At 40.5% G+C, this 72,089-nt stretch overlaps 1 protein-coding gene across 1 annotated transcript; it reads right to left on the reverse strand.

The window, feature by feature from the left end:
* Positions 1 to 42,729: 42,729 nt before the first annotated feature.
* On the reverse strand, positions 42,730 to 43,824 carry LOC110716216 (L-type lectin-domain containing receptor kinase IV.1-like). The gene has a single exon (XM_021894835.1). The coding sequence runs from the start codon at positions 43,822 to 43,824 to the stop codon at positions 42,730 to 42,732; it is 1,095 nt and encodes a 364-aa protein (XP_021750527.1).
* Positions 43,825 to 72,089: the final 28,265 nt, after the last annotated feature.

A 72,089-nucleotide genomic window follows, 5' to 3' on the forward strand; every position in this document is an offset into this window, starting at 1 on the left:
AGTCCATCACGTACGCTCATTAGTTCGGTAAGTGTTGTTCTTGGAACGACAAATTTTAGCTCAATTTTATTAAGAGACCTAGGGTTTCTATGTTGGTTGATTTAAGTGAACTTAACTAATCGTCGCAACATATAGAAATCCTAGACATGCATCTAGCAATCATATATAACAACAATATATATAAAGCATAAAAAATAGATGCATTTGGCAACTAGCATGACCCCTTAAAATCTTCAATTTCCATGGGTCTTCATTTTGGCTCGTCTTCATCGAAACGCCGTCTTGAGACATCTTGGCCAAAATAAAATAAACTAGCTAGAACGACTAAGATTAATCTAATAGTACAAAAATACTTAACGGTTCGCAGACCGTATTTTAGATTTACAAAAATACATAACGGAACGTAGTCCGTATTTTCTATCCTAGTCAGGCCCCACTAGTTGCCATTTCAATAACCTGTTTTGAAAACAATCTTCCATTCATCCATTCACTATTTGTGAATGGCCCATGCAATTTTACGAAATACATAATTAAACACGCAAAACTAGTAACTAACTTAGGTGGTTAATCCGATTAACGCGCCTAATTAAAACTAGTTAAAGTTGTTTAATCCATTATTTCTAAACGCAAAATGCTCACGCAATTCATTAAGCTCCCACTAAATTCCGCATTTATACTTAATTAATCCGATTAATTAAGTCGGCATAACCCATACTTTGTCAAATTTTTGCAAGACCGAAAATCGAGGTTTTTAACCTCGCTAAAAAATTACTAAAAATTATTAAAATTGGAAAAATTGCAAAAACATAGCTCAAACATTAAGAAATAACTTCCCACAAAACCCCTAGTGGGTGCGCACCATGGCTGCTAGGCAGCCCATGGCCCTGCGCCATGGTGCATGGTGCTGGCAGCTAGCAAGCATGCCTAGCACAGCCTGCCTTGCTAGCTAGCACCAGCAGCATGCTACGCATGCTACACATGCTAGCTGCTTGCTGGCGCAGGCAGTAGTGGGCTGGCTGGCTGGGGCTTGCTGCCTCGCTGCCCAGCAGCAGCACAAGCGCACCAACAGCCTAAGGCCCATGCACCAGCACACGCACTACGCTGCTGCCTCCTCGCCACACATCAATGCTCAGCAGCACGCTACGAGGCTTCCCCTTGTGCGCACCATAGGAAGCAACATGTGGGCTGCTGGGCAGCCCGGCTAGCCTTGGTGACACTAAGGGTTTTTGCCTCGATTGCGTGCCATTTCTCGGATTTTATTTCCGAATTGTGTGTGACAAATTTTAATTCTAAATTACATTTTAGAATTAATATCATGAAAAATAAAATAAAATAAAATAAGACTTAAATAATCTTATTTTTATTGGTCCAGAAGCCTAAATTATCCAAAATTTTATTTTGAACAAAATTAGGTCTTTATGCTTACAATAAAATGAGCTATGTCCATAATTAATCTTGCCAATATGCAAATTAATAATGGATTTGACAAATGGGAGTTGGAAAAACAAACTAATCATCTAATGAAAATTTTTCCAAATTTCATTCTTATGTAAAATACCAAGATTACATATTCCAATATGATGATTAATCAAATTTTACTCACAAGTATTTGAACTTGATGGATTTTAATCAGCCAAACATGAAAAATCCAAACTTTGTTCAATATGGAATTTATGGTTAGGGTTCCAATCATTTAAACCATTAAAGATTAGAACTTTAACATTATAGGAACTTAAAATTACAAGATCACAACAAGCTTTCATATTTTATTGCAATTTATTTGCAAAATTTGTGAAAAACAAGTTTATGTGAAAAATGGTATATCAACTTAAGCACTAATAAAAACTCCATTATTATGCTTAAGGATATTTTTAAAACCAGTAGATTAGTGATGCAAATGTGCATTTAATCTAACCTTGTAATGCTTGCATTAATCAAGGCTTAAAAAGAATTAAAAATTTCGTTGAAAAACGAAAAACCCCAGAAAAAATGGGTTTCTGGTTTGAATTTGGCTTCTGGACAGATCTCGAAGAGGGTTGAATCTATTCCAGAATGTCGATTCCACCCAAAAATCACTATTTTTAAGCCAAAATCTGGGTCCGACAGCCAAATCGAGAATAAAATCGAGTTTTAAAATTAATTAAAACGAGCATCTAATCTAATTAGAAGAACATGAACCAGAAAAATAAATTCTTTTAAAACACCTTAATTAAAAAATAATTGCAAAAATTAAAAGGAGCGTGGCTCCGATACCGCTGTAGGGTTTCGTAGTGACCCAACACTACGCGGAAGGAAACCCCCCAAGACTCGCCCATTAATTAAAGCAATTAACAAGCATAATAAACTTAATCAAACAACACTAAGAACAAGAATTATACCTTTGTTGCGTGCTTCGCTCCCGAAGAGCTCTTACTTCAAAATCCCAAAACTACTAGATCTCCAACGGATCGTACCCTCGACCCGACCCGAGCGTCCTAAGTCTTGAAGGTTAGTCAAGACCCGGACAAAACAAAACTATGAGTTTTAAGAATCAAAGGTTTACTCTAATTATAAGAGTTGCCTTTTTAATTCCACTCAAGGTTGTGCATTTCCCAATACCATGCCTTTGGTATTTATAGGGAAATGCACCCTTGATTTCCAATCTCCCATCAATGTGGGAGAGTTGGTAAAAATCAACAATTTATTTAATTCCAAAATAAATAAATATTCAACTTAATCACATTGCGATAAGTGGCACAATCATATGCAAATGATTAATGGCCAAGGCTAGGAGGGGGGACCATTTTCCTTGCTCCCCAAGGCCCTTGATTGGTCCCCACATGCATGCACAAAACCGGGTCAAGGAGGGCTAGCTGGCTGCCAGCTAGTGCTGCCAGCTAGCACTGCCTTGCTGCCCAGCATCCCAGCTAGCCAGTGCCTGCTGGTGCTGGGCTGTGCTGGTGTTGGTGCTTTTTGTTACCGCCTGGCGCTGGCCCCAACATCCCACGCACCACACGCATCCCCGCTGTACCTCTCGCACATGCTCGCATAGCCAGCATGCGTGCTGCTAGCGAGCCATGCATGCTGGCCCCTTGCCTCGCACCATACTCATCAGCCTCGCAGCACCTCTCGCACATGCACTAGCATCTACGCACCAGCCTCGCGCAACACGTTCCAGCCTCGCACCATATGCACTAGCCACACACCATGCGCACTAGTCACGCACAACACGCATCAGCCTCGCCTCACGCACCTAGCATTGCTAGCCCAGCTAGTGCGCCTATACACGCAAGGGCCTAACATGCGTGTTGGGCTATGCTACGAGGCATCCACGCACTAGCACATGCGCCAGTGCCTAGCATTGGCTGTGCTTGGTGTTGTGGATCTGCCATGCGCGCCCAGCATTGTGCTAGGGCTGTGATGGTGCCTAACCATCCTAGGGCACGCATGGTGCGCCTAGGGATGCTGGATGGGCTGCGATGGTGCCCAGCCATCCTAGGGCACGCATGGTGCGCCTAGAGATGATGTATGGGCTGCGATGGTGCGCCTAGCACACCTAGTGTGCTTAGGCTTGCGCTTAGCCATGCTAGGTGCATGATAGCTCGAACTAGCCTAGCATCAACATGGATAGGCCAGTGTGGTGCTAGGGCTATGTTCATACTTGTCGCTTTGTGATTTTGCGACGCTCGGTCTCGAAGCCCTAGGCTCGATATCCGACGTCTGTATTCGTAAAACTCTGTCGACTCATTGAATCCTTTCGGATTAATTCGTCGTCTCGGATCAGTGATTCGATTGGGTTCGACCCGAAGGGTTCAGTTAAGATAAAGTTGTAATATCAATTGTACCTTGATATTACTGATCGGAAGCGGCCTCCACCTAGGCATTTTGATCACTTGATTTTACTGAAGAATTAACTCTGTAATAATTCTGAACCCTCTATCAGAAGAATACACTTGTTGGAAGGACACCATTCCTTTCACTAGCGAACCACGCATGCTGGGCATCGCCTCTCGCATAGCTACGCACAGCCAGCCCAGCATGCACTAGCACTCGCACACGCACACGCATAGGTGTGATGTGCTTGGTGCGTGTCCTGCGATGGTGCCTACACACACGCACACACGCAAGGATGCCTGGCATGGAGCTGCTATGTGAGGCTGCTGTTGCGATGGTGCGAGGCACACACGCACACGCACATACGCAAGTGCCCAGCACTGCGATGGCTGTGCTTGGTGCGTGTGGCCTGCGAGGGCTTGCGATGGCCCTAGGCACATGCACACGCACACACGCATAGGCCTAGCCATGCGATAGTGCTTTACATGGTGCGTGTGGCCTGCGATGGTGCTGCCATGCCATGCGAAGGCTGCGATGGGCTGCCTTGAGCGCCTAGCACTCATGCCTCTCCTAGCACACCATGGTGTGCCTAGCACACACATGGTGCGCCTAGGTTCGCGATGAGCTAGCCTAGCCCAGCAATTCACATGGCTAGCCCAATGTGATGCTACGGCTACGCTCATATTCGTCGATTGTGATTTTGCGACGCTCGGTCTCGACGCTCTAGGCTCGATATCTGACGACGATATTTGTAAAACTCCGACGACTCATTAAATCCTTCGGATTAACTCGTCGTCTCGGATCGGTTGTTCGATTGGGTTCGATCCGAAGGGTTCAGTTAAGATTAAGTTGTAATATTAATTGTACCTAAATATTACTGATTGGAAGCGGCCTCCACCTAGGCATTCCGATCACTTGATCTTACTGATAAATTAGCTCTGTAATAATCTGAACCCTCTATCAGAATAATACACTTGTTGGATGGACACCATTCCTTTCAATCTCCCACTTGTCCTTCCGGACAAGTGTGCATATAGTGTATAGCCCATTTCCTATGTCGCTTAATGTCTCTTCGTGAACTATAAGGTAAGATTCATCGTCATCCTTATTACGTTCAGAAGTATTTCTCGATCTCCGAGTTCGACTGTCAATAAGCAGATGATTTCTAAAATCCATCTTAGCATGGCCATGCATTTTCACAGTCTCACTCTTTGAGCGGCCTTGTAAACAACAAAGACATGTTCCCTGTTGTTAATAGGGGGACATTCCCAGTCTTGCATTGTAAGTTTCTCTTACTAAGAGGACCTAATCTCCTGAGTGTTCCCGTTATGATCCCCAGTTACGGCAGACGTTAGGCAACATTAAATCGACTAGTTCTCAAACATGAAAACTTCACAACACTCATGGTCGAGGAAATGAGTTCCGATAGCTATAATGAGAAATGTACTTATGACAATTTTGAATCTCTTAAAGTACTCTCATAGGTTGATCCAGTGCAGTTCCAAACTAGCACCTGTGCAAATGATTTATGACCATCATATCCTAGCAGCACAAGAAACGGTGATGTAAATCATAATACACACTAATCTCTGGTGGTCAACAATCATCCATCAGTTAGATGACCTCGATTAGGGATAATTTTTGATTTAAATATTCAATATTCACTTAACTGCTGTTTCTTTATCCAAGACATTGTCTTAATACCCTGTATTGAATATTTCCATAAATTGAATGGACTCATTATTTAATTCTAAACCACAATTAAATAGTAATGAAGTGAATGATAATTTTGCACGAAAATTAATTACTCCATTAATGAATGGTTTCAATACTGTGTCTTACATTAGAACATCTAGTTTAATTAAAACACATGTGTAGGGAATTTCAAAGCTAGTCTCCGATGTGCTTGATTCCCATTGCCTCAACGTGCTTGTTATGTTTCACTTGAGGCAAAGGTTTAGTCAAAGGATCAGCCACATTATCATCCGTGCCGATCTTGCAAATTCTGATTTCACCTTCGGATTTCCATTCCCTTATCATGTGAAATCGCCTTTGGACATGTTTGACCTTCTAGTGCTCTCTTGGCTCTCTAGCCTGAGTGATAGCTCCGTTGTTGTTACAGTAAAGATCTATCAGACCCTTGGTGGAGGGTACAACACCAAGTTCACCGATGAACTTGCGAATCCAAACAGCCTCCTTAGCAGCTTCTGAAGCAGCCAAGTATTCGGCTTCAGTTGTAGATTTTGTAGTGGTGCTCTTCTTGGCACTCTTCCAGCTAAACGCTCCTCCATTTAGACAGAATATGTATCCTAACTGTGACTTGAATTCGTCTCTGTCAGTCTGGAAGCTAGCGTCGGTGTAACCATCAACAACCAGGTCTTTATGGCCACCATAAACGAGGAATTTATCCTTGTTCCTTTTCAGGTACTTTAGGATGTTCTTGGCCGCAGTCCAATGCGCCTCTCTTGGGTTTGATTTGTATCGGCCTTAATATTACTGATCGGAAGCGGCCTCCACCTAGGCATTCCGATCACTTGATCTTACTGAAGAATTAGCTATGTAATAATTTTGAACCCTCTTTCAGAATAATACACTTTTTGGAAGGACACCATTCCTTTCACACATTAGTTCAGTAAGTGTCGTTCTTGGAATGCCAAATTTTGGCTCAATATTATAGGTACCTAGGGTTTCTATGTTGGTTGATTTAAGTGAACTTAATTAATCATCGAAACATTTGAAATCCCAAACGTGCATCTATCATTCCATTCATTCATATATAAACACAATTATATATAAGACATGAGTAAAAGATGCATTTGGCAACTAGCATGACTCCTTGAGTCTTCAAATCTTCAAGGGTCTCTGATGCAACTTCTTTGGCTTGCCTTCTTAGAAACGCCGTCTTCGAGAAATCTCCGCCAACTAAGCATCTACTAGCTACTACAACTAGGAACAATCTAAATATTAAGGTACAAAAATACGCAACGGAACGCATACCGTATTTAGATTTACAAAAATACATAACATATCGCAGTCCGTATTTACTATCCTAGTCGGGCCCCACTAATTGCCATTTTCACAAAACCAGTGAAACAATATTCATTCCATTCATCCATTCACTATATGTGAATGACCCATGCATTTTACAATGATAAACAAGTAACAACGCATAACATGCGCAAACTAGTAACTAACTTAGGTGGTTAATCCAATTAACGCGCCCTAATTAAAACTAGTCAAAGTTGTTAAATATTTTATGTGATTAAAACGCAATTAGTTCATGCAATTAACGAAGCTCCCACTAAATTCCGTATCCAACTTAATTTATCCAATTAATTAAGTCGGTTAAACCAAATTTTGTCAAAAAATATTATTTCCAAAGTCGGAAGAACATAGGCCTAGCCTCGTTAAAATAAATAAATAAAATAATTAAAATGGCCCCAATTACGCAAAACAAAAGCCCACAACATACCTCAAGTGCCTAGCATCAAAGCCACTACGATAGGCTTGCTAGGCACTAAGGCCGTGGCTAGCTAGCCTAGGGTGCTAGGCTGCGCATCATGGCTGCCTAGCAGCCCCTAGGTGTTGTGGCTGAGCTTGCTGGCCTGCCTGCCTAGCAGATCACGCCATTCTTGCTGGCACCACACGCATCGCAGCAAGCTTCGCATGCTGGTGCTGGCAGCGTGTGTTGGGCTGGCTGGGCTCGCTGCCTTGTTGCCGAGCAGCAGACAGGCACCCTCACACACCATACGCATCTTCTCGCACAGCCATAGCACCAAGCGCAGCCTTGCATTTACATCGTAGCACCATGCACCATACAATTGCACACACACTAGCGCACCAACGAGGCAAGGCAGCCCACCACGCACCTTGGCAGCCACATGTGGGCTGCTTGAGCAGTCCGGCTAGCCTAAGGGCGTGGCTTGGGCGATTTTGTCTCGATTTACGTGCACTTGCCTCGGGATTTTAATTCCCGATTTATGTGTGATAAAAATTAATTCTAAATTTATTTTAGAACCAATTTAGAGCAAAATGAAAATAAAACAAGTCAAACTTAATTAAATTCAATTTTAGTAGTGCACAAGCCTAAATTATTCAAGAACCATTCTTTAAATCATTTTAGGTCTATCATGATGCTACAAAATTGAAGGGCTACACTCATAATTAATTTAACCAAATAAAAATTAATAATGAGATTTGACAAAATTAAGGAGGTTGGAAAAATAAACCCTTTCATCTAATGAAAATTTTCCAACAATAACTTGTGTATAATTGAAAAATTACATCTTTCAACATGAAGATTAATTTAATTTCAATAACAAGCTTTTAACTTTTAGGACTTAAATCAACTCAAAAATGATTAAATCCAAAAATTAGTTCAACATGGAATTTAGCAATCAAAGTTCCAACCAAATAAACAATTAAAGATTGGATCTTTAAGATATTAGGGACTTCAAAATTACAATTTCACCATAAACATTCACCACTTGAAGCAATTTGCAAAAATGTGAAAATTTCAAGTTTATGTGTAAAATAAACTTACCAGATTAAGCACCAATTATGACTTCATAAAATAAACATGCTTAATAAGGTTTATAATTGCAGTAGATTAGTGATGCAACCATACATTTAATCTACATTTAACATGCCATAATTAATCAAGGTTTAAAGATTTAAAATTTTTTGTCAAAAACGAAAAACCCCTCAAAAAACATGTTTCTCGGTGGATTTTGGCTTCTGGACAGCCCTCAAAGAAAGTCAAAAACGATTTAGATCATCGATTCCACCCAAAAATCACTATTTTTGAGTCGAAATCTGGGTTCGTTGGCCAAAATTAGTAAAATACAAGATTAAAACTAATTAAAACAAGCTTCTAATCTAATTAGAAAGCAAAACCAAAATTTAAATCCATTTTAAATCACCTCAATTAATTATTAGTTACAATAATTAAAATGAGCGCGGGTTCGATACCGCTATTGGGTTTCGTAGCGTCCAACGCTACACGGAAGAGAAACCCGCCCAAGACCCGCTCACTAATTAAAGCAACTAAATATTTAATCACATAATTAACAACTTAAAAGAGAGAAAAGAAAAGATGTTCTTACCCTCGACGCGTGCTTCGCTCTTATAGAGCTCGGACTTCAAAGCCTTAGCTCCGCAAGCGCGAGAGCCTCCGACGGAGTCCAATCTCGAGACCTGACCCGAACGTGGATATTTATAGGGAAAGGAGACTTGATTCTCCCTTCTCCCATCAATGTGGGAGAATTTCATTTCTCTTCAATCATAATGCAAAGCAATCAACAAGCTCCAAGTTTCACATAGAGGAGAGAGTAGGTGAGGACCATTCAAGGGGGGGGGGGGACCAACACCCCTTGCTCACCAAGCAATCCCCTCAATATTGGTCCCCACACAAAACCGCACCACCACGCCACTTGGCTGGCTGGTAGCCTGCCTTAGCTGCCAGCTGGCGCCTAGCACCAAGGCTGCGCAGCCCAGCCAGTTAGCACGCAACATGCGCACAGCCAGCCAGCGCATGCTGCTACTTAGTGCGTGCTGATGCTATGCGAGTGGCGTGGTGCTTGGTGTTGCTCACTAGCACACACGCACAGCCCAGCATGCCAAGCACGCTGTTGTTGGGTGCGTGATGCTGCTATGCAAGAGCGCTGCTCAGCACACATCATGCCCACCCTCAGCACGCAAGCATGCTGTGATGCGTGGCTGCTATGCGAGAGGCTGCGATGTGCTGGGTTATGCCCAGCATGTTGCGATGCTAGCGATGATGCAGCTGGTGCTGCTATGCTAGCAAGCACGCTTAGCCACGCATGGAAGGCCACAACACACACACACATGGCACGCATCTTGCGATGCTTGTGCTGTGCGATGGGTGTGTGCTAGACAATGCCAGGCACGCTAGCACGCATGCGGTTTGGCACCTCACCTAGCCTAGCACTCGCATGGCTAGACCAATGTGATGCTATAGCTTGGCCCGTACTTGTCGCTTGCTTGATTCCACGTCTCGTCGAATTCTAAATTCGACTTAACTTACAATGCTCGGTCTCGACGCTCTAAGCTCAATATCCGACGTCTTTTTTCGTAAAACTCTAATGACTCATCTAATCCTTCGGATTGATTCGTCGTCTTGGATCGGTTACTCAATTGGGTGTGACCCGAAGGGTTCAGTCAGGATTAAGCTGTAATATTAATTACACATTAATTTTACTTATTGGAAGCGGCCTCCACTTAGGCATTCCAATCACTTGACCTCACTGAAGAATTAGTTGGAAGGACACCATTCCTTTCAACTCTTACTCAGGCTTTTATCAGATACCCTTGTGGAAGAAAGATCAAGAGAAAACGGCATTTATCACTGATCAGGGGTTATTCTATTACACCGTGACGCCGTTTGGCTTGAAAAATGCACCTGCTACTTTCCAGCGAATGATTGATACAGTCTTCATTAATCAAATTGGGAGGAATGTAGAGGCGTATATTGATGATATGATAGTCAAATCTAAGCTACAGACGGATCATCTTGCTGATCTCCGAGAAACATTCGCCACACTCAGGCGGCACCAGGTCATGCTCAATCTCAAGAAGTGTCTCTTTAGTGTTGAGTCCGAGAAGTTTCTCGAATTTCTAATTGATCAAAGGGGGATAGAGGCCAACCCAAAAAAAATACAGGCGGTCATAGACATGCAATCGCCCCGCACTGTCAAAGTAGTTCAAAAGTTACAGGTTGTGTGGCGGCATTGGGGAGATTCCTCAGCCAGTCAGGCGACAAGTGCCTCGATTTTTTCCAAGCAATTAAAAAGAAGACTATTTTTGAATAGGGGCGGATGTTGAGGCGGCCTTTCAGAAATTGAAACAACACTTGCACTCTTTGCCAAGGCTTGTCAGCCCTTTCCCAAAGGAAGTGCTATACATGTATTTAGCCGTCAGCCAGCTCCTAGTCTATTTCATCGGCCATGTTCTTCGAAATGCTGAACTACGATACCCTATGGTTAAAAAGTTTGGCCTTGCTCTTTTCATGGCAGTCAAGAAGTTAAAACCTTACTTCTTAGCACATCCGGTAGTGGTTTACACAGACCAACCAATCAAGCGGCCAATGACAACCATGTAATCATCCGGCCGAATGATCAAATAGGCAATTGAACTTCAAAGTCTTGAAATCACTTTCGAGCCAAGGAAAGCAGTGCAAGGACAAGCGTTTGCCAACTTCATTGTCGAAATGATAAGGCCGGCTGATCCTAAGAACCTTGAACAAATCTGGAAAGTATATGTGGACGGGAGCTCTACAATGAATGGATGTGGTGCAGGCGTCATATGTCAGTCCCCTGAAGGAGACAAATATGAATATGCACTACGATTCAATTTCCAGACCTCAAATAATGAAGCAGAATATGAAGCCCTGCTAGCCGGCATCCGCATGTGTAAGGCGGCTGGGGCAAGGAAAATTGACACCTACTCTGATTCGCAATTAATCGTTAGCCAATACCATGGTGACTATGAGGCCACCCATCCGGCTATGATCAAATACCTACAGGCGGTCAAGGAAGAGGCTGGGACACTTGATGAATTTCATCTAAGTCAAGTGCCCAAATCAGAGAACAATCAAGCGGATGTTCTCTCTAAGCTAGCATCCTCCGCCTCTTGTGATACACCAAGGTCAGTCTTTCGGGAAGTTATGGAAAAAAGAAGTATTGACAAGATCCCATTGGAATTTTGGACCGAGGCTCAACCTGGATGGATAGCATCCGAGCGTACTTAACAGACGGCACTTTGCCGGATGCATACCCAGAAGCGGTTGCAATGAGAAAGCGTGCCGCCAATTTTGAAATCCATAATGGAGAACTTTTCAAGAAGGTTTATTTACAACCTTTATTAAAATGCATCACCTCAAAAAGGGGGCGAGAGGTTCTAGAGGACCTGCATTCGGGCATTTGCGCCACCAACATAGGCGGCAGGTCCCTAGCAAAGAGGGCTAGATGGCAAGGTTACTTTTGGCCCACCCTAGAAGTAGACGCCATGGAAATGGTGAAGAAATGTGATAAGTGTCAAAGATATGGCAAGCTCATACACCCACTGATCTGACGACCATTCACAGCCCAGTACCATTCTCCACATGGGGTATGGACATTCTGGTACCATATACGCCTGCTACAGGCGAACGAAGGTATATCTTAGTTGCGGTCAAAGGCATTAAGACATAAGATATTATCTCTTTCATCTAGAGAAATGTTATCCCCCGATTTGGGGTACCTATGTCTATGGTCTTTAACAATGACCCTCAATTTCAAACGCCTGCTCTCAAGAATTGGTTGGAAGACCAAGGGATCTCTTATTGCTTTGCATCAGTCGGCGGTCCCCAAACAAACGGCCAGGTTGAGGCCTTCAACAAGTCAATCTTAGATGGCATTAAAAAGAAAGTTGAAAGAGTTGGCGGTCTATGGGCGGATGAGTTGCCGCATGTCCTATGGGCTATCAGAACAACTAAAAAAGGGGCGACTGGTGAAACTCCATTTCTCATGGTTTATGGTGCTGAAGCTGTCTTACCAATTGAGCACTATGAGCCAACTCTTCGAGTCATGCTTTATGATAAAGAGGTTAACTGAGAGGCCATGCGGCTAGCATTGGGCTCACTCCCGAAACGCAGGGGCAATGCTGCCTTGCGTCATGAAATTTACCGTTTGAGAATGACGAGAGCCTACAACAAAAGAGTACACAAGCGGCCCTTGAAAGTAGGGGACTTTGTGTTATGGAAATGGAGGCAACCGGTAGGGCCAATGAGCAGGGAAAACTGACTCCCAATTGGGAAGGCTCCTACCGGATCTATGAAGAAGTAAGAGGCGACACCTACCGCCTGGAAACACCAGACAGCAGGCAGCTAGCCAGAACTTTGAATGTAGACAACTTGAAAAAGTACTACTTTTGAGCCTTGTAAATTTTTTGTAAATAAATGCACATTAATAAAAAGTTTCTATTTTTTTCAATACTTTTTATTTTATGCATCCTCCTAACGGGAATGCCGTCTGCGCAATGTGCAGTCGACCTTATTTAACCCTATCATCTACTCCACACGAGTAGATATAAGCTAGGTTCAATACTTAGCAGCTAATAATGAGGCCAATGGTCGGATGATCTTTATGAGGCCAATGGCCGGATGATGTTTATGAGGCCAACGGTTGGATGATTCTATGAGGCCAATGGTCGGATGATCTTTAAAAAATACGTTTTCTCAAATATGAGAAGGCGTCCGGCGACGCCCATCAGGGTGAATTCGTCGTAGAGAGCATCTCCCATTTAGGTGGCACATTGCCCTATAAACTTAAAACAAACGGCCCTACCGACTTTCTAGAATAGGATAAGTTCGCAGCCGTTTGAATTGATTAAATGAGACTAAGTTAATGAAACTACCGACTATTTTAATACTAGCAGTACCCAATTGATTAGGGGATTTTTATCCCACCAATCGGAATGCGCCACGTGGGCCAATCAGGTCCTGCCAAGTGTCCCCCAGTTGGACCTCTCAGGGCTTGCCACGTGGCACACGCTTATTCGTCCACCCTGGACCTATTATGTCATGACACGTGGCATACTCCATGCCTAATGGAGAAGTCGGCCACCTAGGCCCAACTTCCGAGGGAAGCCCAATCAGCCCTAGGTTAACCTAAACCTAGGATTGGCACGTTTCCCGAGGTTATAAATACCTCCCTTAATCCTCATTAAGGGGGAGGACGCAGATTACACACATTAAACACTCTCACCTAGAGAGACCCAATCACTTTAATTTCCGCATTAATTACTCCTTAATCAAGTACTAACTTGACCGTCGGAGGCGGATCTCCAATCATCCGGAACATCCGTTTGTTTTGCAGGTACAGGCGTCCGGTTCCAGTCTCGGAATTGTAACTCTCCCGCAGGACATCAGAAAACCCCGAAACATCAGTTACTATCTTGGTCAGATACCGCCTGCTATTGCTCAGGGACAATACAGACGGATAAATTTGAGGATATAAGCTAAGTCCAATACTTAGCAGCTAAACTTTAAAAGCAACTAGTTGCAGCCACATGTCGTCTGCTTCTTGAATAAAACCCAAATCCGTCTGCTCTAACAAAACCGCTTGTCTCATTGACAACAGCCGGTATTCGGCCACTATTCCCACTTAGGTTAACGAAACAAAGATAACTATAAGCAACCGCTTGTAATATAACAAGCGGCCACTACCTTGGTTGGATATTCCGTTTGACGCCTGCTATTGCTCAGGTACATAACAAACGACCAATTTACAAATAAAAAAATAACCTAAGTACAAAATACTTAGCAGCTAAGCATAGTTCGTCTTAGAACTATAATGAGGCCAATGGCCGGATAATATATATATCGCTTACCCGCCTGTGCAATGGTTGATTGTCCGCCTATTTTGGCGCAATCACCATAGTGATTGATTGACTTGGAAATCAGTCATATTCTCTAAAGTATTAAAAATTTCCAAGTCAGTCAATTTACCTTTAAAAACCAAGCGATCAACTGCCCTAGGGCAAAAACAGCCGGTGTATAGTAAAAAAAATTCATACGAAAAAGAAAGTAAAATACTTAACCACAATCTATGAAATACAAAAATTCAAAGACGTCTTGCAAAATGGCCAGCCAAATGGCCGGATGACTCATAAATAAACTTAGTCAACCTCATGGATGACTAAAAAGAGTTAACCGGTACAACCGGCAAAAGTTGTCAAATAACCCGACTCCTTAGTCGGTAAAGATACAAGGAAACACACGGCACGCAGGCCGGAGAATGTAGTACATGGCCATCAGGCCGCAAGAAAAACACAAGGCTTATGCATCAGGAGGGGGCTTCTCAGTATCGATAGTCGCATCCTTATCCTCCCCAGTTGGCTCCCGGTCTTTTTCGCCATCCTGCTTCTCCTCTTGATCGGACCCCTCAGACGATCCCTCGGTCGAATCAGATGACGCCTCCTCCTCTTCTTTCTCTTAAGCTTGATTCAAGAGTTTGTCATTATATTCTTTCGAGGAGGCAGCAAACTGATTCTTCCAGTCGTCATAGCTAGCATCCGGGAAAAGGGCCCCCTGAAAGGAATGGTATCCTTCCAACAAGTGTATTATTCTGATAGAGGGTTCAGAATTATCAGGAAGCTAATTTTTCAGTGAGATCAAGTGATCGAAATGCCTTGGTGGAGGTCGCTTCTGATCTGTAATATTAGTGAACAATTAATATTACAGCTTTGTCTTGACTAAACCCTTCGGGTCGAACCCAAACGAACTACCGATTCGAACCGACGAATCAATCCCAAGGATTTAATGAGTAACTAGTGTATTACGAACACAGACGTCGGATATCGAGCCTAGGGCATCGAGACCGAGCGTCGCAAAATCAACAAGCAACAAGTTTGAGAAAAGTCGTAGCATCACATTGACCTAGCCATGTGGTTGCTAAGCTAGCTCGAGCTAGCACAGCACCATCGCAGCACCATGGGTGTGCGTGCGTGCGTGCATCGCTAGCACATCACCATCGCAGCACCATGGGTGTGTGTGCGTGCGTGCATCGCTAGCATAGCACCATCGCAGCACCATGGGTGCGCGTGTGTGCGTGCATCGCTGGCACAGCACCATAGCAGCACGTTGTGCATGCTTGCGTGTGTGTGTGCCTTCGCATAGCAGCACGCTGTGCTTGCTTGCTTGCGTGTGTGCGTGCCTTCGCATAGCAGCACGTTGTGCTTGCTTGCGTGTGTGCGTGCCTTTGCATGGCAGCACCAAGCCCAGCGCCCAGCACTACTATGCGCCCAGCAACATGCGTGGCTCGCTAGCAGCACGCGTGTGCTGGGGCGTGCTGGCATGGGTGCCTGGCGCCAGCTGGTAGCCTTGACAGCCAAGGCAGGCTGCCAGCCATGCCTTTGTACTTGTTGCCGGTTTGGAGGAGTGGGGACCAAAGCTTGGTGGCTTCCCTTGGGGAGCAAGGCAATGGTCCCCCCCTTTGGTCATGGTCTTCACCTAACCTCTCCTCTCCTCATACCACTTGTTGATTGTTGATTGCATTGTTTTATAATTTATTTTTTATTTAAATAAATTAGTAAAAAATGCACAAGATCCCACATTGATCATGAATGGGAGTGCAAGTTTCATTTCCCTATAAATACCCCATGATTGGGCATTTGGAAATCAACTTGAGTGGAACTCATAAAGGCATCTCTTATTATTGAGAAAACCTTTAAGTTCGTAAAGCTCTAGTTTTATATTTGGTCAAGTCTTGACTAACCCTCGAAATGAAGATCATTCGGGTCGGATCGTGGGTACGAGCCGTTGGAGGCCGTCACGCTTGTGAGGCTTTAAGCTTCGACGTAAGAGCTCGGTTTATGAGTGAAGCACGCTTCAAGGGTATTACTTCTTTATCCCTTCTCTTAATTATTGTTTAATTATGTTTATGCATGCTTTATTGCTTTAATTATTGGGGCGGGTCTTGGGCGGGTTTCTCTTCCGCGTAGCGTCCAACGCTACGAAACCCAACAGCGGTATCGGAGCCGCGCTCTTTTTAATTGTTGCAATTAATAATTAATTAAGGTGATTTAAAATGGATTTAAATTTCTGGTTGTGCTTTTTGATTGGATTAGAAGCTCGTTTTAATTAATTTTAAACTCGTATTTTTTAATTTTGGCTGACAAACCCAGATTTCGACTGAAAAATAGTGTTTTTTGGGTGGAATCGATGTTGTAAATCATTTCTAATCCTTAAGGGTTGTCCGGAAGCCAAAATCCTCCCAGAAATATGTTTTTCGAAGGGTTTTTCGTTTTTGACGAAAAAAATTTAAATCTTTATGCCTTGATGAATTTATGCATGTCAAGGGTAGATTAAATGCATTGTTGCATCCCTAATCTACAGCAATTTTAAACCCTTTTAAGCATGGTTATGAAGTCATAATGTGTGCTTAAGATGGTATGTTCAATTTCTCACATAAACTTTTTATTTCACAATCATGCAAATTAATTGCATTAAAGTGTGAATGTTTATTGTGAATGTGAAATTTTAAAATTCCTAATATATTAAAAGATCCAACCTTTAAGTGTTTAAATGGTTGGAACTTTGATTCTAAATTCCATGATTGAACTAATGTAGGATTTAATCATTTTGTGTTGATTAAGTCCTTAAAGTTCAAGTACTTGTGATTAAATCTTGATTAATCTTCATATTGGAAGATGTAATTTTGTTATTTTACATAAGTTAAAAGTTGGAAAATTTTTCATTGGATGATTGGTTTTATTTTCCAACTCCCTACTTTGTCAAAACTCATTATTAATTTACATTTTGATTAAATTAATTAAGGGTAAGGCCCTTTTCAATTTTAAGCATTAAGAAAGACCTAAATTGTTCAAAGGAAATTTTGGATGATTTAGGCTTGTGCACCATTAAAAAATTGAATTTAATTAAGTTGGACTTATTTTATTTCATTTTGCCTTAAAACTAAAATAAATTTAGGATTAATTTTATGTCACACGCAAATCGGGATTAAAATCCCGAAAAATAGCACGCAATTCGAGGCAAAAACACCCAAGCATCACCAAGGCTAACCGGGCTGCCCACGCAGCCCACATGTGGCTGCCCTAGGTGCGCACAAGGGTGCTTACGCCTTGAAGTGCTGTTGTGCTGTGTGGCAAGGCCGTTGCGTGCTGCCTAGTGCTAGGTGCGTGACTGGGCTACTGGAGTTGCTTAGGCAAGCTGCTGGGCAGCATGGTAGGAAGCCCCAGCCAGCCTGCCATACGCAGCCAGGCGCCAGCAAGCATGCTAGCATGCGCAGCATGCGTTGCTTGCTGCTGGTGCTGGCTAGCGTAGCGTGCTGCGCTGGGCGTGGATGCTAGCACCCAGCACAGCAGGCGCAACACAAGGGACTGCATAGCAGCCTTGGTGCGCAGCCCACAAGGGTTTTGGGTGGGTTGGTTTTTGCTTAATTTTGGGCTATGATTTTTTCAAAATTTTGGCGTTTTTAATTTATTTAATTATTTTAACGAGGTTAGACCTCGATTTTTCCAGCTCTTGCAAAATTTTAATTTTGACAAAATTTGGGCTTACTGGCTTAATTAATTAGATTGATTAAGTTGGATGCAGAATTTAGTGGGAGCTTGAGTAATTTTGTGAACAAATTGCTATTTAATAAACATAATATGTAAAACAACTTTGACTAGTTTTAATTAGGCGTGTTAATCGGATTAACCACCTAAGTTAGTTACTAGTTTTCGCGTGTTGGGCATTATTACTTGTTTTTCGTCGTAAAATGCATGGGCCATTCACATATAGTGAATGGATGAATGGAAAATATATTGTTTCACAAGTTTCGTGAAAATAGCAACTAGTGGGGCCCGATTAGGATAGAAAATACGGACTGCGTTCCGTTGTGTATTTTTGTAAATCTAAATACGGTCTGCGTACCGTTGTGTATTTTTTGTACCTTAATATTTAGATTAATCCTAGTCGTAGTAGCTAGTAATTTTATTTTGGCGAAGATGTCTCAAGACGGCGTTTCCATGAAGAAGAGCCAAGATGAAGACCCTTGAAGATTTGAAGATTTCAAGGGGTCATGCTAGTTGCCAAATGCATCTATTTTATGCTTTATATATATTATGTGCATATATATATATATATATATATATATATATAAAAAAAAAAAAAAAATATATATATATATATATATATATGTTTCAATGCTAGATGCATGTCTAGGATTTCAAAATGTTGCGATGATTAGTTAAGTTCACTTAAATCAACCAACATAGAAACCCTAGGTCCCTATAATATTGAGTTTAAAATTTGTCGTCCAAAGAACAACATTTACCGAACTAATGCGTACGTGATGGGCTACGCCAAAGCGAGGCATCACTACTTCCCTAGGAACGTAAGGTATACTAGGTATACGAGTTGATCTTGGTTAAGCTCAACGATATCAGTAAGGAGTCCTTAGATGTCGTGGCAAAAGAGATAAAATGTCAAGAATGCATTAGATGCGACATTTTATCAAACTGAGAGTAGCTTAAAGCTATTAGCAATTGGATTGCTTACCTTAAGATATTAAATGTTAAGACAAGTCAAAGCATGCTTAATCATTTCTTTATCTTTAGGATCTCGGAATCATTTTATTCTCGCCAAAAGGGACAAATTGTAAATGCGTGGATAAAATGCTCAATAAGATTGAATGTTTGCATATACGTTTTTAAAATTCAAACTTATTGGTTTATGAATGGTTTTTCATTTCAAATTCTTTCAATTGTAGAACCATGTCTGCAAGTAACTCAAATAACCAGTTTTCATTACGCTCAATTCTCGACAAGGAGAAATTGAGTGGGCCAAATTTTCTTGATTGGCAAAGGAATTTGCGTATTGTTATCATGCAAGAGCAAAAGGAATACGTCCTTGATGAGGAAATGCCCGACACTCCAAATGAGGAGGTCACCCAGGCTGCCCTTAACCTATGGCAAAGTGCCAATCGGGATGTCAAATGCATCATGCTGGCCACTATGTCTCCGGACCTTCAAAAGACTTTCTTTGAAAAGGAGACGGCTTTTGAGATTATTTCTGAGCTTCAGAATATGTTTCAAGAGCAGGCCCGAACTGAAAGGTTCAAAACCCACAAGCAGATCCTTGAGAGCAAGCTCAAGAAAGGAGAGCCGGTAAGCCCGCATGATCTTAAAATGATTGGATTATTTGAGAACATGGAAAGGCTCGATGCTGGGTATTCAACCGAGATGGCAATTGACATCATTCTCAACTCACTGCACAAAGGCTATGATCAGTTCAAAATGAACTACAATATGCACAGCATGGAGAAAACTCTCACCGAGCTTCATGGTATGTTGAAGCAGGCCGAGCAAACCCTCAAAGATGAGGGAAAGCATGATATGCTCATGGTGAGAAAGGGAAAGCAATTTAAGCACTCGGGAAAGAAGAAGAGCTTTAAAGGGAAAAAGAAGAATTTTCCGCCTAAGTCAAACACTTCCAAGAGCAGCAAGAACAAAAAGGTAGCCTCTTCTAAATCTGACTCCGAATGTTTCTACTGCAAGAAGAAGGGACATTGGAAACGCGACTTCCTCAAATTCAAGGAAGATAAGAAGAACGGCACCGTTGCTTCTTCATTAGGTATTTTTGTTATAGACTTAAAATTCGCTGGCAAAACATCATGGGTATTAGATACCGGATGTGGCTCACACCTTTGTTCCAATGCTCAGGGACAAAGGATAAAAAGGAGGCTTGAGAAGGGAGAGGTCGAGCTTTGGGTCGGCAATGGAGCAAAAATGTCAGTCGTTTCCGTTGGAAAACTCAGTTTGTCTTTTCCCTCTGGGCTTATTTTAGAACTTGACAATTGCTATCTCGTTCCTAGAGTTACTAAAAACATTATTTCAATTTCAGCGTTGGACGCCAAGGGTTTTGAATTTCGAATTAAGAACAATACCAAGGTATCTGTCTGGTTGAGATCTTGGTCGTTGCGACCTACGCAAGGTAATAGGTTGAGCATTTGCATTGTCGGTTCGACTTTGCACATTGTCGGTTTGACTCTGACCAATGTCAACAACTGCTTCTAAAGCTCTTTGATTGTCAGTTTTGTCATGTAAACTTTGTTGCTCTTCCTCTCGAACTTCATCGAGTTCGATTTTCCTCCCACTTGTTGACAAGCGCACATTAGGGCGCGCTTTAAGGCATATAAATGGGTGATTTTGGATGTATTTAGGCCCGTTTTTGTCGTTTATTGCCTTGTTACACTCGTTTCCTTCCTATTACGTGCTTCACGGGTTTCGGTCTGTTTTTGGTGTGTTAACAGGTATAGTTGCCCAAGTTATGTCGAGTCCCGAACCATTGGTGCGTAATCAGGCTATTATCAATCCTAGTCCACCAAGCTAAGACTTTGCTGCGGTTCTCAAGGCCTTGAAAGGCAAGTTAAGTAGCAGGCAAGGCAGAACAGTTCACAAATATGACACCTGTTCACTATTTTGCTCATAACTTTCGGTATACAAATGATATTGGAGTGATTCAAATTGCATTGGAAAGTAGACTTGAAGAGCTTTCTAACGATATATTGCACGCCTCAAACGGAGCTCTGGATAAGAAGTTGTGACTATTTTAAGAAGACCAAAGTGCCTGCAACCTTCCTGCCTATGCTTGCACGGCCGTGCCAGGCATTAGCACGGCCGTGCCAAATTCAGCACGGCCGTGCAAAAATTGAATATATTGCGGATCAGCTACTGCCATGCTTGCACGGCCGTGCCACTTCTAGCACGGCCGTGCTGATTTACGAAGGGCAGCCTGCGCAATTGCTTTCTAAATTAAAACATATATATATAACCCTATTGTGAGGGTTAAGAGGAGGGAGTTTGGAGATAGTTTTTGAGAGCCTTTGTAGAGAGTTATTGAAGAACGTTCTTAGTATTAGAGATTCATTAGTTTTCTTAGAGATTATTCTAGCGATTTTAGTTTTCTTGGATTGATTTGAAGCAAGATTTGCGAAGATTCTTTGTATTATTCATTGACGACGGATATCAAAGTTCTGAAATTTTCCATTGATTCGCATCAATACAATTGGTATTATTCATTCTTGTTTATTAATCTAGCTTTATTATTCCTTAATAAGAATTCATGTTTATATCTATTATGCTTTTGGAATTCATTATTGTTTTGATTATGAATATGTGTGAGTAGTCTCCTAGCTAGGGTTTCGGGATGAAACCCGGCCTAGGTAACCTATGTAATTGAGGATTGATTTTGATAAACGGATTGTGATTAAATTGATTATATGCGATTGCATGTTAATTCATTATAATAGGAGTAGCTAACCTAGAATCTTGAATTTTATTGCATGATATCCTTGATTTGAACAAGAGATTGTGAATTGAGTATTTCATTGTTGAATGTGGTTTGATTATGTATCGAGTAATGTTAAGTGCATGAGAAATCCAAGCTTAATATTGCCCGTTGTCTTCCTACCTCATGATATTGATCAGACATATAGTCTTTGCATATCCCGTTTGTCTCTGTGATTCCTTGTTGCGTAGTTAACAATGGTTTGGTGAATTCCCGTCTTCCCTAGTGTTTTAGTTTATCTGGTTTATCCCATCTTATTAGTAGTATTTTAGAACACCATTTTCATTGATTTCGAACTAGCTTAGGTTTAAGATTGATTTGCATTTACTCTCGTTCCTCGTGGACCGAACCTTTATTTGCCATTGTACTTGGTATTAGGGTGTTCGTATAAGAATTGTTTGATTGAGAGTTAGATTGTAGCGACCGATTTAACCCTCGTCAAAATGGCGCCATTGCCGGGGAGCGGTGTTTGTTAATTGCTTTTTGATTTCTTGAGTCTAGTTCATCATAAAAAAAAAAAGCACAAAAAGATTTTTCCCTTTTGGCTACACTTGTAGCCCTGCTATTTAATTGGTTTGGTTAGTGTGTATGCGCAGGTCTAAACAGAGAGAATTAATACCCTTCGATCCAGAAATCGAAAGAACTTTGAAGAGCAATCGTAAATCTCGATTGACGTCATCAAACTCTCAAGGAAAGGAACACAACACACAACAGGTTCCAATGACAGACATACCGCGCCAACCTAATCGGCCAGCACCACGACCCCTTAAGGAGTTGGGAACTCCTGGGGCGTATAGAGCTTCAAGTGGGATTGCTCCACCCACTACTGAGGCCAATGATTTCGAGATCCGGCCGGCTATGATCACCCTCATCGAGAGAAGGCAGTTTAGTGGTGCCAAGCATGAGAGCCCTTTGGCTCATTTGAACGAATTTGAGAAGTACTGCAATACCATCAAGGTTAATGGGGTGAATCAAGAGTTCGTGAGATTGAAGCTTTTCCCCTTTTCACTTATTGGGAGAGCTCTCGAATGGTTAGAAAAGGAAGTGAAGCCGAACTCTCTACACACTTGGGATGATGTCACGACAACATTCTTGGGAAGATTTTATTCCCAAAAGAAGATGGTCGATGCTAGAGCTTTGATCCAGGGATTTCGGCAAAGGAGTGGGGAGTCAATCTACGAAGCATGGGAAAGGTACAAGGAGTACCAAAGAGAATGCCCACACCACGGAATCCCAACATATCAAGTTTTACAGATATTCTATGGAGGATTAAGTCCTCAAGGGAAAACCAGTTTGGATGCGGGAGCAGGTGGCCCAATAATGAACAAAACTGAAGAGCAAGTCATAGATATTATCGAAGATGTGGTACGACACCACATGGATTGGCAAGACGGCGAGCGAGATGTTGTGAACAAGAGTGGAGGAGTGGTCTATTCAGTGGACCACCTCAATGCCATTAGCAACCTAACATCACAAATTACGAACCTCGGGAAGGAGATGTCAGTGATTAAAGCCAAGCTCGATTCCGTGCCATTGCAAGATCTTCCCTCCCAATCTAAGGGGAGAGGTATGAATCCTCATCCTTCCGTTTCTAATATGCCTGTAGGATGTATTTTCTGTGAAAATTGTGGGTCTTATGATCATTATACTAATGCTTGTCATTTTGATCCCTCATATGATCCTAATAATAATGATAGTAATAGATATAATAATGAACAGGTCAATGCTATGTCTTATGATAACGGACCTAGGAATGACAATAATAGATATCTGCCACCTAATCAAAGAGGGAACAATTATAATCAGGGAGGTAATGATTTTGATTATCAAAACCAGTGGGGAAATAGGGGCCAAAGGGACCGAAATTCCCAAGGACCCTATAATCAACATGGTGGTTTTGGAAATCAAAACCAATACCAACAGGGTAATCAAATGAATCATAATTCCCAAGGGCAATTCAATCAAGGGGGAAACGGCATTAATAACAGGGGAAACTGGAATATAATAAGGGGTACTCTAATCAAAATCCCCAACAATCTAATGTGCGTGGTTCCCGAGCTACAAATGATAATTATTATGCTCAAGGACCACCACAGAGATCTAGCGTGGAGGAAATGATGGAGTCCCAGGCCAAAATGTTCAACACTTTTATGTCCACCACTGATAAAAAGTTTAGTGAAGTGATAACACATAATAAGATGCTTGAAACCCAGATTTCTCAGTTGGCTAGTGCTATAAAAGATGGGGTTGGAGTTCCAAAACTACCGCCTCGAGGTATTGACCCTAAAAACTCTGTAAATGCTATCACCACTAGGAGTGGAAAGACATTGAGGGGGAGCGATAAAGTAGTACCCCCTAGGAGTCAACCTGTGACTCCACCTATCACTGATAATGTTGTAGGAAGTGAGGATGAGAAGACCAGAGAAAAAGATAAAATTAATGAGGTCCCAAAGGAACAGGTGGGAGCGCAAACCAATGAACCCGACTTATTACATAAAATCCCCTACCCCCAAAAATATGTGAGACATAAGCTAGATGCCCAATTCGGAAGTTTTTAGAGACCTTGAAAGAAGTCCACCTTTCTATACCATTCACTGATGCTATCAAGCAAATGCCTAACTATGCTAGGTTTTTAAAAGATATATTGAGTGGTAGAAGAAACTGTGAAGGGGTAGAAACTGTTAACCTCACTGAACACTGTAGTGCTATAATAATGAACAAAATGCCTCCTAAGTTAGGAGATCCGGGTAGCTTTTCAATCCCTTGTGCTATAAACAAAATGAATATTGATAATGCTTTGTGTGATCTTGGAGCTAGTGTTAGTCTCATGCCATATTCTGTTTATCAACGATTAAATATAGGAGAACTTCTTCCCACTAACATATCCCTTCAATTAGCCGATCGATCGATCAAATTTCCAAAGGGTAAAGTGGAAGATGTTCCCCTAAGGGTGGGGAAGTTTGTCATACCTGTTAACTTTGTGGTCCTAGATATGGATGAGGATGTTCATATACCTATAATTCTAGGACGTCCTTTCCTAGCTACTTCGGGCGCCCTTATTGATGTAAAGGGTGCCAAGATTTCATTGAAAGTAGGAAAGGAGGTTTTAGATTTTGATTTAAATAAAACTATGAAATATCCTTGTTCTAATTCTGATAATTGCATGATGGTTGAAACTGTTGATTCTATTGTCTCTGATATGCGTAACGAATTATTCTATACTAATCATGATTTTGAGTTGAATGAGAACAAGGAAAACAGGGACATGGAGAAGCAATTTCTAGATGCATTAGATGTGGCCACTGCAAAGGAGGCTAATGAAGCACCAAAGGTAAAGCTTAAACCCCTTCCAACACATCAAGGAAGGGTTTCCCCTGTGTTTGTAATACCTAAGAAAGGGGCGGTGACTATTGTCAATAATAAGAATGGTGAGCTTATCTCCACTGCAATGGCAAGTATTGATTATGGGTAACCTGTAATCCATGTGTTGCGTCAAGCTAATGACGTTAAAGAAGCGCTTCCGGGAGGCAACCCGAGACCCAGTCAATGAGGTACTTTTCTCTTTCCCTATTTGCCTTCTAGGTAGTCTCTCGATGCCTGACATTGAGGACAATGTCTATACTAGCTTGGGGGGGTGAATGGTTTCCTTGTTGATTTTTCCTTGTTGATTTTCCCTTGTTTTTCTTCATATTCCTATAAAATAAATAAAAAAAACGAGTTTCTTTTGGTTTCGTTTTGGTTTGTTTCTATCTAACCTGTGCAGATATGAAGACTCATGGAGGTACCATTAGGAGCTTCGCCGCATCTCATGTTGTCTTAGTGTGTTTTCAAGAAGCATTTGGTGAAATCTTTCCCTTTTTCCTTTAGTTTTTTTTTGTTTTTGTGTGCTTAGGATAGTTTAGTTTAGGAAGAAGTTGAATGGTTCGAGGATGTTTGATCGGTTCTAAAGAACCTAGGATCATTGATGTTGATATCAATTGATCACTTGTTTGTCAATTGGGATTATTATGTGATTTTCATGCCTCTTTATGAGCCATTTAGCTTGTTTAGATTACTTAGTTGTTTATATATGTGTGCAATATAGGAAAAGCTTCTGTTATGAGAATGTGTAGTCTAGTTTATATGATTTGCCTCATAGTCTTTTCCTATATTTTTGGATCGTGATAAACTTGTCTAATTGCATAAACTTTTGGAATAATGCTCATATTTGGATTCGAAACGTGAATGAATGCGTGTGGAATATCTATTTCTACTTAAGCCAGTGATGAATACACAGTTTGAGTCTATTGTTGATCAATGTAGACGAGTCTAGGCGAAGGTAGTTGGTTAGAACACTTTTGTCATGTGAAACTCTATGCCTTTGGGTTGTGGTAAGATGGAGTCGCTTCCCATTTGTGGATTTGATCCCCTTAATTGGTAGTTGCTTTGTTTTTGAATCCCGTGAGGTTTTATTGTTCTATCCTTCATCATTCTTCTTGAGTGGCATATTTGGATCCTTGATTACACATGTTTCGATCTTTGTGTTGACTTGTAGCTCCCAAGACCGACTTGACACTTTTAAGGGAGGAAGAGGGCACCTTTTTCATTTTTCTTATTCTTGTTCCTTTTGTTTTGTTACAAATTAATTTTCTTTTTACATCATCTTACTTGCTAACCATGTTGAGCCTTTAATTCCATTCTTGGTTACCCATGTTACAAACCCGATGGCCAATGTTTTACCAACCCTTAGTTGTGAAGCGTTTACCTCGCAAGGTTTGTTTGAGCTTATTGTGTATAAATCAAGAATAATGATCGATAGTTGGTTTGAGAAATTTTGAAAGTGAGCTTAATTGTAAAGATGTAATATGAAAATTTGTTTTTGAAAAAAAAAAAAAAAAAAAGAAAAGAAAATCAAAATAAAAAAAAAAGGAGAAAAGCCGTCCGAATTGTGAAAAAGGCGAGGACATATGAATAAAAGCTTTGAAGTTTGAAAAAGGTGATTTGAGTGTGTATAACATAGAGAGTTTGGGATGTGTAAAAGTGTGATCAATGTTTATTGTGGAATGTGAATTGCATCTCTTGAGCTTTGTTTTTGAGAATCGTGATTCTTGCGCTTCATTTAGGATTTAACTCCACATTTTAAATTGTTTTCACCACCTTACCCATTGCCAATACATTACAACCTTTTAAGACCCTTAGACTTTAGAGGTGTTCGGTTTTCAACGGTGGAGGGAGATACCTTTCAACCCTATGGAAAGATTATGCGTAATCAAGATGTCGGGATACCTTTGTTATTTTCTCAAAATATCACTTTTTCCGGTTCCTTCGAGGAATCACGAGGGGCCAATTAGGGTGGTGATTTGAAGCAAAAGGGGAGGACGTGGCCGGTTTGGTTGGGTTAAGAGGGAAGCATGACTTCTTTGTTCTCTATGCTTGGTTTAGGTTTTGTTTGCATTTTGATCAACGATACCTTGGATTGTGTGTCTCGTCGCTTGTTTGAGTGAGTTTTCATTTCGTGCATGGTTGTTCTAAGTAGGATCCATTGACTTCATTCCATGCTAAATTGGATTTATATGTAATGGCAATAGTTTATTTGATCCTGTGTGTGTGTGTATCCCTTAGTTTTGCTCGAGGACTAGCAAAAGTGTAGCTTGGGGGATTTTGACAAGCGCACATTAGGGCGCGCTTTAAGGCATATAAATGGGTGATTTTGGATGTATTTAGGCCCGTTTTGGTCGGTTATTGCCTTGTTACACTCGTTTCCTTCATATTACGTGCTTCACGGGTTTCGGTCTGTTTTTGGTGTGTTAACAGGTATAGTTAACCAAGATATGTCGAGTCCCGAACCATTGGTGCGTAATCAGGCTATTATCGATCCTAGTCCACCAAGCTAAGACTTTGCTGCGGTTCTCAAGGCCTTGAAAGGCAAGTTAAGTAGCAGGCAAGGCAGAACAGTTCACAAATATGACACCTGTTCACTATTTTGCTCATAACTTTCGGTATACAAATGATATTGGAGTGATTCCAATTGCATTAGAGAGTAAACTTGAAGAGCTTTTTAACGATATATTGCACGCCTCAAACGGAGCTCTAGAAAAGAAGTTGTGACTATTTTAAGAAGACCAAAGTGCCTGCAACCTTCCTACCTATGCTTGCACGGCCGTGCCAGGCATTAGCACGGCCGTGCCAGGCATTAGCACGGCCGTGCCAGGCATTAGCACAGCCGTGCCAAATTCAGCACGGCCGTGCCATTTTCCAGATTCAGCACGGTCGTGCCAGGCATTAGCACGGCCGTGCCAAATTCAGTACGGCCGTGCCAAAATTGAATATATTGCGGATCAGCTAATGCCATGCTTGCACGGCCGTGCCACTTGTAGCACGATCGTGCTGATTTACGAAGGGCAGCCTGCGCAATTGCTTTCTAAATTAAAACATATATATATATATATATATATATATATATATATTATATATATATATATATATATATATATATATATATATATATATATATATATATATATATATAATATATATATATATATATATATATATATATATATATATATATATAACCCTATTGTGAGGGTTAAGAGGAGGGAGTTTGAGAGATAGTTTTTGAGAGCCTTTGTAGAGAGTTATTGGAGAACGTTCTTAGTATTAGAGATTCATTAGTTTTCTTAGAGATTATTCTAGCGATTTTAGTTCTGAACTTTTCCATTGATTCGCATCAATACAATTGGTATAATTCATTCTTGTTTATTAATCTAGCTTTATTATTCCTTAATCAGAATTCATGTTTATATCTATTATGCTTTTGGAATTCATTATTGCTTTGATTATGAATATGTGTGAGTAGTCTCCTAGCTAGGGTTTCGGGATGAAACCCGGCCTAGGTAACCTATGTAATTGAGGATTGATTTTGATAAACGGATTGTGATTAAATTGATTATATGCGATTGCATGTTAATTCATTATAATAGGAGTAGCTAACCTAGAATCTTGAATTTTATTGCATGATATCCTTGATTGTGAACAAGAGATTATGTATCGAGTAATGTTAAGTGCATGAGAAATCCAAGCTTAATATTGCCTGTTGTCTTCCTACCTCATGATATTGATCAGACATATAGTCTTTGCATATCCCGTTTGTCTCTGTGATTCCTTGTTGCGTAGTTACCAATGGTTTGGTGAATTCCCGTCTTCCCTAGTGTCTTAGTTTATCTGGTTTATCCCATCTTATTAGTAGTATTTTAGAACACCATTTTCATTGATTTCGAACTAGCTTAGGTTTAAGATTGATTTGCATTTACTCTCCTTCCTCGTGGACCGAACCTTTATTTGCCATTGTAATTGGTATTAGGGTGTTCGTATAAGAATTGTTTGATTAAGAGTTAGATTGTAGCGACCGATTTAACCCTCGTCACTTGTCATTTTGGAAAGGTGTTCCTTCTCCAAAAAGACACCATCACGAGCAACAAACACTTAGTTCTCGGATTTGTTGTATAAGTAATACCCCTTGGTTTCTTTTGGGTAGCCCACAAAGAAACACTTGTCTGATTTTGGGTGAAATTTTTCAGAAATTAATCTCTTGACATATGCTTCGCAACCCCAAATCTTAAGAAAAGACAACCGTGGAGGTGTCTTCGTCCATAATTCATATGGTCTCTTTTCGACAGCTTTTGACGGGGCGCGGTTTAGAGTTAGTGCCGCAGTTAGAAATGCGTGTCCCCAGAAAGAGATAGGAAGTTCACTAAGACCCATCATTGATCAAACCATGTCTAACAAGGTTCGATTCCTCCGTTCGAATACTCCATTCCATTGTGGAGTTCCGGGAGGTGTCAACTCTATAAGATACCATTTTCTTTCAAGTGATCGTCGAATTCATGGATCAAATACTCGCCACCTCGATCCGATTGAAGTGATTTTATTTTCTTGCCAAGTTGATTTTCAACTTCACTCTGAAACTCTTTGAATTTCTCAAAAGATTCAAATTTGTTCGACATAAGGTAGACATAACCATATCTACTATAGTCGTCGGTGAAGGTAATGAAATATCGATAACCATGCCTTGTGAGTGTACTCATTGGTCCACATACATCCGTATGTATTAGACCCAATAAGTCACTTGCCCCATCTCGCAACTTGCAGAATGGTTGCTTTATCATCTTGCCTAATAGACATCCTTCGCAATTTTAAACGACTCCAAGTCGAATGACTCAAAAACACCTTCTTGAAGAAGTTTCTTGATGTGTTTGATGTTAATGTGGCCAAGACGACAATGCCACAAGTAGGTTTGATTCGACTCGATGGTCTTAGCCCTTTTTGCGGTATCATCAATGTTATAAACTTGTTTGTCTAGAGAAAGCACATAAAGACCATTTTCTGAATATGCTTTATCATATAAAATATTATCGAAATAAAATGAATAACTATTGTTCTTAATTCAAAATTAAAAACCTTTGGCGTCCAACGCCGAAATTGAAATAATGTTTTTGGTAACTCTAGGAACATGATAGCAATTTTCAAGTTCTAAAATAAGCCAAGAGGGCAAAGACAAACTGAGAGTTCCAACGGATACGGCAGACATCCATGCTCCATTTCCGACCCAAAGCTCGACCACTCTCTTATCTAGCCTCCTATTTATCCTTAGTCCCTGAGAATTGGAACAAAGGTGTGAGCCACATCCGGTATCTAATACCCATGATGTTTTGCTAGAAAAGTTTAAGTCTATTACAAAAATACCTGATGAAAAAGAAACGGTGTAGTTCTTCTTATCTTCCTTGAATTTGAGGAATGTCCCTTCTTCTTGCAATAGAAACATTCGGAATTGGATTTAGAAGAGGCTGCCTTCTTGTCCTTACCACTCTTAGCAGCACTTGACTTAGACGGAAAATTCTTCTTCTTTTTCCCTTTAAAGCTTCTCTTCTTACCCGAGCGCTTAAATGGCTTGCCCTTTCTCACCATGAGCAGGTCATCCTTTCCCTCATCCTTGAGGGCTTTCTCGGCCTGCTTTAACATACCATGAAGCTCGGTGAGAGTTCTCTCCATGTTGTGCATATTATAGTTCATCTTGAACTGATCATAGCCTTTGTGCAGCGAGTGGAGAATGATGTCAATTGCCGTCTCGGTCGAATACCTAGCATCAAGCCTTTCCATGGTCTCAAATAATCCAATCATTTTAAGAGCATGCGGGCTGACTGGTTCTCCTTTCTTGAGCTTGCTCTCAAGGATCTGCCTATGGGTTTCGAACCTTTCAGTTCGGGCCTGCTCTTGAAACATATTCTAAAGTTCAGAAATGATCTCAAAAGTCGTCTCCTTCTCAAAGAAAGTCTTTTGAAGGTCCGGAGACATAGTGGCCAACATGATGCACTTGACATCTCGATTGGCACTTTGCCATCGGTTAAGGGCAGCCTAGGTGACCTCCTCATTGGGAGTGTTGGGTATTTCCTCATCAAGGACGTATTCCTTTTGTTCTTGCATGAGAAAAATACGCAAGTTCCTTTGCCAATCAATAAAATTTGGCCCACTCAACTTCTCCTTGTCGAGAATTGAGCGTAATGAAAACTGGTTGTTTGAGTTATTTGCAGACATGTTTCTACAATTGAAAGAATTTGAAATGAAAAACCATTCATAAACCAATAAGTTTTAAATTTAAAGCGTTCATGCAAATTTTCAATCTTATTGAGCATTTTATCCACGCATTAACATTAGTCCCTTTTAGTTAAGAATAAAATGATTCCAAGATCCCAAAAATCAAAAAGTGATTAAGCATGCTTTGGCTTGTCTTAACACCTAATATTTTAGGGTAAGAAATCCAATTGCTAATAGCTCCAAGCTACTCTTGGTTCGATAAAACGTCATATCTAATGCTTCCTTGACATTTTATCTCCATTGCCACGACATCTAAGGTTTCTTACCGATATCGTTGAGCTTAACCAAGACGACTTATATACCTAGTATACCTTACGTTCCTAGGGAAGCGGTGATGCCTCGCTTTGGCGTAGCCCATCACCACGCACATTAGTTCGATAAGTGTCGTTCTTGGAATGGAAAATTTGGCTTAATATTATAGAGACCTAGGGTTTCTATGTTGGTTTATTTAAGTGAACTTAATTAATCATCGCAACATTTAAAATCCTAAACATGCATCTAACATATCATTCACATATATATAAGTATAATTATATATAGAAAACATAAAATAAGCTGCATTTGGCAACTAGCATGACCCCTTGAAATTTTCAAATCTTAAAGGGTCTTCGATGCACCATCTTGGCTCGTCTTCATAGAAACGCCATCTTGAGACATCCCCGCCGAAATGAAATTACTAGCTACTACGACTAAGATTAATCTAAATTTTAAGGTACAAAAATACGCAACGGTACGCAGACCATATTTAGATTTACAAAAATACATAACGGGTCGCAGTCCGTATTTACTATCCTAATCAGGCCCCACTAGTTGCCATTTTCACGAAACCTGTGAAACAATATATATTTCATTCATCCATTCACTATATGTGAATGGCCCATGCATTTTACAACGAAAACAAGTAACAATGCATAACGCGCGCGAACTAGTAACTAACTTAGGTGGTTAATCCAATTAATGCGCCTGATTAAAACTAGTTAAAGTTGTTTAACATTTTATGTGATTAAGACGCAATTAGTTTATGCAATTCACGAAGCTCCCACTAAATTCCGCATCCTACTTAATTCATCCAATTAATTAAGCCGGTTAACCCAAATTTTGTCAATCTTAATAATTTTGCAAGATCCGGAAAAATCGAGGCCTAGCCTCATTAAAATAATTAGATAAAATTAAAACGGCAAAAATTCGCAAAACTCATAGCCCACGTAGCATATAATCAGCCCATCAAAACGAGTGTCAGCATCCTAACCATGGGGCTAGGCTTGCTAGGCATCAAGGCTGCTCTTGTGCATGCTTGGGCGCAAGCATGCCTACCCAACAAGCAAGGCTATGCCTACTAGCACTAGCAGCATCGCAACATCCATGCTGGTGCTAGCAGTGTGTGGCTGGGCCTGCTGTGGCTCGCTGCCTTGCTGCACAGCAGCACTTGCGAGCAACGCCCAGCAAGCCACGCACCACATAGCAGCACGCACTCAATGCACATACCCAGCCCACCACACAGCAACACCAAGGTGAGGTGGGAGCACCACCATGCGCACCTAGGCAGCCTCATGTGGGCTGCTTGAGCAGCCCGGCTAGCCTTGGTGGCGCTTGGGTGATTTTACCTCGATTTGCGTGCTATTGTTTCGGGATTCTAATCTCGATATATGTGTGACATAAAATTAATTCTAAATTTATTTTAGAATCAATTTAGAACAAAATGAAAATTAAAATAAGTCCAACTTAATCAAATTCAAAATTAATAGTGCACAAGCCTAAATTATTCAAGAACTATTCTTTAAATAAATTTAGGTCTATCTTGATGCTAAAATATTGAAGAGCTAAGCTCATATTTAATTTAATTAAATGTAAATTAATAATGAGATTTGATAAAATTAAAGGGGTTGGAAAATAAAACCCTTTCATCTAATGAAAAATTTCCAACAATAACTTGTGTAAAATTGAAAAATTACATCTTTCAACATGAAGATTAATTTAATTTCAATAACAAGCTTTGAACTTTTAGAACTTTAATCAACTCAAAATGATTAAATCAAAAAATTAGTTCAACATGGAATTTAGCATTCAAAGTTCCAACCAAAATAACAATTAAAGATTGGATCTTTGAAATAATAGGGACTTCAAAATTACAAGTTCACCATAAACATTCACACTTGAAGCAATTTATTTACAACAATGTGAAAAATTCAAGTTTATGTGATATATGAACACACCAAATTAAGCACCAATTAGGACTTCATAAACATGCTTAATGAGGTTTATGATTGCAGCAGATTAGGGATGCAACCATACATTTAATCTACCTTCAACATGCAATGATTAATCAAGGTTAAAAGATTTAAAGAAATACGTCAAAAACGAAAAACTCCTCGAAAAACATGTTTCTGGGTGGATTTTGGCTTTTGGACAACCCTAAAGGATCAAAAACTATTTAGAACATCGATTCCACCCAAAAATCACTATTTTTGAGTCGAAATCTGGGTTCGTCAGCCAAAATTAGAAAAAATACGAGATTAAAACTAATTAAAACGAGCTTCTAATCCAATTAGAAAGCACAACTAGAAATTTAAATCCATTTTAAATCACCTTAATTAATTATTAGTTACAAAAATTAAAATGAGCACAGCTCCGATACCGCTGTTGGGTTTCGTAGAGTCCGACTCTACGCGGAAGAGAAACCCGCCCAAGAACCGCCCATTAATTAAGGCAACTAAGCATGCAATCACATATTAAATAACAATTAAGAGAGAAAAGGAATAAACATTCATACCCTTGGCGCGTGCTTCGCTCGATCCCGAGCTCTTACTTCAAAACCCGAACCCCGCAAATGCGAAGGTCTCCAACGGCTCGTACCCACAAACCGGACCCGAACGGTCTTAATCCCGAAGGTTAATCGGGACTTGACCAATAAAAAACTACAGTATTACGAACTTAAGGTTTTCTCAGTTTTCTAAGGAGTTGTCTTTTTAGTTCCACTTAAGTGTTCTTCCCAAATCCCAAAACTTGGGTATTTATAGGGAAATGAACCTTGATTTCCCATTCTCAATCAATGTGGGAGACTTGCAATTTCCCTATTTTATTTTAATAAAAAAAATATTGCAATTCAATTAAAAAGCTACAAGTGGTATAAGGAGGAAGAGAGAAGGTGAGGACCACCCAAAGAGGGGACCAAGTCACCTTGCTCCCCAAGCTAACCACCAACCCTTTGTCCCCTCCCCTTGACCGGCTAACCAAGCCACGTGGCAGGCTGGCAGCATGCCTTTGCTGCCAAGGCATCCAGCTAGCGCCTAGCACCAAGGCTGGGCTGCTAGCCAGCCTGCCCTCGCACATGCGCAGCCACTCCTCCAGCCAACGCATGCATCGCTGGGATGCTGTGCGTGATGCTGCTCGGCGTTGCTGCTATGCAAGGCCTAGCATGCATAGCGTGCTGCTGCTTGGTGCGTGCCACTGCCCAGCACCACGCATAGCCAAGCAAGCCTAGCACGCTGCTATGCGATGCTGGTGCTTAGTGCGTGGCAGCGATGGGCTAGGCGTCTAGCATGCTAGCAAGGCCTAGCCTTGCGATGGGTGCTTGGCTAGCGATGCGCAAGGTGCTTGGCCTAGCATGCTAGCAAGCACGCAAGGCATTATGCCTGCGATGCTTGCGGGCATTGCTAGCACGCACAGCCACACACACGCACGCATGGCTTGCGATGCTGCGTATTGTGTTGTGCGAGGCCCAAGAATGTTGCGATGCTTGGTAGGCTTGCGGCTGGGTGCATGGCCCAGCACACTAGCACGCTAGCATGCACTAGCTGCTAGTATGCTTGCGGCCAGCAATGCCAGCCATGCTAGTACGCTTGGCCAAGCACGCAATGCATGCTAAACTTGCGGCTAGCATTGCGATGTGCATGCTAGCTCGAGCCAGCCTAGCACTCGCATGGCTATGCCAATGCGAGGCTACGGTCTAGCTGAAATTTGTCCCTTGTTGAATTTGCGATGCTCAGTCTCAATGCTCTAAGCCCGATATCTGACGTTTTTGTTCGTTATACTCTGAGGACTCATCAAATCCTTCGGATTTATTCGTCGTCTCGGATCGGTTGTTCGATTGGGTTCGACCCAAAGGGTTCACTCAAGATTAAGCTGTAATATTAATTGTACATTAATATTACTGATCGGAAGCGGCCTCCACCTAGGCATTCCGATCACTTGACCTCACTGAAGAATTAGCTTTCTAATAATTCTGAACCCTCTATCAGAATAATACACTTGTTGGAAGGACACCATTCCTTTCACTGCACAATCAACACTTTGTAAATACTTGGTGTAAATTCAACCTATAGACCGGCTACTTTCATATGTATTGGTCGACTGCTAATTGAATTTGACCTTACAAGGGTAAGGCAAAGGATTAAAGCTTGTAATACCTTTGGCCGCCTCCTCTCCTTTTGGGGACGACTACTTGCAGGGCCGGCTGGAGACTTCAAAATGACACATTCACCATAAACATTCACACTTGAAGCGATTGATTTGCAAAATTTTGAAATTTCAAGTTTATGTGAAAATTGAGCTCACCAAATCAAGCACCAATTATGACTTCATAAACATGCCTAATAGGGTTTATTATTGCATTAGATTATTGATGCAACCATACATTTAATCTACATTTAACATGCCATAATTAATCAAGGTTTAAGGATTTAAATTTTTTTCGTCAAAAACGAAAACCACTCGAAAAACATGTTTCTGGGTGGAGAGGTCACTCCGCTAGCATTGGACTCACTCCCGAAACACAGGGGCAATGCTGCCTTGCGTCATGAAATTTACCGTCTGAGAATGATGAGAGCCTATAACAAAAGAGTACACAAGCGGCCCTTGAAAGTAGGGGACTTTATGCTACGGAAAATGGAGGCATCTGGTAGGGCCAATGAGCAGGGAAAACTGACTCCTAATTGGGAAGGCCCTTACCGGATCTATGAAGAAGTAAGAAGCGGCACCTACCACCTGGAAACCCCAGCCGGCAGGCAGCTAGCCAAAACTTAGAACGTAGACAACTTGAAAAATACTTCTTCTGAGCCCTGTAAAATTTTTGTAAATAAAGGCACGTTAATAAAAGGTTGCTATTTGTTTTCAATACTTTTTATTTTATGCATTCTCCCAACGGCAATGCCGTCTGCGCAATGTGCAGACGGTCTTATTTAACCCTATCTTCTGCTCCACACGAGTAGATATAAGCTAGGTTCAATACTTAGCACCTATTAATGAGGACAATGGCCGGGTGATCTTTACGAGGCCAATGGCCGGATGATCTTTAAAAAGTACGTCTGCTCCTATATGAGAAGGCATCCGGCGATGCCCATCTGAGTGAATTCGTTGCAGAGAGCATCTCCCATTTGGGTGGCACATTGCTCTATAAACTTAAAACAAACTGCCTTACCGACTGTCTAGAAAAAGATAAGTTCGTAGCCGTTTGAATTGATCAAATGAGACTAAGTTAATGAAACTGCCGACTATTTTAATACAAGTAGTACCCAGTTACTATCTTGGTCAGATACCGCCTGCTATAGCTCAGGGACAATACAGACGGCTAAATTTGATGATATAAGGTAAGTCCAATACTTAGCAGCTAATTGAAAAATAAGTTAAGTCCAAAACTTAGCAGCTAAACTTTAAAAGCAACTAGATGCAGCCACAGGCCGTCTACTTCTTGAATAAACCCAAATTCGTCTGCTCTAACATGAGTAGGCATCCGGCGGCAAAGATCGATTAACCTAACAAGGGCTAACTCACAGTCGTTTGACCTGAACAACCTAAAATGGAACCTAAACGGTGCGAACAAAACTGCATGTCTCATTAACACCAGCCGGTATTCGGCCACTATTCCCACTTAGGTTAACGAAACAAAGATGACTATAAGCAATCGCCTGTAATATAACAAGCGGCCACTACCTTGGTTGTATATTCCGTTTGACGCCTGCTATTGCTCGGGTACATAACAAACGACCAATTTACAAATAACAAAATAAGCTAAGTACAAAATACTTAGCAGCTAAGCATAGTTCGTCTTAGAACTATAATGAGGCCAATGGCCGGATAATATATAACGCTTACCCGCCTATGCAATGGCCGACTATCCGCCTGGTTTGGGGAAATCACCATAGTGATTGATTAACTTGGAAATCAGTCATACTCTCTAAAGTATTAAAAATTTCCAAGTCAATCAATTTACCTTTAAAAACAAGGCGCACAGCCGCTCAGGGGCAAAAACAGCCGGTATATAGTAAAAAAAATTCATATGAAAAAGCAAGTTAAATACTTAGCCAAAATCTATGAAATACAAAAATTCAAAGACGTCTTGCAAAATGGCCGGATGATTCATAAATAAACTTAGTCGACCTCATGGCCGACTAAAAAGAGTTAATCGGTACAACCGGCAAAAATTGTCAAATAACCCGACTCCTTAGTCGGTAAAGATACAAGGAAACACACGGCACGCAGGCTGGAGAAAGTAGTACATGGCCATCAGGCCGCAAGAAAAACACAAGGCTTAAACTTCAGGGGGGGCTTCTCGGTATCGACAGCCCCATCCTTATCCTCCCCGATCAGCTCCCGGTCTTTTTTTCCATCCTGCTCCTCCTTCTGATCGGACCCCGCGGAGGATCCCTCGGTCGAATCAGACGAATCCTCCTCCTCTTCTTCCTCTTGAGCTTGACTCAAGAGTTTTTCATTGTATTCTTTCAAGGAGGCGGCAAACTGATTCTTCCAGCCGTCATAGCTGGCATCCGAGAAAAGAGCCCCCTAAGTCATCTCCATGATGACATCACAATCCTCCACCATCTGTTTTACTTGGGCCTCCTTCTCCTCCTCAGCTCTTGAAGTATACTTCTTAGCGAGTTGGACTTCCTGGTTTTGCAGCCTGGCCTTGAGTTTCTCCACCCGAGTGCGGAGGCCGGCTACTTCTGTGTCCACCCCTTTGAGGGGCTCAAGCTTAGCCTTGAGGTCATTGACCTCCTTCTCCAGCTCTAAGACCCGCCTCTTCGCTGCGTCCAAATCGGCCTTGACCTGCAGATTGGCGGTCGCCTGAGAATATAGTTTGTCAGTGGTCAATAATTCATTTTGAGCAATCTAAAACATAGTTGTGTCTAGGGAAGAGGCGGAGCGACCATTTGCATCTTTTACCTCTTTGGTCTTCTCGCTGATTGGTTTTCTAGGTCCATGCACTCGCAACATAGACTGCATTCGGCAAAAAGGAGAAAACATTAATACAGGCAGATCAAAGAGTTGTGTGAAAAAAGTAAAAAATTACAAGTTAAAATACCTTAGCGAGAAGAGCGAGAATGGCATCAAGGTTGAGTGTTCCGACTCCTCTAACCGACTTCCTGTCCTCAATGGAGATGGCTCTCAACATAGTCTTGGCTAGCTGTTGAAGATCCGGCTTTTGAGGGGCATCTGCACAATCAACACTTTGTAAATACTTGGTGTAAATTCAACCTATAGAACGGCTGATTTCAGAGGTACTAGTCGACTGCTGATTAAATTTGACCCTACAAAGGTAAGGCAAAGGATTAAAGCTTGTAATACCTTCGACCGCCTCCTTCTCCTTTTATGGCCGGCTACTCTTAGGGCCGGATGGGGACTTAGGAGGATAGGTCCTTCCTGGCCTATGGGCCACATGTTTCCTGGGTCTACCAGGAGTCGACACATCGCCGGTTGTTTGCTTCTGAAGCTTCGGGTCCAGCTGTGAAGATAGAGAAGGTTTGGATGAACCGCCCTACATATAAACCAAAATGAGTAAGAAGCAGGCGGGAAAAATAAATCAAAACTTAGCCAAATTGAAGAAAGGCTCACCTTGGGCGCCTAAGCTGCTGGTGGCTCCTCGCCCTTCCGCTTGCCCAAAAAGGAGTAGTAGTAGGCGGCTGGTTTCTTAGTGGACGAGAGTTTCTCCATTTCTTTGTTTGCATAAGAATATTCAAATGGTTAAGTAAGTGGGCAAAAACAGTTAAGTCTTACTAAAAAATTTAAACACAGTCGGCCGACTACCTCTCGGCCTCTCTACACTCAGACCACAGGCGGCTAGATAATCCTCATCAGACAGCCAGTCATATCGGGGAATGTAACTTTGGGGAATGACCTCCTTCGCCCCAGTCTCCTCATTGGGCCGGATGGTCACTTTATAGAGGCCCTTGTCCAAGATCTCCTCCCTGGCTTTTCTAGGTACAGGCAGCAATTCAAATCCGCCTGATAGCAGAGGAGGGTTCCGAGTCCACCAGTTTTATTTTTTGTTCTTCACTTTGTCAGGAGAAGAGACAATGTAGAACTTGCTTCTCAAGTCCTTCCACTTGTTCTCCTTTCCTATCGTCATCATATAGCCTTTGTGGCTAGACAAAGTGTACCATCCGGACACGCTTGCTTTAGGGGTCCGGCTAAGATAATGCATATGGGAGAACGCCTCAAAGTTGGGATCCACCTCCAGCATTTCACAGGCGGTAGCAAAGCCAAGAATATTTACCCAAGAGTTTGGGGCCAATTGTCAGATACCCAGCTGGTATCCGTCCAAAATTCTCTCCACGGCCGAATGGAGGGGGAATCTAAGGCCGGCTTGAATGGCTGCCTCATAACAACCAAAGCATTCGTCCCCGTAGCTGGACCCTTCTGGCCAGACTACGGTGTCTTCGGCATCCAGTACACATAAAATAAAGCCATGTCCCATGACATGGTCAGCTCTGAAACTCTCCACCTTGTCAGCCATAGCTTTCCGCCAGCCCGCGGGAACGTGATGATAGTAAGCAGCAAATTGCTCTTGGCGGGAAGCAGACGGCTCGGCCCAGCCCTCGCCCTTTTCTACAGAAAGGGACTCTCTCGCTGCCTCCAGCCGAGAGCGCATTTCCTCAGAGTCATTAGAGGATCTGCCAGAAGTACTTGGCTCGGACTCATTGTTTGAGCCGTCGAACCTAGCGTCTGCCGGGGGGCCTGTCGAATAGAGCCAGAGGCATCACTCTCAAACTCCTCCCCCGATTCATGCAAAAAAGAATCATTGGGGGTACTTGGGGTGCTAGGCGACACATCAGAGATTTCACTAACATGCGCCCTAAAGGAGCAGTCCAGGTTCAGCTGCCTGGCTGTTTGTTTAACTCTGGCCATGGTGTCCTGCACAAACACAGAGTCAGTCAGACTCAGAGAAGTTCGCAAAGGGTGATCCAACAAGGAGCAGTCGGCACTCCTAATTCTAAATTCAGCCGTCCCCGGTGACCGGCTGATCACTAACCTTTTCAACCAATCTAGCTATGTATGCATATACATTTCCATATTTGTTAGTTTTCTCCCCGAAAACTTATTTGCAATTGAGGAGTCTTTGCCCTTCATGCAAATTAATCAAGTTTCAAACATGATTTTCAAACATGGAGTCTGTTTCAGATTTTTATGGCCTCTAACCATTATTCGGAATTTGGATTTGTCGTAGCTAATTTACAAGACACTATTCCCTTACCATCTAATAGTAAATAGGCTTGTAAGTCCAAGGCGTTGGTGAATCCAAGGGTTTAGTGAATTTTATACCTATACAGGGTAATTGCATCACAGGCCCTAAAATAATTTTAGATTATATATTATGGGTAATAATATATGTAGCCTTAGGGCTATATATAAGCATTAGATATACTTCCTAAAATAGAATTAAGTTGGGAATTTATGCCAAAATCACGCGTAAATAGGTGTAATTAATACTAATTTATCCACAATAGTTCCTTTTAAGTTCTTATACATAACCTTTAAGGCTATATTTATCATTTTTCATATATTAATTAATTATTTAAAGTCTTAGGATGCCCGTTAGCAAGATCTAACAATTACATAGAAATGAAATAACTTAAAAAATATTCGAAATACATTTGATTGAATGAATTTGTAGTTTGAGCTCATGATAAAATTGATACGCCAAGGAAGTTCTAAAAAAAGCAACTCAAAATTCTCAAAGACTAAACTTACAAAATCTCACTAGCTAGCTAGCTCCCTTTGTTGATATCAAAACCAGAGAGAATCTATTCCTTCGAGAGAAGAAAAAAAAAAGGATAGCTATTGTACGCCTGATTAATTATGGTTGCTGATAATGATGCAACTTATACAGCAAAACATTTCCCGCAGCATTCTTCGCAGCCATGAAACCACCAGTTCACCAGCAGGATTAAAATCGAAACATTTTGGATAGCGTATATGAAGGAGACAGTAAATGAAGGGATGTGAACCAACTTATATTGATGCCCCTACTTTTACAGTAAAGGACATTTCGAATTAGAAAAGACAGTAAATGATGCCCCTACTTCATCCTTTCCTGATAGACTTTTGTGGGATGCAAATAGCCTTAACAAGACGAATTGAGCCTATTTTGTACTGTGTGTTGGGCTTCCTGGTTCTGCAGAAATGAGAGGATGCATAATGAGCCTGTGGCTGATCCGATTGTTGTGGCTGCTAATTTCACTAAAATGCTACATGATTATAAGGAGTATGCGGCAAAAGTTTTTAGGCCTGCTGGGCATATTGGCGTTGCTGCCCCTGGGAATTGGCGTCTTCCTCCTGCTGGCGCAATCAAGGTAAATTCTGATGCCCAGGAAATATAATTGGGTTGGGTGTGGTGCTGAGAGATGAGGCAGGGGGATTACTGCAGCAGCTGTAAAACGAGTGAAAGCATGGTGGTATGTATAGAAGTTCAAGTTGGGGATGCTGCTCGCAAGACAGTTGGGGCACATGAGAATTGAGCTAGAGTGTGATGCGGCCAATCTGGTGAATACCATTAACAGGAAGGATCCGGGATACTCTACCTTGATGCTTTTCTATGAGGATATTTGGAAGTTAAAAGATGGTTTTATTTCATTCAATTGTAGTCATGTTCGTAGATCGGGTAATACTTTGGCGCCTTTAGTAGCTAGATTCTGCACTAGTGGAACTTCTTATGTATGGCTGAACTATTTTTCCCAAAGCTTTATATCTTTGACAGAAATTGATCTTCTTTATAATATTGCCCGTCTAACGGTTTCTTCAAAAAAAAAACCAACATACATTAATACACAATCACAAATATTAATAATCAAATTTGAGGATTGTTTTGTGAAACAATATTAGCTTAATAGCTTAATATCAAGTCAATGTAATCAATGCTGAAAACATTCAACAGCAGACCAACATTAAATTAACAGCAGCAGCACCTTAAGCAATCAGAGCACAATCTTAAGCCTAAACAAAAGAGTAGAAAGAAAGGCTTACGCCTAAACATCAGTCTTACACATTTAACTACCAAGATCAAAACACTACATTGTTCAAACTAAACCTACATTACATCAGAGAATAATGAAAAACAGGCTAAAATACAACCCAAACCACACTAAGCACCCAAAAGAAGAGATAAGATTACATTTACATCAACCCCAAAAATACCAAAAAAAATCGAAAATCTATGCCTACTTAGAGTTCATACCATCATCAGATTTATCAACTGCAAGTACATGAACTTTGTCATAGTCATACATCACAGGTTTAATCATATACTCTTCAGGAGCAACCGGCTTCTTCGAAACAAAAACACTCCATACAAACATCACAATGTAAGCTCCTAAAGCTCCACACACAGTGCCAAGAATCAGAGCTGTAAGAACCTTCAGCTTACAGTCACTCTTTTGTCGAATCATCACGACCGCCTCTGCATCTTTCGCAATGGGTTTAGGATCTAATGGATACGAATGCATCCAATAAGGAACAGGTCTTAACTTGAAGCTCCATGAATATAACCTGCATACTTGACTGGAATTTGCATTTGATGAGCTTAACCCAAAGAAAACCTCCTCACCCTTGAACATTTCTGACAAATCAACAGGACAAGATAACAATGGAGAAACAGATCTTTCTTCACCCTCTTTACTCATTCGAACCTCGATTCGTTTTGAACTCGCTTCGTAATCGATCCAACATTGCAGCTTCTTCCCACTACTCAATTTCAATTTCAAATCCGACCCATTTGTTACTTTTACTGATACCAAACTACCAACATCAATTCCAACATGATTATTGCTCAAATCTCCGAATTCAGCATCAAATTTCGTATCAAATTCAACAGCGAAAAATGCTCTATTCTTCTTCTCAATCAATTCATTCGACAACCCAAAAAGTTTCCCATTATACCCACCAGAAGAATACCCTTTTGGAAGCATTACAAACAAAATCCCATCTCCATCTTCAGAGGAGAGAGAAAATGTAAAATAAGTCCCAAATGAAGCCTTCCTACTCCCATTTCTACCCATCAACTTAATGGGTTTTCGGTACATGACCCGACCCGAACTGAATGAATGAGATTCAGTCAATTCAACAAAAGACCCATTTTCATCAACCTTTGCTTCACCATAAAACCCGATTTCAGAGTCCAAAAACTTTGAATTATTTCCAAAATTTTTGAACCCAAATGAAGTAGAACTCGACTGAACTAACACATCATCCATAAAACAGAAAAACATAGCAAAATACAAGATCAAAGAGTACCTTAAACTGAAAATCATCGCCATTATTGATTTGTAGAAGTGGGTAACTTGTGATTTATGATTTGGGTATTTTGAGAGGTGAGGAAAAAAAAGGAGGAATCTAGGGTTTGGTGAGTTGTTCAAGTAGAGTGCACGGGAAGAGTGGTATACTACTGTGTAAAATGTGTAGAGAAAATGGCATTTTTTTTTTTTTTTTTTTTTTGAAGGAAGTGAAAGAAAATTAAATGCACTTACTCGATTTCTGCAGAAAAAATAAACAGAGGACCTATGTAGTGAACTTTATTTCTCTTGGTCGTTGATAAAATCTGACTCAATTTATGATTTATCTTCTGTTTTAATTCTGTTTTGAATATTATACTTGTGAAAAGAAAAGGAAGATGGGAAAAAGAAGAGGGAAAGAATTAAAATAAAATATGCTTTATGGACAACTTTACTTTTGTCGTTGGGACCAATTTGTTGCCAGCTGCTGTGTAGATGACATGTCGTTTGAGATATTAAATGTTTTATTCCACTTGTTCTTAGTTTGTTACTCACTTGATACGGAATAGTTGATAGTATGCTCCAGTAGAGGTGTCCACGCAGGTTGTGCTAGCTGAGTTAGAGTTAGGTGGGTCTCGGGCTGGGGTTTCATGACACACGACACGATCCATGTAGGGTAGGGTGGGCCGGGTCGTGTGTTGGGTCGGAGAAGTCGGACACACCAGGGTTGGGTTTGTGGGTTAGACGGGTCGTGGGTGGGTCGAGTTGGGTTCGTGGGTTAGACGGGTCATGGGTGGGTAGAGCTGGGTTCGTGGGTTAGGTGGGTTGGAGGGTGGGTCGAGATGGATCGGAGGGTGGGTCGAGCTGGGTTTGTGGGTTAAATGGGTTAGGGTTGGGTGGGTTCGTGGGTTTGGGTTGATCTGGGTTCGTGGGTTAGGGTCGGGGGGGCCAAATGGCTTAGTGAGTTGTGTGGGTCAAATATCCAAGTTTGTTCTTTTTTAATAGTTTTGAACTTTTATTTTGAAATAATGTTTTGCAAATATTTATTTTTACGGTTTTTTCACCGTATACCACTGAGTTATTGAAAAATTCTTTCAAATTTAAGCATTTAGCATTTGATAGTTATTTTACAATAGAGTTTGTAAACTTCTTATTGGACTTTACAAAATTGACTTTTGCTCAATTTCCATGTTTCTCAACAAGCCAAACCTAATATTAACTTTATGAGAAAACTCAATCCAATTCCTACATGCAATGCTTCTCTCAATCCACCAATGGATTTCTTGAGATTGCTTTTATATCTAGCATTATTTAGGATTACAAAACCCTTAGACTATATCCTTAGTCGCTTCCAAAATCCCAATTTTAGGAAGGCGGTTTCGATATCTATTTTGCTATATTTCATATGCGCGATTTTGCTAGAATAATCACGAAAAGACTTAAGCATTCCGATTAGTGAATAGGTTTTATTAAATCAACGCCGTGAATTTAATTGTAACCTTTTCAACCAATCTAGCTATGTATGCATATACATTTCCATATTTGTTACTTTTCTCCCCGAAAACTTATTTGCAATTGAGGAGTCTTTACCCTTCATGCAAATTAATCAAGTTTCAAACATGATTTTCAAACATGGAGTCTGTTTCAGATTTTTATAGCCTCTAACCATTATTCGGAATTTGGATTTGTCGTAGCTAATTTACAAGACACTATTCCCTTACCATCCAATAGTAAATAGGCTTGTAAGTCCAAGACGTTGGTGAATCCAAGGGTTTGGTGAATTCTATACCTATACGGGGTAATTGCATCAAACAGTGAGTTTCAAGGTGCTTTTAAAGCCCTTTGATTATATTGGTCTTACTCCCACACTTTTAAAGTTTTTGTGAATAATGAATTCTCTTATAAGGCACTTGTAAAGTCCTTTGAGTATTCTTGATTAATCATTCTCATGAAGCCCTACTAAAGTCTTCCAAGATTCTCATTTCTAGTTTGTTGCTAATCTCGATGGTCATTGAGTTCATTTTCCTCGTACTTGTTATTTTGGAAATGTGTATTTTCCAGAAAGACACCACTTAGAGCAACAAATATTATGTTCTCAATTAGGTTGTGGAAGTAAAGCTCGTAGTCTCACTTGAATGCTTACAAAGAGACATGTATATTGTCTTTGGGTAAAAGTTTGTTGTGAAACAAACAGCTAGCTCCCACTCGAGCTACCTTAGCCCTTATTGAGCCACTTTGCTCCCACTGAGCCAATAAGATCCCACTGAGGTTAAGGGCCCTAGACAATACCTTGAAAAGACGCTAGAAACTATTTCTACCCATAGCTAAATATGGTGTCCTTTCTTAGCTTCGACAATTTAGTGTAACCCTAGTCATTTGTGCAAATCTTTAAGAACTTTATAGGTAGGGATATGATCCATCATTATTCGAGTCAATTACAAATAGCATCGAGGTCTCCATCAAAACATACTATATTCTTTGTGGAGCAAATTATGAAATTCCAATTTCATAACTTTCATATGATCACTCTTGGCTCAAGCAAACATCGTTCGATCTAATCTAGACGTTTTGATATCTTGCCAAGTCGATTCTATACTTCACTGAACTTTTGAGCTACTCAAGATCCAGTTTGTTCACATTGATGAATATAGTCATATTCTTTTAAATTCTTGTGAAAAACGTTAAAGTAATGGAATTCTCTTTAGCTTTCGGAGTCAATTGTCTATACCAAGCACAATAGCTCCTTTCTTAGTCGATTTCAACAAGTAAGACTTGCTTGCCTTAGAACGATTCCAAATCGATCAACTATCAAGAGTCTATCTATTAGAGCCTTGAGTAAGTTCTTGTCGATGTGACATTGCTAAAGATGTTTGGAACACAAATCATGTCCATGACTTGAACCTTGTGAGTTTTCATGTAAGAGAAAAGTTTGTTTATAATCAAGCATCCTTGACTCATGGCTTAAACAACCATGTCATTCAAATAAAACCAACAACTATTGCTCTTGTACTTTGAATGTGAGTCTTTCCGTGTGTAATGATCCTTTGCTGATTATGGAACACAATAACCATTATTTGTTCCAGCCTTAACTTTAAAAGGTCTTTAAACAAATCAGATGACCTTACAACTGATGTAGCACCACTTGCTTCATTCCAAGCTTGTAAGTCAATAACTTCGCTTAACTTCATTTTTTTGAGGTCACTTCAAAAGGGGAACTCTCAAGTAGTATCTAATACTTTTGAAGATAAGTTGCTAAGTTTAACTACGATAACATGAACTCTTAGGTAGCTTAGAATTGGAATCTCAAATTCCTTTTCTTTGTTCCTTATTTCCTATATTTCTTATCACACATCATCTCATAACTGTAAGAACCATTTCCTTAAGTGTTTTGACTTTTATACTTTGTTAGGCATAATTAAGTATCTAATGCGCCTTAAAACAAAGTTCCATCTTTTCCTTTAATTCGTACTTGAATTACTACATCAATGAGTCCTACTCATTAGTGTATGAAGCGAAAAGATATGTTGGTTGTCAACTATTGACAATTTGAGTTTTTCAACTGAATACTTCATGTTCATCAAAACTACCTAGTATTTTGAATACATGATTTCCAACCGTGCTTTCGGACTAAGCTATAAAAGTCATTTATGAGAAGTTGTATTTTAGAAATGTCTTTCTTTCCTTGAGAACCATTCTCAAAAAATTTCCTTTTACCAATCGTCGGAAACATTATAATTTGATTTAGAATACTACAAATATAAGTGCAAAGTATAACCATTTATCAAGATAATAACATAATTCGAAATTAAAGCATACATGCAAACTTTCAATCTTATTAAGCATTTTATCCACACATTTAAAATTTGTCCCATTTAGGCGAGAATAAAACGATTCCAAGACCCTTAAAATCAAAAAGTGATTAAGAATTCTTTGGCTTGTCTTAACACTTAATATTATAAGGTAAGCAATCCAATTGCTAATAGCTCTAAGCTACTCTTGGTTCGATAAACGTCGCATCTAATGCTTTCTTGACGTTTTATCTCCATTGCCACGACATCTAAGGACTCCTTACTGATATCGTTGAGTCTAACCAAAAATAACGTGTATGCGATGCCTTGCTTTGGCAAGCGCAACAACATACCTTACTTCCCTAGGAAAGTAGTAATGATATACTTTGGCACAACCCATTACTATTCTCATTAGTTCCGTAAGTGTCATTTTAAAATGGCAAATTTAACTCAACTTTCTTTGGGACTTAGGGTTTCTATGTTGGTTGATTTAAGTGAACTAAACTAATCATTCAACATTCAAAATCCTAAACATGCATCTAAGATCGCAATTATATAAGCAGAATATATAAAGCATAATAAAGTTGCATTTGGCAACTAGCATGACCCCTTAAACTTGAGTCTTTAAATCTTCGAGGGCCTTGGTTGCATCCTCTTGGCTCGTCTTCTTAGAAACGACGTTTTTGAGACATCACCACCAATTATGTATCTATTAGAAAGGCTAGGACTAATCTAAATAATTTAAGTACAAAAATATTTAACGGCACGCAGTCCGTATTTATATTTACAAAAATACAAAACGGAACGCCGGGTCCGTATTTACTATCCTAGCCGGGCCCCATTAGTTTCCATTTTCTAAAACTTACATTAGAATTCTATTCCATTCATCCAATCACTAACGTGAATGGCTCATGCATTTTACAAAGTAAAACAAGCAATAAAGCAAAACACGCGCAAACTAGTAACTAACTTAGGTGGTTAATCCAATTAACACGCCTAAATAATTAATGAAGCTCCCACTAAATTCCGCATCTAACTTGATTAAAATTAATCTAATTCATTTAATTAAGCCGGTTTACCCAAATTTTGCGAAAATTATTTTGCAAGTGCCGAGAAAAACCGAGGCCTAGCCTCGTTTTAATAATTAAATAAGTAATTAAAAATGGCAAAAATCGCATAGCCCTATGATGCTCGAGTGCCTAGCACCAAGCAATGAGGCTTGGTTTGCTAGGCACTGAGCCACAACTGCCTTATGTGGTGTTGCCTCGCACAACCACTATTGCGCCAAGCAGCCTGCTTGTGGCTGACAGCATCGCACCATGTGCGTTATGTTGGCCACAGCAGCGCGCTTGCAATTCCAGCAAGTGCGGGCCTCAAAGGCCCTTACTACTATGCGAATTGACGCTGCCTAGCAGCCGCTTAGCACACCTCAAACAAGCACCCTCCCCGCACCATGCGCACCAAGCTCGCACAGACACACATGCATTAGCAGCCCATACAACCTCAACAGCCATATGCGGGCTGCGCAAGCAGCCCAGCTGGCCATGAGATGTGCTCGAGGCTTTGTGCCTCGATTTGCGTGCTTGTGCCTCGGGATTTTATCCCGAATTTTAGTGCGACATAAAATTAATTCTAAATTATTTTTAGAATCAATTATTGAGCAAAAATGAAAATAAAACAAGTCCAACTTAAATAAATTCAATTTTTAGTATACAAACATAAATTAATTCAAGAACCATTCTTTAAATAGAGTCCTGCAAATGCGCGAACCTCCAACGGCTAACACCCTCGCTACCTAACTGAGCTGGCCCCTACCCCAAAGCTTAGTCAGGGCTAGGCTAAAAATTACTTAGAGTATTAGAACAAAGGTTTTCTCTCTTTAGAGATCCCTTCAAGTTAACCAACTCAAGTGCTCTTTACCAATGTCAAATGATTGGTATTTATAGGAAAAGGAGCCCTTGAAATCCATCTCCTTCAATGTGGGAGAGTTAGTAAATTGAGAAAAACATGAATTAATTTAATTCTAAATTAAATTAAAATTCAGGAAACAATAATCAAATGACAAATGTCATCACATAAAGAGGGAGTAGGTAAGGACCACAAACCCATCCTTGGAGGGAAAACATAAACCAACCAACCCCATGTGCATGGCACACTTGGTAAACGCAAGGAAGACCGGCCTCAACCCTTGGGCTTTAAGGCACGCCAAAATGACGGCCTTTCCCTTGGCTGGGCTTGCTACCATGCCGCAAGCCCATGAGCAGCAGCAGCAACACAAGCCTAGCAGTGCCCCTCGCAAGCTCGTCTTGCTTGCTGGGCTTGCTGGCAGCCCGACTTAGTGTGTTGTGGTGCGCAGGCACACGAAGCAGCCGCAGCCAGCCTCGCAAGCCTCGGCCAGCCTAGCTGGGCCTTGCGAGGGCTGCAATGGCTTAATGGTCGGTTGCTTGCGGCCCCTAGCCACTTGCCTTCGATCCGAGGCGTGGCTAAGGCCCATGCTATGCTCGTAATTTTAGCACGATATATTGTTTGGTTATGTTTCTCGTTTTCGTCGATTCCTAAAATCGACTAGATGCTCGACGCTCGATTTTGACGCTCTAAGCTCGTAATCCGATGTATTTGTTCGTAAACCTTTATTGACTCATTTAATCCTTCGGATCAATTCGTCGATTTGGTTCGGTTACACGATTGGGTGTGACCCGAAGGGTTCAGTCAAGATTAAGCTTTAATCTTAATTATTCATTAGTATTATTGATTGGAAGCAGCCTCCAGCTAGGCATTCCGATCACTTGACTTCACTGAATAATTAGCTTTCTAATCAATTCCTAACCCTCTATCGGTAATACACTTGTTCGAAGGACACCATTCCTTTCAGCTTTCGATTAGTAAAATTAATGAATAATTAATATTACATCTTAATATGGTCTGAACCCTTCGGGTCACACCTAATCGTGTAACCAAACCAAAGCTATGAATTAATCCAAAGGATTAAATGAGTCAATTAACTTTTACGAACAAAGACGTCGGATTCCGAGATTAGAGAATCAAAACCAAGCGTCGTAAGTCGAGTCGAATTTAGTAAACGGCGAGACGGGAAAAGCAGCCAAACGACAAGTCATAACATATAGCCCTACCCTCAGAATGGCCGAGCCAACCTAGGGCTAGGGCAATATGGTTAGCAAGGCTGCGACATGCCGTGCTAGCTAGCATGCTAACATCGTTGGCGCGCATGCTAGCACCAGCCCCGCATCATCGCAAGCAAGGCCAGCAGCAATTGCTAGCTTGGCCTTGCGCGAGGAAGCAGCACAGTAGCAGCATCTCGCTTGCGGTAGGTGCGCCCAGCATGCGAAACAGTAGCTCGTATGCATGCGTGGCATGCTTGCTGGGGTGCACGCACACACAACCAGCTAGTAGGCCTAGCCTAGGGGCCAGGCTGCTAGCGAGGCAGCCTTGAAGCCCAAGGCAAGCAACGCTAGCTGGCGTGTTGCGAGTGGGCGTTTGTGTGGAGTGGTTTTGTGGGTTTGCTTGGGGAGCAAGGGGAAGGTGGTCCTCCCCTTGTGATCCTCACCTAACCCTTTGCTCTCCTCATGCCACTTGTTGTTTGGTGATTCAATTGGCTATTTAATTTAATTTGGAGTTAAATTAAATTCTACTTTTCCTTTTTACCAACTATCCCACATTGAAAGATGATGGGATTTCAAGGGGCTCTATTCCCTATAAATACCAATCATTTGGCATTTGGGAAAGACACTTGAGTTGGTGAACTTTAAGGGTTCTCCAAGAAGAGAAAACCTTTGTTCTAATAACTCCAAGTTATTTTTGGTCTAGCCCCGACAAAGCTTCGGGGTAGGGATCGGTGCGGTTCGGTAGCGAGGGTGTGAACCGTCGGAGTTTCGCGCACTTGCAAAACTTAAAAATTTCTAGTCCGAGCTCGAGTTTGAGCGAAGCACGCTACGATGGTGAGCATTCTCTCTCCTCTCTCTCTCTCTTCTCTTATGTTTATGTTTGTTTTGTATGCTTTTATTTATGTTGTAATTATTATGCATGTGATCTGGTTATAGGGTTTTGTTTCCGCGCGGTGTTGGACACCGCAAAACCCAACAACGGTATAAGAGCCTCTTGCATTTAATTTTTACAACTAATAATTAATTAAGGTGATTTAAATGGATTTAAATTTCTGGTTTTGCTTTCTAAATAGATTAGAAGCTTGGTTTTTAATTAGTTTAATCTCGTATTTATGCTAATTTTGGCTAAAGAACTCCGATTTGGACTCAAAATTATTGAATTTTGGGTGGAATCGATGTTCTAAATCGTTTTTCAAGGGAATTTCAATCTTATTAAGCGTTTTATCCACACATTTAACATTGTCCCTTTTAGGCGAGAATAAAACGATTCCAAGACCCAAAAAAATCAAAAAGTGATTAAGCATGCTTTGGCTTGTCTTAACACTTAATATTTTAAGGTAAGCAATCCAATTACCAATAGCTCTAAGCTACTCTTGGTTCGATAAAACGTCAAATCTAATGCTTTCTTGACGTTTATCTCCATTGCCACGACATCTATGGACTCCTTACAGATTTCGTTGAGTTTAACCAAAACTAACGTGTATGTGAGGCCTTGCTTTGGCAAGCGCACCAACATACCTTACTTCCCTAGGAAATTAGTAAAGCCTTGCTTTGGCATATCCCATTACTATTCTCATTAGTTCCGTAAGTGTCATTTTGGAATGGCAGATTTAACTCAATATCCTTTGGGACTTAGGGTTTCTTTGTTGGTTGATTTAAGTGAACTAAACTAATAATTCAACATTCGAAATCCTAAACATGTATCTAACATCGCAATTATATATAAGCATAAGCATAAATATATAAAACATAAATAAAGATGCATTTGGCAACTAGCATGACCCCTTGAACTTCTTCAAATCTTGAAGGGCCTTCGTTGAATCCTCTTAGCTTCGTCTTCATAGAAACGCCTTTTTCGAGACATCACCACCAATTATGCAACTACTAGAAAATCTAGGACTAATATAAATAGTTTAAGTACAAAAATACTTAACGGCACGCAGTCCGTATTTAGATTTACAAAAATACAAAACGGAACGCATTCCGTATTTACTATCCTAGCCGGGCCCCACTAGTTGCCATTTTGTAAAACCTGCATTAGGATATATATTCCATTCACTAACATGATGGCCCATGCATTTTACAAATAATTCAAGCAACAATTCAAAACGAGCGCAAAATTAGTTACTAACTTAGGTGGTTAATCCAATTAACGCGCCTAATTAAAACTAGTCAAAGTTATTACCCGATTATGTGAATTAACGCAATAATAATAGCTCAGAACAATTAATGAAGCTCCCACTAAATTCCACATCCAACTTAATTAAAATTAATTAAGCTGGTTAACCCAAAATTTTGCCAAATTATTTTGCAAGTGCCGGGAAAAACCGAGGCCTTGCCTCGTTTTAATTAAAAAAACATGAAAAACCGCAAAATAGCAAAATTAATAGCCCCTTACGGTCGAGTGCCTAACATCCATGCCACGAGGCTCGACTTGCTAGGCACCAAGCCCTAGGCTGCCATGCGTGGGTGCTGCCCCGTACAGCCACTGCTGCGCCAAGCCTCCTGTTAGTGGCTGACAGCATTGCTCGCGCGTTATGCTGGCCCTAGCAGCGTGCTTGCAACGCACGCAAGTGCTGCCCTCAAAGGCCTAGCTGTGCGGGCTGGCGCTGCCTAGCAGCCGCACACGTACCACACGCACACAGCCATGCCGGATCAAGCTGGTGCTTGCTCACAATATTGCATAGCTTATTTAATTTAATTTGGAATTAAATTAATTGCTTATTTTCACATTTTACCAATTATCCAACACTGAAAGATGATGGGAATTCTTGCGGACATTTCACTATAAATACCCATCATTGGGTATTGAAAAATTCACTTGAGTTGGTGAACTCTAAGGGATCTCCAAAAGCGAGAAAACCTTTATTCGTAAACTCTAAGTTATTTTTTGGTCTAGCCCTGACTAAGCTTCGGGGTAGGGACTGGTTACGGTTCGGTAGCGAGGGTGTGAGCCATTAGAGGTTCTCGCACTTTCGGAACTTGAAGCTTTCAAGTCCGAGCTCAACCGTTGAGCGAAGCACCCTACAAGGATGAGCATTCTTTATCTCTCTTTTCTCTCTTCTCCTATGTTTATGTTTATTTTTCATGCTTTTATATGTTGTAATTATTATGCATGCGATCCGGTCATCAGGTTTTGTTTCCGCGCGGTGTCAGACATTGCAAATCCTACAACGGTATAAGAGCCTCTTGCATTTAATATTTACAACTAAAAATTAATTAAGGTGATTTAAAATGGATTTAAATTTCTGGTTTAGCATCCTAATTAGATTAGGAGCTCGTTTTTTATTGGATTAAAATCGTACTTATGCTGATTTTGGATTACAAACTCCGATTTTGACTCAAAAATAGTGAATTTTGGGTGGAATCGACGTTCTAAATTAGAATTTACCCACTTTATGTTTAAAAATGGCATTCTAGAAGCTAAATTCCACGTAGAAAGTGGTTTTTCAAAGGGTTTTTCATTTTAAACGAAAAATTTTAAATGTTTAAACCTTGATTAATTATGGCATGCAATTGTTGGATTATGTGTTTGATTATACCATTGATCTTCCGCAATTTTAACCCTTATTAAGCATGTTTATGAAATCATAATTGGTGCTTAATTTGGTTAGTTCTTATTTTCACATAAACTTGCAATGTCACATTTTGCAAATTAATTGCTTGGATTGTGAATGTTTATGGTGAAAATGTATTTTTCAAGCCCCTAAAATGTTAAAGATTCAATCTTTAATTGTTTGTTTGTTTGGATCTTAACTTTCTAAATTCCATAATGAACTAATTTTTGGTTTTAATCAATTTGGAGTTGATTAAAGTCTTAAATGTTCAAACTTGTGATTTAAATTGATTACTCTTTATGTTGGAAGAATGTAATTTTTCAAATTTGCACAAGTTAGTGTTGGAGAAATTTTTCATTGGATGATTGTGTTTATTTTTCCAACTCCTTTTGTCAAATCTCATTGTTAATTTATGTTGGTTAAATTAATTGTGAGAATAGTCCTCAATTTTGTAGCATCAAGTTGAGCCAAAAATAATTTAAAGAATGGTTCTTGAATTAATTTTGGTTTGCGCTCTAAAATTGAATTTAATTAAGTTGGACTTGCTTTATTTTCATATTGCTCAATATTGGTTCTTAAAATAATTTAGAATTAATTTTTTTTATGTCACAAAAAAATCGAAATAAAATTGTGAGGCACAAGCACGTAAATCGAGGCACGAAGCCTCGAGCATAACTCTCGGCCAGCTAGGCTGCTTACGCAACCCGCATATGGCTGCTGAGAGTGCACGACGTGCTAGTGCATTAGTGTGTGCGAGCAGCTCCCTTGGTGCAGCAACTTGGTGCGAAGTAGGCTTGCGTGTGGTGTGGTATGCGGCTGATAGGCAGCACGAGCCCGCAGAGCCGCATGGCCTTTGAGGCCACCAGTTGCGTACGTTGCAAGCACGCTGCTAGGGCCAGCATAACATGCGAGCGATGCTGTCAGCCACCAGCAGGTGGCTTGGCGTAGCAGTGGCTGTGCGGGGCAGCACCCACGCATGGCATCTCGGGGCTTGGTGCCTAGCACGCTGAGCCTCGTGGCTTGGATGCTAGGCACTCAGGCGTAAGGGGCTTTGTGATTTAACGGTTTTTTGTTTTAATTAAAACGAGGCTAGGCCTCGGTTTTTCCCAGCACTTGCAAAATAATTTTGCCAAAAGTTTGGTTAACCGGCTTAATTAATTTTATTTGGATTAATTTTAATTAAGTTGGATGTGGAATTTATTGGGAGCTTCATTAATCGCTTGAGCTATTATTATTGTGTTAATTCACATAATCGAGTAACAACTTTGACTAGTTTTAATTAGGCGTGTTAATTGGATTAACCACCTAAGTTAGTAACTAATTTTGCGCCCGTTTTGAATTGTTGCTTGAGTTATTTGTAAAATGCATGTGCCATTCACGTTAGTGAACGAATGAATGGAATAGATATTTTAATGCAGGTTTTACAATATGGAAACTAGTGGGGCCCGACTAGGATAGTAAATACGGACTGCGTTCCGTTTTGTATTTTTATAAATCTAAATATGGACTGCGTGCCGTTAAGTATTTTTGTACTTAAACTATTTATATTAGTCATAGCATTTCTAGTAGTTGCATTATTGGTGGTGATATCTTGAAGATGGCGATTCTAAGAAGACGAAGCCAAGAAAATGCAACGAAGGCCCTTGAAGATTTGAAGACTCAAGTTTCAAGGGGTCACGCTAGTTGCCAAAATGCATCTTTATTTATGCCCTATATATAATTTGCTTATATATACTTGCGATATAAGATGCATGATTAGGATTTCGAATGTTGAATGTTGAATCAACTAGCATAGAAACCCTAAGTCTCAAAGAATATTGAGTTAAATTTGCCATTCAAAAATGACACTTACGGAACTAAGGAGAATAGTAATGGGCTATGACAAAGCAAGGATTACTACTTTCGTAGGTAATTAAGGTATGTTGGTGCGCTTGCCAAAGCAAGTGAGCATATACACGTTAATTTTGGTTAAACTCAACGATATCAGTAAGGAGTCCTTAGATGTCGTGGCAATGGAGATAAACGTCAAGGAAGCATTAGATGCGACGTTTTATCGAACCAAGAGTAGCTTAGAGCTATTAGCAATTGGATTGCTTACCTTAAAATATTAAGTGTTAAGACAAGCCAAAGCATGCTTAATCATTTTTTGATTTTTAGGATCTTAGAATCGTTTTATTCTCGCCTAATTGGGACAAATTTTAGATGTGTGGATAAAACGTTTAATAAGATTGAAAGTTTGCATGTATGCTTTAAATTTCAAACTTATTATGTCATTATCTTGATAAATGGTTATACTTTGCACTTATATTTGTAGTATTTTAAATCAGATTATAATGTTTCCAACGATTGGTAAAGGAAATCTTTTGAGAATGGTTCTCAAGGAAAGAAAAGACATTTCTAAAATACAATTTCTCATAAATGACTTTTATGGCTTAGTCCGAAAGGACGGTTGGATATCATGTATTCAAAATAGTAGGTAGTTTTGATAAACATGAAGTATTGAGTTGAAAAACTCAAATTATCAATAGTTGACAACCAACATATATTTTCGCTTCATACACTAATGAGTAGGACTCATTGATGTAGTAATTCAAGTACGAATTAAAGGAAAAGATGGAACTTTGTTTTACGGCGCATTAGATGCTCACTTATGCCTAACAAAGTATAAAAGTCAAAAAACTTTAAGAAATGGTTCTTAAAAGTTATGAGATGATGTATGATAAGAAATATAGGTAAGAAGGAACATTAGAAAGGAATACGAGATTCCAATTCTACCTAAGAGTTCATGTTATCGTAGTTAAACTTAGCAACTCATTATCTTCACAAGTATCGAATACTGCTTGAGGGTTCCACTTTTAAAGTGACCTTAAACCATTGAAGTTAAGCTATGTTATTGACATACAAGCTTGGAATGAAGAAAATAGTGCTACATTAGGTGTAAGGTCATCAGCTTTGTTTAAAGACCTTTTATAGCTAAGGCTGGAACAAATAAATGATTATTGTATTTCATAATCAGCAAACGATCCGTTTACACACGAAAAGACTCACATTCAAAGTAAAAGAGCAATAGTTGTTGGTTTTATTTGAATGGCATGGTTGTTTAAGCCATGAGTCAAGGATGCTTGATTATAAACAAACATTTCTTTAACATGAAAACTCATAAGGTTCAAGTCATGGACATGATTTGTGTTCCAAACATCTTTAGCAATGTCACATCGACAAGAACGTACTCAAGGCTCTATCAGATAGACTCTTGATAGTTGATTGATTCGGAATTGTTCTAAGGCAAGCAAGTCTTACTTGTTGAAATCGACAAAGAAAGGAGCTATTGTGATTGGTATAAACAATTGACTCCGAAGGTTAAAGAGAATTTCATTACTTCAAAGTTTTCACAAGAATTTGAAGGAATATGGCTATATTCATCAAATGTGAACAAACTGGAACTTGAATAGCTTAAAAGGTCAGTGAAGTATAGAATCGAATTGGCAAGATATCAAAACATCAAGATTAGATTGAGAGATGTTTGCTTGAGCCAAGAGTGATCATATCAAGGTTATGAAATTAGAATTTCATAATTAGCTCCACAAAGAATATAGTATGTCTTGACGGAGACCTCGATGCCATTTGGAAATGACTCGAATGATGATGGATCAAATTCCTTTCTATAAAGTTCTTAAAGATTTGCACAAATGACTAATGTTACACTAAATAAAATGTCGAAGCTAAGAAAGAACACCATATTCAGTTATGGATAGAAATAGTTTCTAACGTCTTTTCAAGTATATGTCTAGGGCCCTTAGCCTCAGTGGGAGCTAAGTGGCTCAATAGGAGCTAAGTGGCTCAATAAGGGCTAAGATAGCTCAAGTGGGAGCTAACTGTTTGCACAACAAAGTTTTACCCAAAGACAATATACATATCTCTCTGTAAGCATTCAAGTGAGACTGCGGGCATTACTTCCACAACCTAATTGAGAACATAGTATTTGTTACTCTAAGTGGTGTCTTTCTGGAAAACGAAAAGTGGGAGGAAAATGAACTTGATGATCATCGAGATTTGCAACAAAGTAGAACTGAGAATCTCGGAAGTCTTTAGAAGGACTTCGTGAGAATGATTGATCAAGAATACTCAAAGGACTTTACAAGTGCCTAAGAGAGAATTCATTACTCACAAAACTTTAGAAGCATTGAAGTAAGATCAATATAATCAAAGGGCTTTAAAAGCACCTTGAAACTCAGAGTGTTTGATGCAATTACCCCATATAGGTATAGAATTCACCAAAGGCTTGGATTGAATCCTATAAATTTCTATTAAGTTAGAAATAAACCTAAGACTTACAAGCATACTATTTACTATTGGATGGTAAGGGAATAGTGTCTTGTAAATTAGCTACGACAAATCCAAATTCCGAATAAATGGTTAAAGGTCATAAAATCCAAAAAAGACTCCATGTTTGAAAATCATGTTTGAAACTTGATTAATTTGCATGAAGGGTAAGGACTCATCAATTGCAAATAAGTTTTCAAGGAGAAAACTAACAAATATTGAAATGTAAATAGCTATATTGTTTGAAAGGTTACAATTAAATTAACGGCGTTGATTTAATAAAACCTATTCACTAATCAGAATGCTTAAGTCTTTTTGTGATTATTCTAGCAAAATTGCGTATATGAAATATGGCAAAATAGATATCAAAACGACCTTCCTTAAAAATGGGATTTTGGAAGAAACTATGGATATAGTTCTACGGGTTTTGTAAATTTAAATAGTGGTAGATTTGAAAGCAATCTCAAGAAATCCATTGGTGGATTGAGAGAAACATTGCATGTAGGAACTGGAATGTGTTTTTTATAAAGTTAGAAAAAGGTTTGGCTTATGGAGAAACATAGAAATTCTTATAGATAAAAAGTTTAGTGGGAGAAAAAGTCAAATTTGTAAGTTTCAATAAGAATTTTACGAACTCTATTGTAAAACTACTATCAAATGCTAAATGCTTAGATTTGAAAGAATTTTTCAATGATGGACCAAGCTAAAGGAGATACTTAGTACATAGTGGGAATTAAAATATATTGGATAGACTTAATAAAATGTTTGAACGAGTAAAGGAATTTACCGTGTTAAACATGAAGGACCTGAAAAGGCTTTCGACCCATATGTATAAAATTAAGCAAATGTTTTGAACTAAGTACAAGCTAGGAAAATAGTAAGTCAAACAAGAAAAACTCTAGTAGAGATTTTCAACCGTATCATATAGCAAATAGTTAGCAAGACTCAGTGAAACTGGATGAGCTAAAAGTCACATGAATGGGATCAAATTGGAATTAATTTGCAATTAGATCTATCATATATGCTACGATATGGAATCGTCACCGCATGCTTAGAGCATGACAAGTATAAAATACAAATCAACTTAAATCTAAGCAATGGATCATTAGATTATGATCAAGTACATCCAAAGTACTTGGTTAAGTAAAAGGATGAGTTCTTGATGCATGGAAACAAATATAATTTGAGTATTTATGTTGCGAGAACAATCTTAGCAAGGATCAAATCCTTAACCAGGAAGCTATTTATAAGCACGAGGTTAAGACGCGCCGTGGCTTGAGAATGGCAACATGAACTTATGTCCATGTATATTGTGCGGAAATTTAAGGTAAATTTCCATAATCACAAACGATTAGTGTAGGGTTTCGTAGTGACCCGACACTACGCGGAAGGAAAGCCACCAAGACCCGCCCCTTAATTAAAGCAATTAAACAAGCATAATAAACTTAATCAAACAAGATTAAGGACAAGAATTATACCTTTGACGCGTGCATCGCTCCCAAAGAGCTCTTACTTCAAAATCCCGAAAAGACGAGATCTCCGACGGATCGTACCCTCGACCCGACCCGAGCATCATAAGTCTTGAAGGTTAGTCAAGACCCGGACAAAATAACTATGAGTTTTACGAATCAAAGGTTTACTCTTTCTTAGAGTTGCCTTTTTAATTCCACTCAAGGTTGTTCCAAATCCCAATACCAAGCTTGGTATTTATAGGGAAATGCTCCCTTGATTTTTCATCCTCCATCAATGTGGGAGAATGTATTTTTCTAATTAATTTATTTCTAAAATAAATTATTAAACAAAACTAATCACAATGCAACAAGTGTCAGATAGAGAGAGAAGGTTAGGTGAGGACCATGAACCTTGGGGGGGGGACCATTGCCTTGATCCCCAAGGCATGCTCTAAGCCAATTGGTCCCCACTCCCTCAAACCGCCACATACAATGGGCATGCTGGGCTGCTGCCAGCTAGCACGCCAGCTAGCATGACGCTGGCCAGCCCAGCCAGCTAGCATGGTGCTGCCCAGCAGCCTCGCATGCCTGGTGCCAGGCCATGCTAGGTGCTGGTGCTGGCCAGTGCTAGGCGCTGCTGCTGCTGGCAGCCTAGCACTGTCTATCGCACCACGCACACTCTCTCTCGCATCGTATCGCTGGCACTGGCCTCGCATGCTACGCACTGGCTGGTCGCACATGCATCACGCACCAGCCATGCGCCACGCACCTACGCACACACATTGCTAGCCCACACGCATCATGCACACACTCGCACTGGCCAGTGCCTAGCACTACTTGTTCTTAGGTGCGAGGCATGCACACACGCACACGCACATGCATGCGTGGTGTTGCTGCCTAGCACCCAGCCAGCCATTGCACGCACACGCACCAGCCCACACGCATCAGTGCGGCTGCTGTGCGAGGCTGCGAGTGCGAGGACTAGCATAAAGCTGGCGCGCAGCCTCTCGCATGTGCTGCGATGCTTGGTGCTGCCATGCGAAGGCTAGCACACAAGCATACGCACACGGCGCGCCACTGCCAGGCAGCCAACCATGCCAGCACTTGGTGCTTGCGATGGTGCTGCCAAGGCAGGCACACACGCACGCAGCACCTAGTGCTTGCCATGGTGCGCCTGGTGCGGCCATTGCCTGCGATAGGCGCCATATGCACCCAGGCACCACGCTAGCATGCTTGCTAGCTGCTATGGGCTGCCTGGTGCCTGTGTGGCTTGCGATAGCTGCCATGCGCACCTAGGCACCCATGCTAGCATGTTGCTAGCTTGCGATGGGCTGCCAGGGCGCGCCTAGGCTGCGATGGTGCCTAGCACACCATGGTGCGCCTAGCACACACATGGTGCACCTAGGCATGCTCTGAGCTAGCCTAGCGTAGCTACGGCTACGCTCATACTTGTTGCTTGTGATTTTGCGACGCTCGGTATCGACGCCCTAGGCTCGATTTCCGACGTCTGTATTCGTAAAACTCTGTCGACTCATTAAATCCTTTTGGATTAATTCGACGTCTCGGATCGGAGATTCGATTGGGTTCGACTCGAAGGGTTCAGTTAAGATTAAGCTGTAATATCAATTGTACCTTGATATTACTGATCGGAAGTGGCCTCCACCTAGGCATTTCGATCACTTGACCTTACTGAAGAATTAGCTCTGTAATAATTCTGAACCCTCTATCGGAATAATACACTTGTTGGAAGGACACCATTCCTTTCAATTAGGGTATCCGAATCATTGTGAGCTAGTTGGAGTAAAATCCAAGCAAAGCATCATTAAGGAATCTGCTAAAGTATATGCTGAGAATATTGCAACCTTAGAGGCAAAAATAAGGAAGTTGTTAAATGGATAGTTCGTTGTTGAACTTTGATGATTGTAGGTTGTCAAGTTGGAGATCTCAAATCACGAAAATGAGTGGGAGCCATCACTTGGACAATAAATTTAAATCACATATAACTAATAACACTCTCGAATCTTATCATATTATTATGAAAGTTTTGATAATGAAGATGCTAAGATTTGCAAAGTAATCATAACTAAACCTATGCAATAAGTGAACCACAACATTCACAATTGCATAAAAGAAATCAAGCACATTAGATATGGGTGTGATTTCTATAAATGTTTTGTTAAGAGTATTACTCTTAAAACATTTGGGAAAACCATTTATCATAAGATGAAACTTTTGAAAGTTTCATAGTGGAATAAAATTTACTAATTATTCCACAAAACTATTTAATTTGGTTTAGAATTAAATAATGAGTCATTTGATTTGACGATATTCAAAATAGGGTATCAAGACCATGCCTTGGATAAAGAAACACCTATTAAGTGAACGTTGAATATTATATCGAAATTATTACTACTCGAGGTCATTTGAAAGTTGGACGACTAATGACCGCGTGAGATTAGTGTGTAGTATGATTTATAGCACTGTTTCTTGTGCTACAAGGACAAAATTGTCATAAATCGTTTGTGCAGGTATCAGTTTGGGACTATACCAGATAGACCTATGAGAATACTTTAAGATATTTAACAATCATCATAAGTATATTACTCATTATGGCTATCGGAACCACTTTCCTCGACCATGAGTAATCTTAGTTCTCTTGTTTGAGTATTAGTCCACTTTGATATTGTCAAACGTCTGCCGTACAAGGGGATTATAAAGGCAACAGTTGGGCGGCTAGGGCTTCTTAGTAAGGGAAGCTGACAATGCAAGACTAGGAATGTCCCCCTATTAACAGTAGGGAACATGTCTTTGTTGTTTACAAGGCCTCTAGAAGAGCAAGAATGTGAAAATGCATGGCCGTGCTCAAATGGATTATAGAAATTATCTGCTTATTGATAGTCAAACTCAGAAATCGAGAAACACTTTTGGACGTAATAAGGATGACGAAAAATCTTACCTTATAGTTCATGAAAAGACATTAATGACATAGGAAAGAGGCTATACACAATCAGTACACTTGTTCGGAAGGACACGTGAGAGATTGAAAGGAATGGTGTCCTTCGAACAAGTGTATTATTCCGATAGAGGGTTCGGAATTAATTAGAAAGGTAATTATTCAGTGAGGTCAAGTGAACGGAATGCCTAGCAGGAGGCGACTTCCGATCAGTAATATTAACGAATAATTAATATTACAGCTTAATTTGGACTGAACCCTTCGGGTCACACCCAATCGTGTAACCGAACCGAAGTGACGAATTAATCCAAAAGATTAAATATGTCGATAGAGATTTTACGAACAAAGACGCCGGATTCCGAGCTTAGAGCGTTGAAACCGAGCATCGAACGTTGAGTCGTTTCAAGGAATCGACGAGACGAGAAAATAAGTTAAATGACTATTCATCAGACCTAGACTTGGATTGGCCGAGCTAACCGAGGACTAGGCCGCGCTAGCTAGCATGGCTGCTAGCCATGGACCAGCCTTGGTAGCATGCCTAGCAGCCATGTGTGTGCTCTTGCCGGGCATGCCAGCCGAGCTAGCAAGCTAGCAGCGAAAGGGGCCATGCGCGTGACGCCATGTGTGCGAGCTAGCAACGCTAGCATCAGCCCGCAAGCATGCGAGCAGGCCCAGCAGCAGCCCGCTAGCTAGCGCGGGCTTGTGGCATGCTAGCAGGCCCAGCCGAGGGCAAGGCCACCTAGTGTTGACCAAGTATGTGAGTTGGTGGGTTTATGCTTGCTCACCAAGGATGGGTTTGTGGTCCTTACCTACTCCCCCTCTTATGTTGACACTTGTCATTTGACTATTGCATAACTTATTTAATTTAATTTGGAATTAAATTAATTGCTTATTATCACATTTTACCAATTATCCCACATTGAAAGATGATGGGAATTCTTGGTGACATTTCCCTATAAATACCCATCATTGGGTATTGGGAAATTCACTTGAGTTAGTGAAGTCTAAGGGATCTCCAAAAGCGAGAAAACCTTTGTTCGTAAACTCTAAGTTATTTTTGGTCTAGCCCCGACTAAGCTTCGGGGTAGGGACCGGTTACGGTTCAGTAGCGAGGATGTGAGACGTTGGAGGTTCTCGCACTTGCGGAACTTGAAACTTTCAAGTCCGAGCTCAACGGTTGAGCGAAGCACACTACAAGGGTGCATTCTTTCTCTCTCTTTTCTCTCTTCTCTTATGTTTATGTTTATTTTATATGCTTTTATTTATGTTGTAATTATTGTGCATGCGATCCGATTATCGCGTTTTTTATTCGCGCGGTGTCGGACACTGCAAAACCCAACACGAGAACCTCCGACGGCTCACACCCTCGCTACCGAACCACATTGGTCCCTACCCTGAAGCTTAGTTGGGGCTAGACCAAAACTAACTTAGAGTTATTAGAACAAAGGTTTTCTCTTCTTGGAGATCCCTTAAAGTTCACCAACTCAAGTGCCTTTCCCAAATGTCAAATGATTGTTATTTATAGGGAATGATGCCCTTGAAATCCCATCATCTTTCAATGTGGGATAGTTAATAAAAAGGAAAAATAGAATTTAATTTAATTTCAAATTAAATTAAATAGCCATGAAACAATAATCAAATGACAAGTGTCATCACACAAGGAGAGAGTAGGTGGGAGGACCACCTTGGCCTTGGAGAGCCAAGTAAGGCTTGCCCGCACCTACTCGGTCAACCCGGGTAGCTGCCCGGCCTTGGACAGCAAGGCCAGCCTTGCTGGCAGCCTTACGCCATAAGTGTAGGCACGCTAGCCAATGGCCGCAGGCCCACGCACACACGCAGGCCCAACAGCGGCACTCGCAAGTGAGCAGCAACAGCTGTAATCTCGGCTTCCTTGCTAGACTTGGTGTGTAGCTTGACTTGGGGTGTTGTGGCCCGCAGGCCCACGAAGCAGCCCCAGCCAGCCCCGCACGCCATGGCCAGCCTAGCTAGGCCTTGCGAGGGCTGCGGTGCCTTGATGCTTGCGGCTCCTAGTGATAAGTGGCATTTATGCCACTATTTAGATCCTCTAATCGCGGTATTTTTCTACGTTTGTCCCTTGTTTGTACCCCTTTTGCTCCGTTTCTCCCTTTATTATGTTTTTGTGCTTTTCCTCGTGTTTTGTAGGCTTTTGGAGTTGATTTTAATAGAATGAAGAGCTTGGAGAATTGGAGTTCATTTGAAGAGCTACAAAGGAAGTTAAGGAGCAAGCAAGCAAGGCCATGCGGACAACGCGGGTCGCGCTTTCAGAATGGCGCGGGCGCGCCAAGCCAAGCGCGGGCGTGCCTAACATTGGGGTTGAAAATATTGAAGGAGGCAGAATGTAGACGCGATTTGGGCGCGGCTTAGGCGCGGGCGCGCCTAAGATAGGCGCGGGCGCTCCTAAGATAGGCGCGGGCGCTCAAGGGCCTGAACTCCGAAACTAACCTTTGTTCACTCTTTTAGCCATAACTTTTTATCTACAAATTGGATTGAGGTGATTCAAGTTGCATTGGAAACTAGACTTAAAGAGCTTTCCAACGGTAGGTTGCACGCCCATAGAAGACTCCTAGAACAGAAGTTATGGCCGTTTGAAAATGAATGTCGCTGTCAGGCCAATCCCAGTGCGCGGGCGCGCAGGCAAATATCGCGGGCGCGCACGAGCAGCTACGGGTCTTTTAAACGCTTCTTCCTCTCCTCTTTTTATAAGTTTTGGTGGTGGGTTTCTTTGGGGTTTTCTCTCTCCTATTTGAGGGGTTAAACCCTAACATCTCTCCATCAATCTTCACATAAATTAGGCTTAGATTTAGTTTTAATCTTTGTTTTTATACTTTGCAATGTAGATTAAGAGTAATTTAGGGTATTTTAGAGAGAGAAAGTGAAGAGCTTCAATGGTGGATTGAAGAAGATGAAGATGCAAAGTGACATTGTTTTGGATTCCTTTTCAATACTTCAATGAGCATTCTAAACTCTATCTCAATTATTGTTCTTTCTTAATTTCTTGCTTGATTAGAGTAGTTGTTTAGTTTAATTGCTTCTCTTTGTTCTTCTTGTTGGGTTTTGTGTTAGTTGTTCATGATTAGTGAGTAATTCCCTTTACTAAGGGATTGGTGATAGCATGTGGTGAATCTTGAATGTATTAGGCTAGACAAATGTTGGTTATATGTGATTAAATATACCTTGTAACCATGTTTTACTAATTACTCCATGTGAATGGCCAATCATGTGTTGTAATTGGGTGGATTGAACCAAGTTATGACGATAGTGTAACTTAGGGATATCCATTAGGTGATCGATTCTATGCAAAAACCTTAACTTTCACAGCTTATGACGATAGTATGAGCATGTGTTAAGTTGGGAAAGCCTTTGACCCCGATAGGTGGTTAGATGGTATTGTTGGTATTGCCTTATATGAGATATTTGGTTCGCATGTAAACTCATTTCCATTGCCTAACTTTATTGAAGATCATTGTCATGTTTGACCCTCTCCCTTGGTGTTAGTTTAACTTAATATAAATCTCATTTTTGTTTATTGTTCTATCCATCCTATCTCTTTGACCTAGCTTAATTGGTGGTGGTGTTGATAGTGTTTATGTCGTCTCCGTGGTTCGACCCTCTACTTACCACTAAACTTGTTTAGTGTAGGTGTAGGTTTATAAATATTGTTTGGTTGAGGGTAGTTAGTCCAACGACCTAATTATCCTTCACCAAAATGGCGCCGTTGCCGGGGACGGCTTCCATTATTGTTGTATTACCTTATTGAGTCTAGGTCTTTACGAATATTTTCTTTTCTTTTTGTTTATTTTTTTTGTTTAAAAAAAAAAGGAAAAAAAAAGGGGAAATTCCAAAAATATTTGAGCTTTCTTATTTGGTTGCTATTTGTTTTGCCTCATTGAGTCATGGATCAATTTGTCCAAAATGAAATGTCATGTCCTTCTTTGCCTCAATTTGAATATGAGCCCTTTTGGGTATACTTTAATAGGTTTGAAGACTTCTCTAATTACCTTGGTTGTACTTTAAGGGAGTCTTGTGAGATAATTTATTGGGGTTTGAATGAGTACACTAGGGGGGTGGTTGAAAACAAATTTAATGGTGAATTTCGAGCCACATCTTCGGATGAGGCTTGGGATTTCTATTTGTGGTTTGCTCGGGATAGCAATGAGCAAGATAATTATGATAATTGTCGTGATTTTTCTAACTCTTGCATAAACTCTAATGATGATTCTTATGTTCCCCATGATGATCCCTTGATGCATGATGGCAACCCTTCCCTTTTGTATGCTAATTGTAATGAGATGCATCCCAATGTTGATAATGTTCATGATATTTTTCAATGTTCATCAATTATGTGCATGAATTCCAATGATGCTTCACACACCCAAAATTCTCAAATGCATAATTCTTCATCTTCCTTTCCTTTTTCATACACGATTCCTAATGAGTTCCCCTATGTGTCTAATGAGCCTTTTTGTGAGGGTAATTCAGTGGGGAGATCGAAGGAAGAAGAGTGTATGGAGATGCTTAAGGAGTTTATGAGAAAACAAGATGAAGAGGGGAATGAAAGGGAAGCTTGGATTAAAATGATGGAAAGTAAAATTTCCCAACTAGCCTCATCCCAAGAGGATGCCTTTCCTTCTTCTCCCTCCTCCCATTTGAGTGAGCCTAAGGGTAATCATTTGAGTGAGACAACTCATTTGGAATTTGAGAATGTGATTGAGGATGATGATTTTGAAAGTGATGGAGGGAGTATGGATGGTGAGATTTTTCATGACTTCGTGGATACCAACCCCTCCACCCAATTTGAGCCTCAAAACTCTTCGCAACCCATTGACGATACAAAATTGATGCAATTAAACATTGATTTGAGGTTGCTTAGAGAAAAGTTTGGTTTAGGTGATGATGAGATACCGATGTTCATTCATGGTGACTTAGGGAATGTTAACAATGATGATCATGCTCTTGTCGAGAGTGAAATATCCCAATTGGTGATTGAGAATACATCGAAAATCTTTGAGGGTATTGAAGATGAGTTGGAAGAGAAAGCTTGTGATTCAATGCTAGGTGGTGTAATTGAGGTGGTGAGTGCGATCCCAATTCAAACCCCTTCAACTTACATCCCTTTTTCAAGGAAGTTTAGCAATATTCCTTCTTTTCCCATCTCACTACCATATTTTCTCAAAAATAAACCAATTGAGGAGCCCCTTGCCTCTCTATACCACCATGGCCTTACTTTTGATTTCAATGATGAGCTTTCACCTTCCAAAATGCAACTAAATGAGTTTGTTCCCTCTTTTTCTTTTTCTTATTTTAATTTTTCTTTTGATTTTTCTTTTGATTCTTTTTATTTTTCTTTTCCCCCTCCCCTCAAGCATAGAGTTTCTTTCAACTTTGTGCTTGCTTGTCATATGAGCATCACTTATGCTCTTTTTCATGAAATATTTTCCGATGCATATGACAAGCTTTTGCGTTCTTTGTCCGTTTATTTACTAATAAGGTCAATCTTGGACCTTAAACAAGACTTTCTCGGGAAGTAACCCGTGTTTTTATTGCTTTTACTTTTCCTTATTTCTTTTAATTTTTTTTTCCTCTTGTTTCTCTTTGTATATAGTTACTTGATGTCTATACTTTTGCTCATGACCTTGGATCGGGAACCATAAGAAGAAACAAACCAAGGAATGCTTGTGATTGGAAGTTGAAGCATCAAAGAAGAGTAATTAGATGGAAATGATGAAAATGAGTTCATTTGCGGGTTTCACACCCACCTATCATTTGGTTCACTCTTTCCATTTTCTTTTTTTTTATTGCTTTACCTTCTTATTTGCATGTGGTTTGAAAGATACATGTTTGTGGTTTTGTTGTTTCCTTCTTCCCTTTCTTGGTATCTTGATTGCTTGATTTACCCCCCCCCCCCCATACATACCAAGGTTTATTTTTGACTTTGGTTATTCTATATTTGGATGGCCATGAGTGCCTTATTGACTTGACTTTTGGTATGCATGGCTTTGTCGTTGATCATGCTCTCTTCTAGCGCAATCTGTATAAACATTCTCAAGTTGTTCTCGTTTTATGAATATTTGTTTGTATAGCGTCTTTTCCTTTGAAAACAAGGCAAGTTTGCATATGTGTTTTGATCCGTTCTTGTTTTGGTCTTACTACTTTGAACTTGTGTCCTTGAATATTTTCCCTTCCTAATTGGTAATGGTATGCACGGTTTGAGAGTGTTTTGGGTTGAGTTAAACATATTTTAATGCTAAGGTAGCGGTTTTAAGAACTTTGGGATACTTGTAGCCTTAATCCATGGTTGTGGTAAGACGGTGTCGCTCTCCATAGTGGATATGAACCCCTTAGGTCGGTAATTGCTATACAAATCCCGTGTGAGGTTTATTTATTCTAGCCTTCATCAACTTTGTTGAGTGGCATATTTGGATCCTTGGTTATGCATTTCTCAATCCAGAGTTTGACTTCTATCTACCCGAGATCGTGACCGAACCCTTTAAGGGAGGACATAGGCATTTTTCATTTTCTTATCCTTCTTTTTGTTTTGTTACAAAATTAGTTTTCTTTTAAATTTGCCCCTCTTGCTAACCCGTTGAGCCTATTTCCCTTTCTTGATTTTGAGCCACATTACAAACCGAATGACCTTTTGTTCCCCTAAACCTTTTGTTTATATGAAGCATGTTGGTTTGAGAATTGTTTTGTGTTGATTTTGAACGCAAATGAGAAAGTTGTAGCTCTTTGGTCAAGCAAGTGAGTAAACTGTGATTCTATTCAGTGAAATAAGAGCAAATGCTTATGAAAATCCGTCCTTACTCAAATAAGGTAAGGACCAAAAAAAAAAAAAAAAAAAAAACCTTCATATCCCTCGTGTTAAACAAAAAAAAAAAAAAAAATAAATAAAAAAATAAAAAAAAAACCTTCATATCCCTCGTGTTTGAGCATTGAGGACAATGCTCCGTTCAAGTGTGGGGGAGTCCTGTTTCTTAGTCTTGTTAGTGTGTGTTTATTGAATAAGTGTGGGGGAATACCACCAAATTTTTAAATTTTTTTCAAAATTTTTCCCACCTTACACCCCAAGCATACCCTTACAACCAATAAAAGACCTTTAGACCCTATAGAGTTTAGTCTTTATCGATGGAGGAAGATAGTTGTCAAGCTTATAGAGAGAGAGTGCATAGCCAAGACGTCGGGATAACCTTCTCATCGTTTTCATTTCTTTATCTTTTTCCGGTTCCTTCGAGGAACCATGAGAAGCCCACCTAATGGTTGACTTGAAGCTAGTGGAGAGAACGCGGCTAGCTAGTTTGGGATGAAAGGTGAATTGTACGACTCTTAGTTCTCTATGCTTAGCTTAGTCTATGTTTCTTTCAACCCTAAACATCTTGGAACGTGCATACCCTTATTTGTTTAGAAAGTTGTGCATTCATTGGTGCTTGTTTCGTTCCAAAAAGTCCACCAAGAACGTCTTGTTTTTGTGTTTATTTTATTTGTCTATGCATTGCCTTGTTTGTGTTGCTTTATGTGTAGAGTTATGGGTTAAACTCTTTGGAAACCCTTACGAGAGCACACTCGTCCTCAAAGGCGACTTTGAGGTTTAAATGGCTTGTTGTTTACGCTAAAAACAACCGTGATTCCTACGAAAGTGAGTTAGTGTATATTCTTTTTCACCCCTCTCCTTTTAGTGTTATTAGATCCTTTTTCTTTCTTTTTGTTTCTGCTTTTGTTCTTGCTTGAGGACAAGCAAGAGGCAAGTGTGGGGGAATTTGATAAGTGGCATTTATGCCACTATTTAGATCCTCTAATCGCGGTATTTTCCACGTTTGTCCCTTGTTTGTACCCCTTTTGCTCCGTTTCTCCCTTTATTATGTTTTTGTGCTTTTCCTCGTGTTTTGTAGGCTTTTGGAGTTGATTTTAATAGAATGAAGAGCTTGGAGAATTGGAGTTCATTTGAAGAGCTACAAAGGAAGTTAAGGAGCAAGCAAGCAAGGCCATGCGGACAACGCGGGTCGCGCTTTCAGAATGGCGCGGCGCGGGCGTGCCTAACATTGGGGTTGAAAATATTGAAGGAGGCAGAATGTAGGCGCGATTTGGGCGCGGCTTAGGCGCGGGCGCGCCTAAGATAGGCGCGGGCGCTCCTAAGATAGGCGCGGGCGCTCAAGGGCCTGAACTCCGAAACTAACCTTTGTTCACTCTTTTAGCCATAACTTTTTATCTACAAATTGGATTGAGGTGATTCAAGTTGCATTGGAAACTAGACTTAAAGAGCTTTCCAACGGTAGGTTGCACGCCCATAGAAGACTCCTAGAACAGAAGTTATGGCCGTTTGAAAATGAATGTCGCTGTCAGGCCAATCCCAGTGCGCGGGCGCGCAGGCAAATATCGCGGGCGCGCACGAGCAGCTACGGGTCTTTTAAACGCTTCTTCCTCTCCTCTTTTTATAAGTTTTGGTGGTGGGTTTCTTTGGGGTTTTCTCTCTCCTATTTGAGGGGTTAAACCCTAACATCTCTCCATCAATCTTCACATAAATTAGGCTTAGATTTAGTTTTAATCTTTGTTTTTATACTTTGCAATGTAGATTAAGAGTAATTTAGGGTATTTTAGAGAGAGAAAGTGAAGAGCTTCAATGGTGGATTGAAGAAGATGAAGATGCAAAGTGACATTGTTTTGGATTCCTTTTCAATACTTCAATGAGCATTCTAAACTCTATCTCAATTATTGTTCTTTCTTAATTTCTTGCTTGATTAGAGTAGTTGTTTAGTTTAATTGCTTCTCTTTGTTCTTCTTGTTGGGTTTTGTGTTAGTTGTTCATGATTAGTGAGTAATTCCCTTTACTAAGGGATTGGTGATAGCATGTGGTGAATCTTGAATGTATTAGGCTAGACAAATGTTGGTTATATGTGATTAAATATACCTTGTAACCATGTTTTACTAATTACTCCATGTGAATGGCCAATCATGTGTTGTAATTGGGTGGATTGAACCAAGTTATGACGATAGTGTAACTTAGGGATATCCATTAGGTGATCGATTCTATGCAAAAACCTTAACTTTCACAGCTTATGACGATAGTATGAGCATGTGTTAAGTTGGGAAAGCCTTTGACC

This window comes from Chenopodium quinoa, unplaced genomic scaffold, assembly GCF_001683475.1.
Source record: "Chenopodium quinoa cultivar QQ74 unplaced genomic scaffold, ASM168347v1, whole genome shotgun sequence".
Lineage (NCBI taxonomy): Eukaryota > Viridiplantae > Streptophyta > Magnoliopsida > Caryophyllales > Amaranthaceae > Chenopodium > Chenopodium quinoa.

Coding starts and splice junctions, on each gene's coding strand:
- LOC110716216 (XM_021894835.1), bottom strand. CDS start 43,824: ATGGCGATGATTTTCAGTTTAAGGTACTCTTTGATCTTGTATTTTGCT.